The 72,089-nt window shown below is 40.6% G+C and overlaps 3 protein-coding genes and 1 pseudogene across 3 annotated transcripts in view; 1 reads left to right on the top strand and 3 right to left on the bottom strand.

Moving 5' to 3' along the window:
* LOC128623162 (scavenger receptor cysteine-rich type 1 protein M130-like) overlaps positions 1–686 on the bottom strand; it is a 2,850-nt gene extending 2,164 nt beyond the window's left edge. Inside the window, exons 1-2 of the mRNA XM_053650048.1 lie at positions 605–686; positions 123–311 (exon numbers count right to left, since the gene is read on the bottom strand). Of these exons, the coding sequence (XP_053506023.1) occupies positions 123–311; positions 605–686 (271 nt within the window). The remainder of the gene's footprint in view (positions 1–122; positions 312–604) is intronic.
* An 18,728-nt stretch (positions 687–19,414) lies between these two features.
* On the top strand, positions 19,415–32,021 carry LOC128623163 (scavenger receptor cysteine-rich type 1 protein M130-like; annotated as a pseudogene).
* A 16,683-nt stretch (positions 32,022–48,704) lies between these two features.
* LOC128623164 (scavenger receptor cysteine-rich type 1 protein M130-like) lies at positions 48,705–53,085 on the bottom strand. The gene is made up of 4 exons (XM_053650050.1): positions 52,733–53,085; positions 52,480–52,576; positions 48,856–49,261; positions 48,705–48,760 (listed from the first exon to the last, which is right to left on the bottom strand). Exons 1-4 carry the CDS (start codon positions 53,083–53,085, stop codon positions 48,705–48,707), a joined length of 912 nt encoding a protein of 303 aa, XP_053506025.1.
* Positions 53,086–59,454: 6,369 nt separating this feature from the next.
* On the bottom strand, positions 59,455–60,633 carry LOC128623165 (scavenger receptor cysteine-rich type 1 protein M130-like). The gene is made up of 3 exons (XM_053650051.1): positions 60,585–60,633; positions 59,877–60,191; positions 59,455–59,792 (listed from the first exon to the last, which is right to left on the bottom strand). Exons 1-3 carry the CDS (start codon positions 60,631–60,633, stop codon positions 59,455–59,457), a joined length of 702 nt encoding a protein of 233 aa, XP_053506026.1.
* Between the last annotated feature and the right edge of the window lie 11,456 nt (positions 60,634–72,089).

Here is a 72,089-nt window from a genome sequence, read left to right on the forward strand (position 1 = left end):
ACATATTAATCCCACATCGTTGTAATGGGAGCAGGTTGAGTGTTTGAGTGAAGATGATGTTGGACAGGAGTAAATCTCGGATTCATTTCCTCTACACTGAAGCTCCTCTGTCCACACCTGACCCTCCCCTCGGCCAAAAGCAGCTGATCCCAGAACCTCCACAGGAATCCCACAGCTCAGCTCTCGACACACAACCTCTGCATCCTGCTGGTCAAAGTCAGCATCACACACTGTGGACCAGGAACCTCCAAGAAGCACCTCCACTCTCCCAGAGCACCGGTGAGGACCAGCAGTGAGTCTCAAATTCTGACCTGTGTTTAATTTAATTGTGTAAGTATTGTGCACATTTTTAAGAACCTTTGCCATTAAGAAACATTCCACTGTAGTTACAAAACACTCTCAATTTAAATAAAACCAATTACAATTAATCAAATCAATCATGCTAATAATTAACCTTTTTTTTCTAAATACAACAGTTTACCTGAGCAGATGACTCCAGCATCATTAACATGATAACAGTTATGTTTCCCTTGTGAGCTACAATTGTTCAGTGTCAACTCTGATCCTCTGCAGTACAAATCATATATCCAGATTGGTCCTGAACCTTCTCCAAACGTAGCCCAATACCGCAGCTCTACAGCCTCCCCACAGCGCAGCTCTCTACACACCACTGCAGCATCTTTCATATCCCAGGCAGAACCACACACTGTTCCCCACCGTCCATCATGAAGAACCTCCACTCTCCCAGCACAGCGACTTCCACCATTCACCAACCTCACACTGTCTGAGAGAGAGAGAGAGAGAGAGAGAGAGAGAGATGTATACAGATGAATGGTGTGAGTATATATAATATTAGTGTATTAGTGGTAACAGCAGCATCACAGTAGACTAGTATGATCTTTGTCAAAAATGAATGGAATCAATGACAGTAAATCCACTTTGATGTTATTTATGACTGTGTTCATGATTGAGATTAAAAACTGTCACATTATTACATACCTGTCAGTATAACTGTCTTCTGATCAGCTGTAAGGGTGTCATCATAATTCTCAGCTTCATTCCCTACATTAAAACACAGATATTTAAAGTGGTGAAGTCATAATGAACATTAAAGTTACAGAAATAGTGTTTAAGAGTCACAACAATTACAGTGGGTCGGATTCAGAGTCAGTGACTTAAGTCCAAAAGCAACATCAATATGTAAGCAGGAAAAGTTCCTCATATTCAGAGTCGGGTTACGCAGCTGCTTAAGTCAGTTTATGATTTCTTCACTCAGATTATTAAAATCACCTGCATGTAATTCATGACTCTAAAGTTGGGACAAGAGACCAGGTTTTTTAATAACGTCTAGACCACTGAAAATTACACTTTTAAAACGAATGTGCTGATACATGAATGAGAAGATGGTGAGCATTAAAATAAATCTAATCGGAGTGAAGTATATTGAGAATACATTGCTGCATAAATAGTCTGAATAATTGCAACGTGTTGATTCAGATGATTCAGAATGCAGCAGCAAACCTTGTTTTAAAATAGCCCAAAAGGACCCACGTCACACCCCTCTTCATTTTCCTCCACTGGCTTCCTGTAGCCGCCAGGATCAAATTCAAGGCCTTGATGCTCACGCACAAGACCTTGTCTGGAACAGCGCCCCCTACGTCAGCACTCTCCTCGAGGTTTATGTTCCATTCTGCAACCTGCAATCAGTTAACGACCGACGCCTGGTAGTGCCTACTAAACCCCTACATGCCCCCACTCAACATTATATATATATATATATATATATATATATATATATATATATATATATATATATATATATATATATATATATAATAATGCTGTGCACTTTGCTCCTCTAGCACTCAGTTAAAATATTGTATGGTAGCACTACTTGTATTGTTCTCTGCTGAATGTATCACGTTGTTTGTATTTCCTCATTTGTAAGTCGCTTTGGATGAAAGAGTCTGCTAAAAGAATAAATGTAAATGTAATGTTGAATTAGTGCGCTCTCCTGTAAAGAAACCCCACAGTTTGAAGGATAAACTGACCAGACTGTAATAATCACAGTTCTGAGGGCAGTGGTAGTGCAGTGGTTAAGACGTTGGACTACTGATCGGAAGATTGTTAGTTTAAATCCCAGTGCTGCCACTGTTGGGCCCTTGAGCAAGGCCCTTAACCCTAAACTGCTCAGATGTATAAATGAGATAAATGTAAGTCAAAGGCATCTGCCAAATGCCATAAATGTAAATGTAAATGAGTTCACTGTTGTTTCATCTAAATCAAACAAAATCTAAGTGTGAATGATTTAAGGCATGAGCTGGTAACTTGGGGTTGAGACCCCATATGGAGTTACCTGGGATAAGGATGTGGTCACAAGCTTTATTTATAATGTATTTCTATGCACTTGAATTTATGGAATAATTGAAAAAATTAACTGTATTATTATTATTATTATTATTATTATTATTATTATTATTATTATTATTATTACTACTAGTACTACAATGTTATTACTCGTCACACAGTTTGGAGTTCCTCTAAAGCAGTTTTAACACCAGACTGCAGCGTTGTCGTGTTCAACACTTTGTCATGTTAATCAAAGTGGACTTTACACCAGACACTGACAGCTCAATCTATTACACTCAACATTTATTTCATAGAACTTTAACATACATTGTGTTAATCATGATATTTTCTAGAACATATTTTAAATATTATGATTAAAAGCAGTTTACCTGAGCAGGTGACTCCAGCATCACCACCATGACCACAGTTATTATTCCCCAACCCTGCTGAGCTACAGTTCTTCAGTGTCGTCTCTGATCCACTACAGTCCACACCATTCATCCAGATTGTTCCTGATCCCCGTCCAAAGTGAGCAGCATACCGCACATTTACAGGCTCCCCACAGTGCAGCTCTCTACACACCACCGCAGCTTCTCTCATATCCCAGCCATTATGACACACTGTTCCCCACTGTCCATCATGAAGGACCTCCACTCTCCCAACACAGCGACTTCCACCATTCACCAACCTCACACTGTCTGAGAGAGAGAGAGAGAGAGAGAGAGAGCGAGAGAGAGGGGTTTTATTTTCTGTCATCATTTATGAGGACTCAAACAAATGCACACACACACACACACACACACACACACACACTATAAAACACACACATCTACATGCACACACACATACTCTCTCTCTCTCTCTTTCTCTCTCACACACACACATACACACATACACACACACACACCTACATGCACACAAACATACTCTCTCTCCCTCTCTCTCTCTCTCTCACACACACACACACACACACACACACACACAATAAATCCTGTGTAAACTGTAATCATTAATCTGGACCTGATTTTATAACTGAGGCCTCAGAAAAACCCCTGAGGATGATGTGTGTACGCTCATGTACAGCTTTTTAAATTCTATAAAAATGAAAGACTTTCACTGTTTATAAAGTTACGATCAGTCCAGGAAAATTTCTCCCATTTCAAGATTAAAAATGGTGGCTACTGTTAAAGTGAGAAGTGTGTGATGTTTTATTGTGAATAATCAGTGTGTACTTACCAGCTGCTGCGAGTGTGAGTGTGGATGAGAGAAGAATAAAAGTCAGACAGATTTCCATCTCCCTCCTCGCTGTACACGATGTGTTCACCTCCACTCGCCCAGAGAGACTGAGAGAAGTGTGTCCCCTCACTCTGCCCCTTACAGAGAGAGAGACAGAGAGACAGACAGAGAGAGAGAGACAGTCACCAATCACACACACTGTTACCTTATTAGAAAGACGAGAGGAAATCATCACACAGCCTCAATAACAAATCAGACGAGGCATCTCTCACTTTCTCCATATATATCAAAATAACGTCAGCGCTGATGAACAGAGCTCCGCCTCCCGTCTCTGAGGTGTGTGACTGAGGAACAGAGCTCCGCCTCCCGTCTCTGAGGTGTGTGACTGACGAGAGTCGACCACATCACACACTGATTTCAGAGAGAGGAAGCACTCGGCTGTCGTACAGCATTAATGCCTGACAGCTGCACAGAGCAGATACACACACTGATAAACCACTGCAGCACACTGCAACTACATCAGCTACACACACGCACACACACACACACACACACACACACACACACACACTGATAAACCACTGCAGCACACTGCAACTACATCAGCTACACACACACACACACACACACACACGTTTAATATTTATTATTACTTTATTACAACATTATATCATGATCAACATTAAATCATTTCTAGACTTTTTTTTTTTTTTTTTACTGAAGTTTAACATTTATTTAATAATAATTTTAAGGAATATTTGAAAATTTTGACTCAATAATTCTTACCATTTCACTTCCTATTAGATATTATTTTTTAAATACACGAGCATTTAGTCTGGTTTCAGGATTAAAAACAGGAGTAATTAAAAGTAAAGGATTATTTAATTATTATTATTTATTACTAACATTAAAATTTAGCATCCACAAGATGGCAGTAAAGCACTTCCACACTGAGATTTCTGTTTAGTGAAATGTGTTTTTCTCTTAACTGACCTGAAGATTATTATTATTATTATTATTATTATTATTATTATTATTATTATTATTAGTGACCAAGCACTGAAAGTGTACAGGGCTCCATTGTTTTCGTAAGGATTATTAGGATTTCTCCGTCAGGGGCCTGTACCAGGAAGCTGGTTTAGGTGGCTAATACTGCAATGTAAAAATGCCGTTTTTTGAAAAGCTCCGTTGATGCTGGACAAAAACGCCGTCTCGGTGTTGACGGAAGGCCAAAATACAAAAAAAAGGATGCGTTTTCTAATTTATTCAGATTAAAGTGGATATAGCTTACATGCAACCCAATTTATTGTAAAACCAGTACATACAACCCAGTGACAGGGTACGCTGGCGCGTTTTGCTACTGCTCCTGTTGCCGTTTTGTTTGTTTTTGTTTGTTATTTTAAGTTATATTGTTTTAAATAACTGCGAGTTATTTAAGTTATATTGTGTTTAGTGCCGTTATGATTGCGATGTGGTGGTGCCATTTTATATACTTTGGACTGTTGTTTTTATTTCTGTGTTCCACCTGGAATAACCTGCAGTGTGTAACGGGGAATCAACGCCTCGGTCCGGCTGCGTGTGAGGATTGTACGACTTTGTGCTCGCAGTGCGCTACGGAGTTTCATTCGCTCTGGCCTTGTGCGTGTGCTCTCAAGGTACACTACACGCCAGCTTTTGAATTTAAAACAGAGCTCTTATTGTCTAGCCAAAGACTCTTACAGAATCTGTCGAGACGCTGGATTGCTACGTCCTAAGCGATATATCCATCGGGGTTTGAGGCGCAGTTTTGCTGTCTCATCCTCTCCTAACATCTTTGTCCCCATCTGTCGACGTAAGACCAACAAACTGCTCCATACTGGTGTTGATCACAGTAATTTAATATCGGTTCCCCGCGTGGAGATTAAACCACTGTCGTCTCCACTTCAGAGCCAGGCTTATGCCGCTTAATTCAATGCTCGGTCCGTGAATAACAAAGCGCTGCTTTATTCAGAATTTCATACAGATAAAAAGCTGGACTTGTTGTTTTTAACCGGAACCTGGCATAAAGAAAATGATGGACTCCTGTTTAACCAGATCACTCCAGCGGGCTTTGGAGTATTTGACCTCCCGAGGTTATCTGGCAGAGGCGGAGGCATTATTGTAGTTTACAACTTGAAGTTCAACATAAGCTCTGTGTCCGTTCCCCAGTTTTCATCATTTGAATGCCTGGTCTTGAGTATTTCTGCTCCTATATCTACCATCATCGCTACAGCCTATAAACCACCTGAGGATAAGACACATGCAGCTTTTATGTCCGAGTTTGCTGACTTCCTGTTAACGTTGAGAATGAAGTTTGACAGAAATCTAATTGTGGGAGATTTTAAGATTCATGTGGACCGGAGTGACTCTGTGGAGGTTAAGGAATTTCTGTCACTTCTTGATTGTCTTAACTTCACACAGTTTCTAATTGACCCGACTCATAACAAGGGCCACACCCTGGATCTCGTGATCACAAATGGCTCGTGTGTATCGCAGTTTTCATCTGTTGACATTGGACTGTCTGATCATTCAGCTGTCTTCTTTAACCTGGAACTGTATCATCCAAGTGAGCCGACCATCCGAACAGTAACCTTCCAGAAGTGGAAGTCTATCGATCAGACAGCTTTCTCCAATTCTGTTGTTTCCACCTTAAGCGATCTGTGCCCCTCATCGCTGAAGGAGAAAGTTCTGCAGTTAACTTCTGCTCTTGCTGCTAATCTTCACTCTTTTGCTCCCTTAAGGTCATGTAAGGTCACATTTGCCCGCTCTGCTCCCTGGTATAATGACGATCTGCGCTCTAGAAAGGCTGCTTGTCAGAAAATGGAGAGCAAATGGTGCCTTACTGGACTGAATGTCTACTATCAAGCATGGAAGGATCTTCTGGGTGATTATCGAGCACTAATGGAGACTGAAAGATCATCTTACTTCTCTCAGGCTATTGTAAATAATCAAAATAATCCCAGACACTTGTTCCAAACCATAAACCAACTGCTTCAAGCTAATGCTGTTACCACTTTTCCTGTTTCTCAGCAGCTGTGTGATTCTTTTCTACAGTTTTTTAATTTAATTTAATACTTGAGCGTGTTGTTGCCTCTCAACTCTGTAATCATCTTACAATTAATAACCTTTTTGAACCCCTTCAGTCAGGTTTTCATAAATTTCACAGCACTGAAACGGCGTTGGTCAAAGCTACCAATGACTTGATGATGGCCTCTGATTATGGAGCTACTTCCATTCTTATTTTTCTTGATCTTAGAGCCGCCTTCGATACTGTGGATCATGGTCTTTTACTTACCTGCCTTGAAAGTGTTTTTTGGTGTGTCTGGGACAGTTTTAAACTGGTTTAAATCCTATTTTACTGACCGTTCCCAGTTTATTTCTATGTGTGGCTTTAGGTCTGACACTAGCTCTGTGCTCACTGGTGTTCCTCAGGGATCAGTTATAGGCCCTCTACTCTTCAATATTTATTAATCTCCACTTGGGCATCTGCTGCGATCGCTCGGCCTCCATTATCATTTTTATGCTGACGATACCCAAATCTACATTCACTCTAAATCTGGTGAAAACATTGATGCTTGTTATCTTTCTGAATGTATTTCTGAGATAAAAACATGGATGAACAATAACTTTCTGTGCCTGAACAGCGGGAAAACTGAAGTCATGCTTATAGGTTCCCGTCATCAAATTTGCAAAGCGGCTCCACTGTCCCCGTTTGTTGATGGCTCTGTTCTAGAGACCCAGAGTAAGTTGAGGAACCTTGGAGTAATTTTTGACACCAGCCTCACTTTTGATCTTTTTGTTCAGAGCACTGTGAAGGCATCCCTTTTCACCTGAGAAATATAGCCAGACCGCGCCCAATGCTAAACTTATCTGTCACTGAAAAGTTGATTAATTCGTTTGTTGTCACTCGGCTGGATTACTGTAACGCCGTTTTATCCGGAGTTTCTAAATCCACAATTAACAAATTGCAATATGTTCAAAACTCTGCCGCCCGGATCCTGACCGGAACCAGGACATGTGACCATATTACTCCTGTTTTGAAGTCCTTACACTGGCTCCCGGTCAGGTTCCGTGTCGATTTCAAGATCATGATTTGACATACAAGGTATTACATGGCTTGGCTCTGCGTTACTTATCTGCTTTATCAATTCCTTACACCCCAAATCACAGACTGCACTCCTCACAGTGTAATCTGTTAACTGTAGCACAAACGCACCTAAAATCTATGGGTGACAGGACTTCTGTCTCTGCTCCTTCACTTTGGAACTCTCTTCCTCCTGAACTCAGGGAAGCTCAGACTCTTGGAATTTTTAAAGCTCTTCTCAAGACACACTTTTTTAAACTTGCATTCGACTGCTGATGTCTTTTTAGATTGTTTTATAGTTATTTTTATTATTAATGTTGTTGTTTTTGTTCTTATTAACTTTTATTTGTTTTATTTTTCTGTGGACTGTGATTTTACGTACAGTGCTTTGAGAAGCTGCTTTTAAAGGCGCTTTATAAAATAAAGTTGTTTATTATTATGATTATTATGTAAAGCTACTACGATTGCAGTGGCACAAATAGGATATAACCCATAATGTGTGTGGAGTTTGCATGTTCTCCCTGTGCTGCGGGGGTTTCCTCACCTAGTCCAAAGACATGCATGGTAGGCTGATTGGCGTGTCTAACGTGTCCATAGTGTATGAATGGGAGTGTGAATCTGCGATGGACTGGCAGTGTGTACCTTGCCTTGTACCTGACGCTCCCTGGGATAGGCTCCAGGTTCCCCTGCGACTCTGAAAAGGAGTAAGCGGTAGAAGATGGATGGATGAATAAACCACAATATATAAAGCCACAAATAATAATAGAAACACAGTGTTAATAGTGATAATAGTGTTTAGCTGAGTGTGTATAAGTCAATTGTAAGTGGATTTGGATAAAAGCATCTGCTAAATAAATAAATGTAAATGTAGTTTTTACTGCCTGAGATGTTCTATAAGGACATTGACCACAGATTCATCACTACAAGAGCCACTCACTCAACTCAAACACAGATCACCACATTATACTAAAAATAATCAAAGCACTTTTATTTCATTGAATGTATAAAAATAGATGATTGTTACACAATATGAAAAAGAGCAAACAAAACTGTGTATAATGTAAAATATTTACTTCTTCTCATTGTGGAAAGATAAAAAGTCACAGTTGCTTGTATATTGTTTATTAAGATGTAACTGGCCATCATTACTTTAAAAAGTGAGAATATTGAATTAAACCTGAGATTATAAACAAAATCCTGAGAATAAGGAAACGAACCTGAGAATTTAACATCAAAATATATATTTATGATACTTACATATACTATATCTGGCTTTCAACACAGCCAGCTACCTAATAAACATCACAACAAAAAATGCAGTATAGCAAGCTATCTAATTATCATGTCATAGTATGAATATTTCATAAAGGAATTCTCTACTCCATTTCAATTATATGTTTTATAATTAAAAGCACAGAATTCAACATAAAGATAAATGTGTTGAATGAATAAACAAGTATTGATTTAAGGAATAAAAATCTTTTTGTTCTTTTGGCAAGTGGCTTATAGTTACTAACACATTTCTAAAAACACTGAATAACAGGCTGATAAATGTAAAACATTAAGATGAATATTATAGCAGTTTAGATGAAAGAATAGGTGAGATAAATGAGGTGTGGTGTGTCAGTGATATTTAAGCTGACTTATAGCATTAAAAGTGTTGTAAAAGAAAAGCTGGAGACACTGCATTATGCAGTATGAACTGTTGTTTATTTTAAAGAGAGACAGGCAGACAAATCCAAAACGTGATCCAAAACGTAATCCACAAACATGCAAGAGGTCAGGCGATTGGCAAACAGGCATACACGGGGCAAGGCTGGAATCTAGGTCGTGGTCACGGAAAACAGGGTCGATAAACAACACGAGAAACGAACTATGACGAGGAACTGGGAGCGGATAATCCAGCGTGAACTGACTCTAAACATGGACCGTGACTATGACTACGATACGAACTAATCTAACTCTATGACAATCTTCCGCGTTGTGTGCTGGGAGGCGCGCTGTATATATGTGGACATGATCAGCGTCTAAACTGCTAGCAGCTGAGAGCAATACAGACACGTGTGAAATCCCAGCCAATGACAGAACAGGGAGGAGACATGACAGAAACATAAACAAAACACACGTGTCCAGATGTCACTACTGTCAACAATGGAAAAGCAGGTGCTCGCGCGTTCGCGTTTAGAGCACGCTGCTTCAAGGGGGAATCATGACACATAGCAGCTATAAACAGTGGTTCCTCACCAGCTTTTCTTTTTTTGTCTATTTCCAGAAAGAAACTGACCTGTGATGATGTTTGTGTTCGTTTCAGTGGGAACTGCATCATCGTAGTTCTCGGACACGTCCTCTGTCAGAATGTAGAGATAAAAGCTATTAGATCCACATGAATGCCATTAATGATCATTTGGATGCTTGTGGATGCAATACTGTCACATTATTATCATACCTGTCAGTATAACTGACTTCTGATCAGCTGTAACGGCGTCATCATAATTCTCAGCTTCATCCTCTACACCAAAACACAGATATTTAAAGATATTTAAAGTTTACTGAAGAGGCAGTTTGATGTTCAGCAGACATGTTTGGGAGACGTGTTCAGCAGAAATGTTCAGCAGAAATGTTTAGTTCAGCAGAAATGTTCAGCAGAAATGTTCAACAGAAATGTTCAGTAGAAATGTTCAGTAGAAATGTTCAGCAGAAATGTTCAGTAGAAATGTTCAGCAGAAATGTTCAGCAGAAATGTACAGCAGAAATGTTCAGCAGAAATGTTTAGTTCAGCAGAAATGTTCAGTAGAAATGTTCAACAGAAATGTTCAGCAGAAATGTTCAGTAGAAATGTTCAGCAGAAATGTTCAACAGAAATGTTCAGCAGAAATGTTCAGTAGAAATGTTCAGCAGAAATGTACAGCAGAAATGTTCAGCAGAAATGTTTAGTTCAGCAGAAATGTTCAGTAGAAATGTTCAGCAGAAATGTACAGCAGAAATTTTCAGCAGAAATGTTCAATAAAAATGAAACTGGAAGCATTGGATAACCTCCTGCTTGTATATGCAATGACCCTCTTCTCATCACCTTGCATTTGGTACAGGATGGCTCCTAAACCATTCTGGCTTGCATCCGTTTCTAGGATCAAAGGACAGGTGAAGTCAGCAAAACCTAGTACAGGGGCTGTTGTAAGTTTCTCCTTCAACTGGTTGAATGCACTGTGACATTCAGATGACCTACGGGTAATAAAGTGGTGGTTACCTTTCATACACTTGCCTTCACGCAAGCAAGCATTCACCAGTTCATGCAAGGGTCCAGCTGTCTTTGAGAAGCCCTTGATAAACTTCCTATAGTAGCTACAAAACCCTAAAAACGAACTCAACTCTTTGACAGCTTCAGGAGTCTTCCACTCACTGACTCTGCTGACACCTGATGACCAAGAAATCTTACCACCTCCTGGAGAGAATGACATTTCCCCAGCTTGACCTTTAAACCGGTCTCAGCCAACCGGTTCAGCACCATCTCTAATCTTTCCAAGTGTTCCTCAAATGTCTGTGAAAACACCAGAATATTGTCCAAGTACACTATCAACACTTGAAAGATCAAATCACTTATGATGGCCTGCATGAGCCGCTGAAAAGTCGACGGCATATTACATACACCAAATGGCATCCTCTGATACTCAAATAAACCAAAAGGCAACGGTTGAGAAGAACTTAGCTTCCCTGAGGGCATCAAAACTCTCGTCAATTCTGGGTAAAGGGAATGCATCATGCCTCATTTTGGCATTGAGCTTCCTGTAATCCACACATAACCTTAGTGCGCCATCAGATTTGCACACTAGCACCATTGGAGAGGCATAAGCACTGACACTCTCCTGAATAACACCCTTCTTCAACAACCTAGCAATGTGCTCTCAAACCTCCTGATACTGGTTAGGGGGAATTCTCCTGTATGGCTGGTTCACGGGTATGTCATCAGTCAGCTGTATCTCATGTGAAACCTTGTTGATATAACCCAAATCCTCGTCCTCCAGAGCAAACACGCTTGAATACTTATTAAGCACTGCTTGCAACTGGACCTGCTGTTCAGGCGTGCCTCCCATACTGACCTGGTCAAAAAGCGACTGACCAGAAACTCACAACCATGACTTGCACCTATGATGACCTCCCCCGTGTCTGCAGAAATCCTCTGAGACCTCACCTCCCAGGATGCATCTGCACTGGAGCCGTCTACCACGGACAACACTCCCAGGCGGGCCCTAGGCTGAAGCCAAAGGTCTTCCTGTGACAGGTTAAGCACCCTTACTGGTCACACAGGTAACTCAGACGTGACTAATGTAGGCACTACAACCAAACCTTCTGGCAAAGGCATATTCGCTGATTCTGTTAACCATATAGAACCATTCCTCTTTACTACTTCCACATTCTTTACCATAACTGTAGCTGCAGACCAAGCAGGCGCATGCTCCGTGGTCTTACCTGCGACTCGGGCAAAGGACACCCGTTTGACTAACTCAACTGACTGTGCCTGCTGGAAAGCTGTCCTCCAGTTTGAATCAAGTTGACAGTTTAAAGTTGTATCAAATTCAGCGTATACTGTTTGTCGGCATTTACTAATAATGTTCATGTCGATGAGCACTGATGTAGGTGACAGATTTGGAGTTTCTTTTACAATTAAGAACCCACAATCAGGTAAACCCATCCCCAGAACCTCCCCATCCAATTCCAGGTAACCTAAATAGGAAATATCTGAACCGTTGGCTGCAGTGATCTTTAACCAACCAGATGTAGACAACACATCATTTTCATCCCCAAATAGATACTCTCAGTAGAAACCCTCAGTAATAGTACTGACCTGACTACCAGTGTCTAGTAAGGATGACACAGGCACACCTTTGATCTTCAGATCCACCATCGGGCATGTTCCAACAGCCCATTCAAGGACCCTGTCTCGACTAGTTCCTTCTGGTGGTAAGCCAGAAATGGCACCTTGGGCTGCCTGGCTCAGAGCAACTGAGGAACCTCATTTTTCCCGCTCTTCTGTAGTTTTGGCAGCACTCTTGGATATCCCGCCTCGCCTCACGGTGCAATGTCTAGCTATATGCCGAACCCCGTTGCACCTGAAACAGATAGGTTCTCCCTCCTCTGTAAACCTTGGAAGGGCCTTAGACAAAGATGCACAAGCCTGAAGAACTGACAGCAACTGTTGTAAAGTCAACTCCTTAACCGCTTTAGTAAACTCTGAGATATTCTGTTCCTGCTCACTTATTGGCATGTCCTGTCGAGAAATCACCTGTAAAATATCATCTAACACAGTAGACGTTTTGTTCTCGGCCACAGCAAAGGAACACCCAGTTTCACCAAGCACTTCTGAATGTGCATCCCCTATTTTGTCTATTTTTTTAGCCTTCACATGGATGTACATATTTTTGTGCACATTTGTCAATAAAACACCTTTGCATAAAAGTGCTATTGCGGCCTTGTTATCAATTTTCTTGTGCAGAACCATTTTTCCATCACGCCTCTACACACGCACGCACGCACTCACACACACACACACACACACACATGCAAGAACTAACATGGCGGTGCTTTCACACATAGTGACTCTCGGAAACTATTCTATTATTTTCTTTTTTCTTTCTGTTTATATTACTACTAGGTTGCACACATGTACAACGTGTAGGCGAACATATCAGCTGTCAGGAGCAGAGTTCTATTCTATTCTATTCTATTCTCCGCAACACACATAAATACACATAATGAACACATTGACCTCATTTTTAAAATAATGGCTCATATTCAGAGTTAAACGCATAATGAGGACTGAAATTACAGACATCGTAACTCCAGACATACATATATATATATATGTAACTGGCTGTAGTCTGCGTTGTGTTTTATTTTATTCAAAGAAAAAGGAGGACGGCAACTGGGTCGACTTCTCATTTATTCTCTCTCTCCCATTCAACCATAACATGAAAGGGCAGGGGGAGCACATGTTGAAACAAAACACAAAAAAATCACTCAAAAGAAGGGTAAAATAACAAAAGTAAAAAACAAAAATATCACACAGATAAATAAAATAGCAATATACACACAAACTAAAATGAGTACATAAGTATATAAATGATGATTTAAATAAAGATGAAACAAGATTACTGAAAACTCAAAACCAAACCTACCTCTCCCATTCAACCATAACACGAAAGGGAAGAGGAGGAGCCAAAACAGGAAATTACACAAACCAATGACATCACAACAACCAAAAGGGAAAGCACTCACACGAACAGACAGTCACACCAGGTACACATCTCCTTTTGTGTAATTCTACACGTTAAATTTACGGAATGTTTTCCATACCCGTTACATTCACCCCCCTAGAATTACACAAAATTCAGAGACCACTGGAAAAAAAACAACTTTTTACACAGGTCGTAAGTAGATGGTCCACAAACAAAACAAACAGTGAAGACAGTGAGCATTGAAAGCTACCCAATGAAATGATAAAAATGGTTTGAAATTGGCCAAATTACAAAACATTCCATAGACACTATTAAGGTGTCCATTACACCTCAAACATTTAGACCAAATACTCAAATAAGGTTTTCAGTAGAAAAAACAAATGAACAAGGCAAGTTTCAAAAACCACATGTACCTATAGACGAGCTGAATTCAGACATGAATAACTGAAGACCCAGAATCCAAACCTAACAGGGTTTCAAGTTGAACGATAGATTCAATAAGTCTGCATACTGGTTTGATGACTCTCCCAAACCTGCTAGTGAAATGATCACCTGTATTGAAATCAGCTACAGCATCTTGCCTACAGGGTACACTGGCAGAGACAGGATTTTGGGATGAATGGCTAGCACCAGTACCAGCCACAGTATTATCATCGGTCACTGGCGCAGCAACTTGTGCATTTGGCTGCTCTTGATTGGGCAACTGAGAATGCACCCACGATGAAGTGCGGTCATCATCGCAAGTAGCCATATTGGAGATGTTCGACATAGAGCCTGCATGTGAGAGTGCCTCAACCTCATCCTGCCCATAATCTGCGTGTTCTGCAGACTCAATCTCGGTAACGTTGGAGGACTCACCACTGCATGTCTGCCCAGTTAGACCAAAACAGCGTGCTGCATCAGACATCTGTGAAGGTACACTGCGTGTAAGTGTACCTTCACTCCCTCTGTTTCAGGCAAAGGGAGGAAGTTCACTTGCAGAAGAAGATTCCGATGCACTATTCTCTCATTACCAGCCCTGTCACGGATCTTGTAGACGTGTATGGAAGGCTTTGAGGCAACAACAGTGTACATGACTGGCTCCCATTTGTCAGCAAGCTTTCGTTTCCCTCTACAGCACTTGTCCTAACACGGAAACGCATGCCCTAGCTTTGTGAAGTGATCTGTGATCACCAAAACGTCCAATGATTTGTAGGTCCGATCCTCAGCAGACCAGAAGTCGATGCATACAAGCTCCAACGGGGCTGTGGTTTTAATACTCTCCAAAGCGGCTCTCGCTGCAGGTTCTGGAGTTTTGCCGAGGACACACCTGGGACATTTCCTCACATAATCCCGCACATCATGCTCCATATCGAGCCAGAAAAACCTCTGACCGGCTAAAGGCAAAGTGCGCAGCTGCCCTTGATGACCGGCCAGGTCGTGAACACCCAAAAGTGCCTGAGATTTTAAGGATTTAGGTAAAACAAGTTGGAACTTCTTGTGCCTGGTGAGTGGGTCTTTAATGGCTCTGTACAGGATTCCATTAAGCACTGAAAGTTTGTCCCACTGCTTCAGAATCCACAACACGCATAGGTTTTCATTGGCATGTTCACGCCTTGATGGTCTGCGCTTCCTGCAACATAATAAGACACTCTAGCATTGACAGGGTCTTTGTGCTGATGTTCTTGCAAGTCTGTCAGTGAAAAGGAATAGAACACTTCTTCATCACCACTGATTAAAGAGGTCAGATGTTCAGCAAATGATATTGCTCTACAGTCAGTTCCTGTTTCCCATTCATCAGAGGAGGACAGAATGGAAAACACGTTGCCAGCAAACATTGATGTATCCAGCCCAACATCAAGTGGACCTGATCCTAATTTTTGTGGTTGGCAGGTAAGTCGGAACACCTCCTGTACATTTCCATCTTCTACACTGCGTACTTGTCCCAACAGTTCAGAATAAGGCTCTGACAATTGCCGTTGACGCACTGGCCTGACAAACGGATCCCTACTGACTGCGTCCGCCACCACGTTGAGTTTTCCATTTATTTGATCCCAAAAGAATATGGAGCAAGTTTTGAGACCCAACGCTGCTCGCTTGCATCCAATTTTGGCTTGGTCATAATATATGTTAGTGGATTATTATCCGTCCACACAGTAAACTCATGGTCTTTAAGCCAGTGATTGAACTTGTCACACACTGCCCACTTAAGAGCCAAGAATTCCAATCTGTGCTCAGGATATTTAGATTGGCTGCGGCTCAAAGCCTTACTAGCAAGCTATTGGTCTCACCTTGTCCTCACCAGCAGGGATCTGAGAGAGTACTGCACCTAGGCCATCTAATGAAGTGTCAGTACAAAGAAGAAAAGTACGCTCAAAATCTGGATGAGCCTGTACCACACTGTCAACAAGGGCCCTTTTTAACTCCTCAAAGGCCACATCACAGCCTGGGGTCCAATCCTGGGGCTTCAACTCCCAAAAAGTGCCTGTTCTCTTGTGACAACCAGCAGCTTTCACTGAGCATTTCTGGCCATCTGTTAAGCCAAATACGAGTCTAGGAACACGTGAGCAACCTGGAATGAAGGCTTGGTAGTACAGGACCATGCCAAGAAACGATCTGATTTTTTTTGTGAAGGTGTGATCCCGTCTTCCTTCATTAGATCCTCCTTTTTGAAAGCAGAGATGACTTTCCCCTTCCCCTCATCAACTGAGACACCAGAACCATCTATCACATGGCTCAGAAACTTTATGGATTTTCTTAGAAAGTGACACTTTTTAGGTGCTAGTTTCAGGTTGCTGGTTCTCAATCGAGAAAACACAATCTCCAAATTCGTTAATGCCTCCTGTTCAGAAGATGCAAAGACCAACAAGTCTTCAAGATAGCAGAGAAGACTGGAAAAGTTAAGGTCACCAAAAATGCTGAGCATCATGCGCATGAAAGAAGTAGGGCTATTGAAAAGGTCTCGAGGAAGACAATTATACTCATACAAGCCCATCGGCATTGTGAAGACAGTGTATCGTCGGTCAGACTAATGGAGCGGGATGTTGTAAAATCCTGAAGTTAAGTCCATGGTGCTGAAAAGCGCATTACCTCCCAAAGCTGCGAGGCAGTCAGCTTGATGGGGTAGAGGGTGGGCATCGTTGGTGGTTTTAGCATTGAGCCAGTGAAAATCAGTGCAGACCCTCAGATTACCATCTTTTTTCCAGACCATCACTAAAGGTGATGCATACTCACTCACAGATTTGCTGATAATGCCTTTCTCCTCCACTCAGACAACACCTCTCTCAATTTTTGGTAGTGGGCAGGAGGGATACGGCGATAAGGCAGACGGAATGGGCGCTCATCATAAAGGTGGATCCTGTGCACAAAATCCTTTGCCTGTCCACAATCCAACTTATCCTTGGAGAAAACATCATGGTAGGACACAATAAGATTCGCCAATTTCCTCTTCCACACCTCAGAAACCTCACATCCATCCATGTCAATATCCTTAAGACTATAGTCTCTCAGCAATCGTTCTGGTTCAGAGGATGAAGCAGTTTCGAAGGGGTCCGAATCAGGAACATGACGATGGGTTCTACTTAAACCCTGCATAACGGTGAGATCCTCCACAGCTAGACAGGAAGAAACGTCGGCTAGTTTAGTGTTACGGCGAAGAGTCACTGATGTTGGATTAGGGTTTAGTATTTTCATCGGCACCCATCGATTGCCCCACATTGGTGTTACTACACGTCCGACAAGGATGTTTCTAGGTGCCGAACGTGCAGTGGTTGGCTCAACAATTATTGTGCTTCCAGGGGAAACAGGTACATTAGCTGGCAATTTGCCCCAAACAAGATACTCACATTTTGGAAGTAGAGTTATTGCCTGACAGAGTTTCACAGTGTCAAGTTTATCAGACTGTTGAGGCCCAGACCATAGGGAGATGCAGCTCAAAAGTTCAAGGAATTGCTCACACTCAGGATTACTGTTATTGCAGGAAACAAGCTCCCAGTACTTGTCATGCGACTTCATCTTCTGCAGAACACATTTGATCAATTGCTTCCAACTATGAACTCATCTCTTTGTACAGGCAACACAAGAGTTGGAACGACACACTTAAATCCACAGACTTCAATCTCCAAGTCGTATGTACACTTTGGCCCAGTAGTAAGGCCACCACAGCCAACAAGAACCACATTACTAGGAATCGCTTGAGGGTATGGAAGGAGATCATCAGCTTGCAACTTGGACTCACCCGCCTCACTGAGCGTGCAGGACATACTACCAGAATCCAGTAACCCCTTTAATGTGTAACAGTCGCAAACTGTCACAGGAGCATAAAACAACTCACTCGCACCATCAACTCTCTGAGACCCCACATATAACACAGTTTTGTCTTCTGGCAATTGCTTGCAGCTGCTCACAAAAATATTTTGCACATCTGTCTCTTCTGCGAGGGTTTTAGTAAAATTGCCCATGCTTTCCCTCCCATCACATGAGCTCTTCAGTTTAACTGAGCAGAATCTGAGAGAGTCACAGGGCATGCTAATTTAGGACAGTCACTCCTAAAGTGGCCAGGACTGAGACAGTGACGACATAGCCTCTGACGTCTACAATGTGAGTACGTAGTGTGTTCCTTGGATCTACAGACCCTACATGCATAGCCTAAGTTGGTTTTGAAGTCTGAAATTTTGCCTGCATGAACCGGACTTGATGAAGTTAAAGAGGCAGTGCACAATGACAGGACTCTATCCATCATGCCAACTATGTGCTGAAGGATTGTGTCTGGAGAGAATGGAACAGCATTAGGATTAAGCTGATTTACAGGAGGCAGCGACTGGGCCGGCATGGGAACAGGCTGCTGAGGAGAACTGGACACAGAACTGGGACATACCCTAACAGCACACTGGCTGCAAGTGCTGTGTTCTCAGAGAGACTCTCTTTAGATCCCTCTGATGACTATCCAACCGCTCCTGGACCTCAGCAGCGCTCCACTGCTCAGCTGGCTTAAACTGAAAAGACATAGCGAGACTTGGATCTGGGCAATGTGAAATAAACATCATGACAGCTTCAGCAGCGGGATCCTCAACACTTTTATTACGTCTGCACAAGCGCTCCTCAGCAACATCTATGGCTTTGTTAAGCCGTATCCAGTAATCCATGGGACTTTCATTTGCTCTTGGGACAGTATTATAGAAGTCAGCCATAGGCATATTTGACTAAGCTAACTCACTGAAGTTGCGTTTCAGTATGTCAAACACTGCACTTGGAAGCTCACTGGCACTCGGTTCAGGGCGGTTCACAGAGACGCCTTAACCACATCCCTCGCTTTGCCAGCCAATCTGCTCATGACGAGATCAGAGACATCAGTTCGCGTTCTGCGTTTCATTCTGTTTAAATAACTGCACATCATATCTTCCCACTCATGCACAGTAAATGAATCACTCTTATCGCCCCTGAAGAATGGTGGAGGTGCCGGATCTTGCTGTACTATCACCTTCAGGCCTGATACATCAATGCACTCACTGGAGTGCTGAGACTGGGCTGGTGCGCAAGGTTAAGGCTGGCTGAAATACTCTCCCCTATTTTCTGAGCCAGATCTGAAATGATGCCCCCTAATGACTCAGGAGTAACGACATGTTCAGTATCTGGGCGCGTGATTGGGGTAGAGCTAGCTGCTGGACCTACCGAAGCACCGATCACTGAATCAACTGCGTGCACATGGTCAAGTCCCACATTAGCTTTGGCTCTCCCTCTGCCATAACAACGAGTAGTAATTTCAGACAGTCCCTCATTGCGATATATTTCGGGTCCACCACCCCTGCCCAATGGGAAAGTGACATTAGATTGTTTCACAGGGCTGAAATTGTCTTGGCCAATATCCTCAAACATGTTTCAAATGCAAAGGGAAAACACAAAATGTAAAAACGACTGCGAATGAATATGCCCCTAACAGCAAAACCTTAACCAACTGGCAAGTGTTCAAGTATACGTCATACACGCAGGGAAATATATGAAATAAAGTCTCTCTTTCTCTCTCTCTCTCTCTCTCCCATTCAACCATAACACGAAAGGGGGGAGCACATGTTGAAACAAAATACAACAAAAAAAATCACTCAAAAAGAAGGGTGAAACAACAAAAATAATCACAGATAAATAAAATAAAATTATACACACAAATTAAAATGAGTACATAAGTATATAAATGATGATTTAAATAAATATGAAACAAGATTACTGAAAACTCAAAAATGAATCCCACCTCTCCCACTCAGCCATAACACAAAAGGGAAGAGGAAGAGCTAAAACAGGAAATTACACAACCCACATGACATCACAACAACCAAAAAGGAAAGCACTCACACAAACAGACAGTCACCAGGTACACATCTCCTTTTGTGTAATTCTACACGTTACATTTATGGAATGTTTTCCATACCCGTTACACAGGCAGTTATTGCAGCTGTGTAGGCTAAAAAAGACATTCGGTACAAGAACCAGAAAATAAGGTTTTATGCTGACTTGGCCACGAGAGTACACCAACTGAGGAAACAATCCGATCCAATCCGCCAGGAACTGCGCACTTTGGAGGTCCGACATGGAGTGAGTCACCCTGCCAGACTGCTGGTAACACATAAAGAACAAACCTAAACTTTTTAAACACCAACCGAAGCGTGAGAGTTTGTCAAGAAAATCCAGGAGGACACTGGCGGGAGTTAAAAATAAACGGTAGAACATTTACATACAGCAACATGGCACTAAATCACTGTCACATCGCCTGTTTGGTTTAAGCAGCATTCTGAAAGTGTACTAGCCATTACTGAAGCCATTTTCAGGTACTTTATGTGGGATAGATTTAAAGCAAACATATTACACATGAGTGTTAACTGTTGTCATAAGATAGTGGCAGCGAGTGTTCCGTTAGAGGGCGATAAAGAGTGGTCTGACTGATCCTCACTAAGTGTGGAACGGGCGTTAGTGATATCGGGAGTCAGGATGATTCTTGGGGGTTCTCACGGAAGTGGGAAAAGGGAAGTAGTTCATGTTCAGTGTGTTGGATGCGGGTTCGAGCATCCGAGTTTACCAAGCTCCCCTGTAAGCTTATTTTCATATTGCAAGGTGATATATTTTCATCATTTATTGGAGATGTCTCATGGAGTGACTCTTAATTTTGTTTCTTGGAACTGCAGAGGTCTACAAACACTTAGAAAACTTAAACAAGTCCTGAATAAATGAAAGGAAATGGACTACAAAATTGGACTCCAAAATCCTGACTCCTTTTAGAACAGGACATTACAAAGATAAGGAGGAGATGGCAGGGTAGTGTATACACAACATCATTCTCATCCCAGGACAGAGGAGTTAGGACCCTCTTTCATAAAACAGTCCCACTTCAAGTGAAACAAGTACTTAAAGATAAGTCTGGAAGATATTTAATAGTCCAAGGTTCTCTAGTATCAGAAAACTTAAACTTGGTAAATTTGCATGGCCCCAATATAGACAATCCTAATTTTTTTGTAGATCTGTTCCTTACTCTCTCGACATTAGCAGGACTATACGTGATAGCAGGGGATTTTAATTGTACATTGAATCCCAGTATGAATAGATCCACAGGAGTGGATCAATCACATAATAGGTGTAGAGCAGCTATTCTTCGTTATATCAATGAATTGAATTTGTTAGATATTTGGAGAGAATTGGAACCGCATACCAAAAATCCTACTCTTGTTACTCAAGCATATTCGAGACATATTCTCGAACTGATTATTTTTTAATTTCTTCAGAATTACGGCCCAAAATTCATAACAGCTTCTATGATATTATCGCGATTTCGGATCACGCCCCATGCTGTATAGAATATGTGGATAAAAAATTGACAAAAGACCCAGCTAGAGGGCATTTTCAGCATAAATGGTAACAAGATGAAGAATTTGTGAAATATATAGATACACAGATAGAAGAGTTCTTTGAAATTAATACTACACAAACTTCTGCATGTACAAAGTGGGAAGCATTTAAAGCTTTCCTCAGAGGACATATGATTAGATACACAAGCTCAAAGTCTTATGTGACTAAAGCAATCATTCTTTGAACAAGGAGATAAATCAGGTAAACTATTAGCATGGCAGATTAAACAATTGGACATCAAAACATCAATTACAACCGTTTTAACCAATGGGAAGGTTGTAGTGGATCCTATAGAAATTAATGATGCCTTTAGAGGTTACTATGAAGAATTATATAAAATAGGTTTTTAGATGAACTACCTATACCTCATTTCCCAGATGAACATAAAGAAGACCTGGGGATGGAAATTAATGGGGAAGAGATAGGGCAAGCCATTGTTGACTTGAAGTAAGGAAAAAGGGCAGGACCAGACGGTCTTCAGTTGATATGTATAAAAAATGTAAAAACAAATTGTTAACTCCACTATTGGAAATGTTTCTGGAGGCATTTCAGAAAGAAAGTTTTCCACCCTCTATGAACACTGCTCTGATTACATTACTGCCAAAACCAGGTAAACCCTCTGACAAATGTGAAAACATGAGTCTGTTAAATTCTGACCTTAAGATAATATGTAAACTTTCAGCAAAACGGTTACAAAAGTATTACCACATACCATTGATAAAGATCAAAATGGATTCAAAATGGGAAGGCAAGGTTTCCATAATGTGAGAAGGGTACTGAACGTTATTCATACTAACAAAGAAATGTCCGATACAGCTCTCCTATCATTAGATGCCGAAAAGTCCTTTGATAGGGTTGAATGGCCCTATCTTTTCAATGTTTTAGAAAGATTTGGAAGTGGAAATAATTTCATAAAATGCATTAAGGTAATATATAAAAATTCAACTGCAGAAATCTTGACAAATAGAAATATGTCAAAACCAATAAAAATCAGTAAAGGATGCCGACAGGGTTGCCCGCTCTCTCCTTTGTTGTTCACATTAGCATTTGAAACTCTTGGATTCACATCAGCGATTTTGTGGAATAGCGGTAGGGCTGAGAGAACACAGGATATCTTTGTATGCTGACGATGTCATTCTATTTATGTCGGATATAAGTAAATCAATTCCAGCTGTGTTGGAGATAATTAAGACATTTGGTGCTATCTCGGGACATAAGGTAAATAACACAAAATCTTCTATATTACTGCTCTATTCAAATGAGAGAGGGAATCCGATTTCAGAGGTAATTCAATTTAATGTTGTAGAACAGTTTAAATATTTGGGAGTACAGATTTTGCCAAGACTGGAAAAGGTTGTTGAAGCTAACTATGAACCTTTTAATGCTGGAAATGAATGAGTCAATTGATAGATGGATGTCACTACCAGTATCTATAATTGGGAGAATTAATATATACAAAATGAATATACTACCCAAACTACTTTTACTTATTTCAAAATATTCCACTACCACCACCTTCAGATCTGTTTTCAAGAATTAATACCATGTTTGTCAGATTTATTTGGAACAACAGGAGAGCAAGGCTTCGTTTGTCTTTGTTGTATTTACCATTTGACAGACGGGTAAAATGTCCAAACTTATTGTGGTATTACTGGGCTGCACCGCTGAGGTCTGTAATGTTCTACTTCTCAACATGTGAGTCTCCACATTGGACAGAAATGGAATCTCATAATCTAACCCTACCTCTTCCCTCATACATATACTCAGACACAGCAAAAAGACTACAGAAACAAACTACAAACCAAATTGGTTTGGAAAGTAGCTTGTACTAAGGCTCATACTATGTCTATAAATACACGCCTTAAACTCATACAGTATAAATGGTTAATGAGGACATATGTAGCACCGGTGGAATTAAATAGATATAATAAAAACGTACCAGACATATGTACAAAATGTATGGACGCTGGAGGAACTTTGCTTCATTGTATTTGGCAATGCAGAAGGACTAAATTATTCTGGGAAGAGGTAAGAGTCATAATGGAGAAGATCATTTCAAAACCAATTTTACTGGACTCTAAGCTTTTTCTGTCGGGCTTTTACCCAGAGAAACATAATTATAGTAGAAATGAGCGAGTGTTTATAGACCTCGGCTCGCTCCATGCCAAAAAATGTGTCACATTGTTGTGGACAAAGACTCACAGACCGAGTACTACTCAACGGATAAGACAAATGTTGTCGAGTGTTCCGTTAGAAAGGATAACTTGCATATTAAAAGCTAAACAGCAAATATTTGAAAAATATATGGAGCCCTTTCATTGATTGTATTAAGGATTTGGATTTAACAGATGAGGGAGTGGAGGATTAATATTTGTAGACAGTGCGGGTTCCGACTTTGTAAACTTGATATCCTTCAACATATTTTTGTTTCATTTTGTATTAATTATGATTATAGAAGTCAATTGTGAATAGATTATCATTTGCTAAAACAGGAGGAGCATTCTTGTTCTGAGTGTTTTGTTTTTTTCTTTCTTTTTTGTTGGTTTATTTGTTTGTGTGAGATACTCTCACAGTGTGAAACACTCTGCAGTTACTCTGGATTATTTATATATATATATATATATATATATTATAATTAGTATTATCCAGAGTAACTGCAGAGTGTTTGTGGATGTATAGAACTTGAATGAATGTAAAAGGCTGTATTTCAAAGTGTTACGAAGTAAAAAATAAAAATATTGTGGAGAAAAAAATGAATGAATAAATAAATAAATAAATAAATAATGATAATAATAATAATCCCCACAGCGCCCTCAGCAGGTCAGTTAAGAGAAAAACACATTTCACTGAACAGAAATCTCAGCGTGGAAGTGCTCTACTGCCATCTTGTGGATGCTAAATTTTAATGTTAGTAATAAAAATACGAAATAATATATATTTTTAAATAATTAATGTTTACAATCCTGAAACCCAGACTAAATGTGTGTGTAATTCAAAAATAGTAACTAATTCGAAGTGAAATAGTACATTTTTCCGATATTTCTTAAAATTATTAGCAAATACATTTCTAATTTCAGTAAAATAATTAATGCTGTAAGACAGCCGAGTGCTTCCTCTCTCTGAAATCAGTGTGTGATGTGGTCGACTCTCATCAGTCACACACCTCAGAGACGGGAGGCGGAGCTCTGTTCCTCAGTCACACACCTCAGAGCCGGGAGGCGGAGCTCTGTTCCTCAGTCACACACCTCAGAGACGGGGGGCGGAGCTCTGTTCATCAGCGCTGACATTATTTTGATATATATGGAGAAAGTGAGAGATGCCTCGTCTGATTTGTTATTGAGGCTGTGTGATGATTTCCTCTCGTCTTTCTAATAAGGTAACAGTGTGTGTGATTGGTGGCTGTCTCTCTCTCTCTCTGTCTGTCTCTCTCTCTGTAAGGGGCAGAGTGAGGGGACACACTTCTCTCAGTCTCTCTGGGCGAGTGGAGGTGAACACATCGTGTACAGCGAGGAGGGAGATGGAAATCTGTCTGACTTTTATTCTTCTCTCATCCACACTCACACTCACAGCAGCTGGTAAGTACACACTGATTATTCACACTAAAACATCACACACTTCTCACTTTAACAGTAGCCACCATTTTTAATCCTGAAATGGGAGAAATTTTCCTGGACTGATCGTAACTTTATAAACAGTGAAAGTCTTTCATTTTTATAGAATTTAAAAAGCTGTACATGAGCGTACACACATCATCCTCAGGGGTTTTTCTGAGGCCTCAGTTATAAAATCAGGTCCCAATTAATGATTACAGTTTACACAGGATTTATTGTGTGTGTGTGATAGAGAGAGAAATTGTGTGTGTGTGTGTGTGTATGGTGATAGAGAGAGAGAAAATGTGTGTGTGTGTGTGTGTGTGTGTATGGTGATGGAGAGAGAGAAAATGTGTGTGTGTGTATGGTGATAGAGAGAGAGAGAATGTGTGTGTGTGTTTGGTGATAGAGAGAGAAACTGTGTGTGTGGTGATGGAGAGAGAAATTGTGTGTGTGTGTATGGTGATCGAGAGAGAAATTGTGTGTGTGCGTGTTTGTGTCTGTATGTGTGGTGATGGAGAGAGAATGTGTGTGTGGTGAGAGAGAGAGAGAGTGTGTGTGTGTGGTGATAGAGAGAGATATTGTGTGTAAAAAAAAGAAAAGAAAATGAAAATATAACCTCTCTCTCTCTCTCTCTCTCTCTCTCTCTCTCTCTCAGACAGTGTGAGGTTGGTGAATGGTGGAAGTCGCTGTGCTGGGAGAGTGGAGGTTCTTCAGGAAGGACAGTGGGGAACAGTGTGTAGTTATGGCTGGGATAAGGACGATGCTGCAGTGGTGTGTAGAGAGCTGCGCTGTGGGGAGGCTGTAAATGCACCACAATACGCTCACTTTGGACCAGGATCAGGACCAATCTGGATGGATAATGTACGCTGTAGAGGATCAGAGTCGAAACTGAAGAACTGTGAATCACGTGGGAGGGGGGATTACTGTGGTCATGGTGAAGATGCTGGAGTCACCTGCTCAGGTAAACTGCTGTATTTAGAAAATATATTACAATGAATTAAATAATTATTATGATTGAATTGACTGAATTTGAATTATAGCAGTAAATTATCTTTAATAAAATTCAGATTTTATTTAAATTTGAATCATTTTGGAATGACATTGGAATGATTTCTTGAGACCCTTACACAAACCCCTAGAAGAATCCTGCAGGAATATTCTGCAGATATCCCACATTTTCAGCTCATTTTCCTGTAGAAATACCTGCAGGAATTCTATGAAGGAAAATATGCAGGAATATGCATCTAATATTCTATCCTTCAGGAATGATGTCCTGCAGGTCTGTTTAAAACACACACTTCCTGCAGGACTATTGTGCAGGATCAATCTGAAATTCTGCAGGACATGGCGAGTGTTTGTATCCTGCAGGAAACATACTGGGGAAATAACTTCACAACAAAAGCATTTTCACACAGAAATGATTTCATTCACTGAAATTATGTCACATAATGACTGATGCATTCTGTAAAGTTTCCAAGCCGGAGTTCAATTCACACCTAAAAACAGAAGAGAAAAGATTAAAGACTGTAAATAATAAAATTAGCCGTGTTTGCTAGTAAGAGAGCTAACGTTACACTAACTGCTGTGTTACAAACACATAACAGAACAGTAGTTCAGTACACCATAACGATTAAAGAAATGATTGAATAAAGGTTGGACTATACCTCTACAGACACACAGAGGTTGGTGACAGTTGAATTTGTGAATTCGAATACTTGTGCGATTACGCTGCCAAAGAGTGACGTCATCTCAGTGAATAGAATCTTTTCTCCAAAAAGATTCATTTAATGACCGTTTCTGTAAATGACATCGTTACACCAGTACGTGTGAAAAAGTCTTTTTTGTGCGTTGTGAATGACTCATCGAATCATTTACTCAACTGATTCGTTAAAACACTGAGTCGTTCATGACTAAAACATGTCGTATTATCCTAAAATCAGTGTTGGGGAAGTTACTTTAAAACTGTAGTTTTTCAAGCTACAAGCTACTCATAGTTTGAAGTAGTTAAGCTACAGTCAAGCTACTCTTTTAAAGAAGTAGTTACTACACTACAAGTTACTAACAGAAAGTAGCTCACTACACTGAAGCTACTTAAATGGGTAACATTTTTAGTTTGTCATGATTGTGAATCAGCTTATGAATAACTGTGTGTAATTGTGCAAAAAGAAATTAAACACAATGTAATGACGCATATTTAATAAGTCATAGGTCAGTCACCACAGGAAGTAAACAAAACGCAGCTGCGGTAATTGTGTTAATTTTTTTTATCGTGTTAAATATTTCAAATAAATCTCAAACATTTCCTCTGTAATTCTGACAGCACTAATAATTATATTATGATAAAAATCAGACTGTTGTATTCAGAACATAAAATAAACCCCTCGGCACGCACTGATAAACTTATTGAATGATATTTTATTTTATTTGTAAGTAAATGTAAACATTGTGTTGTGTTGACTTTTAACAACAAAGCAGCAGTAATATTCTCTGTATCACAGAATAAACTCCAGGGTTCATTTATTATGGTATTATCATTTACCCGCCCCATACATCACGTAACTAACTGTGGTTGGTCGCTTTACGTGTCCATCAGACGGTCACTTCCTGTCCGTGTGAGTTAATGAGGCTCTTAATTCCTGTGAAGCAAGCGGGCACCGCAGGTATGCAATGAAGAGGACCGTTATAACTGGACAAAATACGTAGCGATTGGTGACGCTACATCGCTACTGGTTTGAAAAAGTAACTCGTTACAGGAAAAGAGAAACTATTTATAAAGTAGCAGAGCCACTGTCACACTACTGAAAAATGTAGTTAGGTTAGTAGCATCAGTACTTTTAGTTAGCTTCTCCCCAACACGGCCTAAAATGAGCATGCCTACATATCTACTAAAAGACTTCAGAAAGAGGGTTTAAGCAGCGTGTTTTTCCCACTCAAAGCAGATCTACCATTTTTAATTCATTTTATCCACTACGTAACCTGCAGATTTTTGTTTCATTTACAGGAAATAAGAAGTTGTCCTGCAGGAGAGATGAAGTACTTGGGAACTTTATTTTATTTCTGTAGGAGGTGTGCAGTAGTCCTGCAGGATTTTTCCCTTGTGCAGCAAGTGTGTTGGACATTCCTGCATGTTTCTGTTGTACTGAAGGCTCCATTCTATAACCTAGAGAAATTTCCTGCTCAGTTTGTCAATGTGTCCTGCAGGATTTCATCTTTCCTGCAGGAGAGCAGCAAACATCATGCAGAGAAATGAAAATCCTGCAGTCTTCTTGTAGGGTTTTGTTTGTAAGGGTACTCTGTCTTATTGAAAATCTGCACAATATTTACACAATTAAATTAAACACAGGTCAGAATTTGAGACTCACTGCTGGTCCTCACCGGTGCTCTGGGAGAGTGGAGGTGTTTCTTGGAGGTTCCTGGTCCACAGTGTGTGATGCTGACTTTGACCAGCAGGATGCAGAGGTTGTGTGTCGAGAGCTGGGCTGTGGGATTCCTGCGGAGGTTCTGGGATCAGCTGCTTTTGGCCGAGGGGAGGGTCAGGTGTGGACAGAGGAGCTTCAGTGTAGAGGAAATGAATCTGAGATTTACTTCTGTTCAACATCATCTTCACTCAAACACTCAACCTGCTCCCATTACAACGATGTGGGATTAATATGTTCTGGTGAAGTATCATGATTTAACTTCTGTTTAAATAGAGAACACATACCTGTCAATCAAACTTTAAGGTGTCTTTGTTAATTTTCCTCTTTCACTGAGCTCTCGGCTGTTTGTTCAGGTCACACAGGGGCGCGGCTGGTGAACGGACCGGACTCCTGTTCTGGTCGAGTGGAGCTCCAGTACCTCAGTGACTGGGGCACAGTTTGTGCTGTAGGCTGGGATATGAGAGTTGCAGATGTTCTCTGTGCACAGCTGGATTGTGGGAGTGCTGTGGCTGTGGTGGAGGTGGACTGGTTTGGGGAGGGGAGTGGCCACATCTGGGCTGATGTGTTTGATTGTCAGGGGAAGGAGACACACCTATCACAATGTAACATCTCATCATGGAGTCGAGCTGCATGCTCTCATAAACACGATGCTGGAGTCGTCTGTAATGGTGAGATATTAACGTCACCTACACCACGTTAGTGAATAAAGTCAGTGTTCATTAGAATATTTAAATGATGTTCTTCTGCTTCAGGATCATCCGTGGCGTTTCATGAGGGGCGAGTGCGGTTGTCTGGAGGGAGCGAGTGTCAGGGGGAGGTGGAGATTTATTTCAGGCAGGACTGGAGGAGAGTTCTCCTGGACTCGTGGAGTCTGTCTGAGGCGTCTGTGCTCTGCAGACAGCTGGGCTGTGGCTCCGTGCTGAACTACCGCTCCTCTCCATCCACCACTGAACACAAACACATGTGTGTAACGGGTTTCAGCTGCTCTGGGAGTGAAGCTCATCTGGGGAACTGCAGCAGTGCACAATCTGTCAACTGCAGCTCCGGGGAACAGCTGTACATCACCTGCTCAGGTAAGCAGCACAACACCTACCAATGAGCAGCTATTAACAACAGTAATACATGTTTTATAATTCTAAAGTATCTTACTAAATATACAGAGTAATTAAACATGTTATAAGATTTTATTAGTTTTATATATCTTATTATGTTTAAAAAAAATATCTTTAATCCAGACCCCAGGTCCATCAGGCTGGTCGGTTCTGGGGGAGACTGTGCAGGAAGGCTGGAGGTTTTCCACAGCGGCTCGTGGGGGACAGTGTGTGATGACTCGTGGGATATTGAGGATGCGCAGGTGGTGTGCAGACAGCTGCAGTGTGGAGTGGCCCTCAGTACACACATACCAGCCTGGTTTGGTCCTGGAACTGGGTCCATATGGCTGAATGAGGTGGAGTGTGAGGGGAACGAGACGTCCCTGTGGAACTGCAGATTTCAGCTGTGTGAAAAGGGTGAATGTGGACACCAGGAGGACGTAGGAGTCGTGTGCTCAGGTACAGTGTCATTTATCTACAATAATGTTTATGAAGTTATTGTTCATAAAGCAGCAGATGTCCATTAACTTTGAGTGAGAAATTTTTATCCATATTTTAAATAATAACGGCCACAACAGAAGTAATGATTACAAATTTATACTCAGTATGAGTCGTTGTTCTTCCACCAGAGTTTAAAGAGATCCGACTCACGGAGGGCTGTGAGGGGAATCTGGAAGTGTTCTACAATGGAACCTGGGGTAATGTGTGTCACAATCAGATGGATGAGGAGACAGTAAACATGGTGTGTCGAGAGCTGAACTGTGGAAGACGTGGCAGTCTGTCAAACACTGAAGCACGAGTAAAATCTGCTCCTAACTGGCTGGATTCTCTGAAGTGTAGGAAACACGACTCTAATCTGTGGCAGTGTCCATCTTCACCCTGGGGACAGAACAGATGTGATAATGGTGATGAGGTGGCTCGTATTACCTGCACAGGTGGGTGGAGTCAGACTTTTCTGGTTCTGTACATTGCCATAAACTGCAGTGTTTGATTGTGAATAGTGTATAACTAATGTTGCTGAAATATAAAGTGTATTTGGCAAAAATTGATGTTAGAAGTCTGAGAAAAGTCTGCTCTGAGAGATAAAGCTGCATGTGAGACTTTTCATTAATGCATGTATTTTATTACTGCAGATGATGGAAAGTCTCTACGTACACAAGAAAAGTGCTCTTCATTTCCCTCTCAGAAACACTGCTCAAGTAAGGATATATAAGGAAAAGCTGTTAGTACTGTTCTTCATTTGCATTTGTTAGTGACAGAAGATATTTCCTCATCTGTTTATAAAACCATTTTCTGAGGACTTTAATGTATTTCCTCATATAACCATCCTGAGGACATCAATCTTCCTCACATTTCATGAAACTTAAACCAGCAGAGATCAAATCAGTAAACAGAACCCAAAGCTGATCTTACTGCTTCAAATTATTTTATTCTGCAGAAAATGTATTTATTTATAACATTTAATAAGCAGCTGAATTTCAGGATGTTTGTAATTAGTTTAAGATTCTTTTTCAGAACAAAACAAAATAATTTTGGGTAAACTAGAGCATGTTGAGTATAATATAAGGTTATATTATCATTGTGTTGTAGTGAGCTGTGTGACTGGAGCTGTTATTCAGCGTTGGTGTGTTTCCTCATGTGTGATGTGTGTGATGTAGAGCACTGGTCTCTCAGGCTGAGTGGAGGAGAGGGAAGCTGCTCTGGGAGGTTGGAGGTGTATCATGACGCTACGTGGGGCTCCGTTTGTGATGATCAGTGGGACATCAGGAACGCTCAGGTGGTGTGCAGACAGCTGGGCTGTGGGTCGGCGCTGAGTGCTGATAGGAATGTTAGTTCTGGTCCTGGTGAAGGGACTATCTGGCTGAACAGAGTGAAGTGTCGAGGGGATGAGATTCACCTGTGGGACTGTCATCATTCCCTGAAGAAACACACTGACTGCTCTCATGCTGGAGTCACCTGTGCAGGTCAGAGGGGTGTGCTAACTTTTCAGCTTCCTGTCTCCACTCATTACACTTTTCTCCCAGTGTTAAGACCTGATAACTTTTATTTATAATCTTAGATATTAGTTTGAAAGCTCAGACCCTAAACTGTAATACACTGATCAGCAGGTCATAACCCTTATTTAGTGAGAGTATATTTTATTATATGATAGAAAGTCTTTTTTTATTTAATATTCTGTAATTACAGATGTGTCCACTACTACACCCACCACCACCACCACCACCACCACCACCAAATCAGGTATTTGCGAAATACAATATTTTTTAGTGACTGCAACGTTCTGTCTCCACTTCATTACATTTTTCTCCCAGTGTTAAAACCTTATTTTAAGAGAATATTATTTGCTTTTATTCCTATCTCATTGAATGTTTTGTTCTGTATGTACAGATATACCTGTGTCCACCAGCACCAAAATACAAAAATGTCCTCCTCCTTTCCAAAGACATGTGTTGTAGGCTGATTGGCATCTCTAAATTGTCCTTAATGTGTGAATAGTGTGTTGCATTGGCTCCCAGTAAAATTTCACATTGATTATAAAATACTACTATTCACATATAAAGCACTAAACAGTCTCGCGCCACAGTACCTGAGTGAAGCCCCACAGTTATGGAACAACCTTCCAGGTAGTGTTCGGGACTCAGACACAGTCTCAGTGTTTAAGTCCAGGCTGAAAACATAAAAATGTTTGTGATTGTTTTTCACTTAATTTTTATACGTTGTAATTTCTCATTGAGGTGGAAAAAGTTCTGACACGGTTTATCTTAGTTTCATTTTTTACATCACAAAAACCTGCCATTTTAACAGGGGTGTGTAGACTTTTTATATCCACTGTATTTTAGGTTGTTACAACACAATTACTATTAAAACAATATTCAGCATATACTAACTTGGTAAATGTATTGATTTTATAGAATACGATGACGTGGACGAGAAACTTTAGGAAGACAGGGACCATGTGACTGAGACACACCACCAAAGGCCTTTTCTCAGGAAATTACATTTCAACTTCTATGGACTCAACAAATGATGTCATTATACTTACAAAAAAAATCATGCATTCTGAACCAGGTTATCTTTTTCTTCTTCTTGCTTATCTTATTATTAACAAATGGATATGAGAGAGGTAAATCACTTCCATTATTACTTAACCAAATGTGCTCTCCTTTCACAACACTTTAAGTGCTATAAATTATAGTGAGCTTAAATATCACTCACACAGCTCACCTGAAATTATCTCATCAATTATTCTATATAATCAAACACCAAAGTGTCTATAATCTTACGTTTAATCTTTGGAAACAGTTGATATTATCATTCTTGCTTAACCGGAACTTATTCATTGTAATTTTTTTGCACGTGTGTCCTGCTATCACATTTAGCTAATATGTACATTTACCTAAACTGTAATATGTTGCACAGTTAAGTTCACTTTGAGGAGACTGTACTCAGTATCATTTTGTACGTGACAAATAAAGCTTGAATCTTGAATCTATTATTCAGTGTTTTCAGAAATGTGTTAATGTAATTATACTAACACATTTTTCTCTTTATTTTTTTAATTAAACAAATTGCCTTTATATTCATTGCTGTGCTTTTAACTATAAAGTGTACTAGTTCAATATATTAACGAAATCCTCTATGAAATGTTCATATATTGACATGCTAATTAGATAGCTTACTGCAGCTAGCTATGTTGCAAGCCAGTTCAGTATTTGTTCATTTATTTATGAATATTTTTATTTTCTGAATGGCTCCTCATAATATCTAAAACGATCGATGAACAACCTAATGTTAATATCACATCTTAATAAACAATATGAAAACTAACACGACCTTTTACATTTCCACAGTGAGAACATTTTATTGCTTTAATACAAACTGCCTTAATCCCCCACTCCACATACCACATGATCTGCCTGTACACAATCTGTTCAAAAGAAACGATGACAAAAGATCAACACAGTGCTGCTTTAATAGTTTAGTATTTAAAAAATAATCTAACATAGTTTTTGATCATATAAAATGTTTTGATTACAGTCCCTCACACCTCCAGGGTTGGGGGTTTGATTCCCGTCTCCGCCCTGTGTGCATGTTCTCCCCGAGCATCGAGGGTTTCCTCCGGGTACTCCGGTCTCCTCCCCCAGTCCATAGACATGCGTTGTAGGCTAATTGGCATTTCTAAATTGTCCATAGTGTGTGAGAGTGTGTGATTGTGCCCTGAGATGGGTTGGCACCCCCGTCCAGGGTGTCCCCCGCCTTGTGCCCTGAGTCTCCTGGGATAGGCTCCAGGCTCCCTGTGACCCTGTGAAGGATAAACGGTACAGAAAATGGCTGGATGAATGGATGACTAGAGTCATTTTATAAAAGTTTGTTCATAGTAAAACTCCACAAGGTGGCAGCAAAGTACTTCTAAATTCACTTATCTGAAGCGGCTTCGGTCACTTCACTGACCTGCTGAGGTGCAGAGGTGTAGAGCGTCAGGATTCCAATCAGGAGTGCCAATCTCAAATGCTTTCAGATTTTTTATAACAATAAAATTATGATTACAAAATGTTTCATAATAATGTAATTCAAATAAAACAATTTCAGCAACAATCAATAAATCAACTAGAATCTGACTCATGCATAGATCTACTTCAAAGAGTCTGCTCCAGGTTTCCTGATATTTCTTTCTTTTTGTTTGATTTAATTTGCTTTGTATTTTGGCTCAAGTTATCTGAAATATATATTTATTGTCAGGAGCTGAGGGAACTGGGGGATCAGTATAGCAAGACATTTTCATGGCTGCCTCATCGAACCCATCGAACTGAACACTAGAATTTGGACACCTACCAAAGCTCAGAGTTAGGACATAAAAGAGTCAAGTCCCCTTTATTTCATCAGCACACTTAAAGACAAGTGTTGGGCAGAGTGCTGAACAATAAAATCCAGCAATTCCAAAAATGAAATAAATTAATGCTTTAATAAAACAATAACAATTAGGGACAAAACAATCGATACAAGGGACTTTAAAAGACTCAAAAGCCTGGGGGAATAAAAAGTGTTTTAAAATGGATTCACCACATGGCTTTATAAAAAGGGGAGGAGGTGAGCAAATGCAAAAGCTGAAGAAGTCCAGCCTCATTATGATGTCATTCCAGTGTCCAGCGTGAATTTAGTCATTGAGAGATCAAGATATGGTGCTATACCGTGCTGAAAAAACCCCCACTAGAAACACTCATAGAATTTGTAATGGTTTTAATGGTTATAATGGGAATTGCATTGGTTTTAATGGAAGCTATAATAGTCCCTGTGGGTCTCTACTGGTATATTGTTGCCTTCTATTGGTGGCACATTATGCCTAGTGGATACAATTAAGGACCAATAATGGTAATGGTTTTAATAGCTGATGGTTTGTAATGGTATTTGTAGTGGAAACCATTAGAATTTTCTTTTTGTTTTTTTTCAGCAGGGTATACCCATGATCTTCCAATCCAGTGGACATGTTTGTCCTCCATTCAGAAGCATGTGTACAACAGCTAGTGCACTTTTAAGAGGTGCTGAGCTGACTACCTGCCCAGTGTTATTTATTATAGGAAAAGCTACGGGGTGGATGGCCACAGAACCGTGACCTTCTGACTTTAGAAAGTCACTTCTATTTCCTTATGCTCCAGGCTGCCAGGGCAGTTTCCTGCAGAACTACAAAGCTGATGCTCTCTCTTATATTCATGATCCTGACCTCAAGGAGCCGACCATTATACATTCCGGAGACAACAACGGGAGCAACCTGTGACCCCGGAGCAACTAACAAGCCGCTGAGGGGGTGGAGCTACAGGGGCCATCCATCATAAATTGCCTACCTCACCTGGACACCCTGGAGTTACATCCACACAACAATCACTGACCATGTCAGTGTCAAGACTCCTCATTAGCTACCAGCCAGGTTTTTCTCACACACCACAAAAACATTAGGAATCTATCAACTGGCAGCTTACTGTATTTAGTTCTCGAAGTTGGGTTCAGGAAGTCCGTGAAACTTTACAAAGGGGTCCATGATTTTTCTAATTTTATTGCAGTAGTGGAAATCACAACCCAGCATGATCAGTTATTATGCCTATAAATAATGTCAACTGGAATTTTATTTTATTTGAGTAAAAATGGGTGTACAATGCAGAAATGATGGTGAAAAGTATCACACATTTAAATAAATACCTTGGGTCTGTAACTGTAAAACGTTTCAGAACCCCTGATTTAGCAGATTCAACTTTTGAATGAAACTTCTATCCATCTGTTTTCTGTAGTGTTTATCCTACACAGGGTGGTGGGGAGCCTGCAGCCTATCCCAGGGGACTCGGGGTACAAGGCAGGAGACACCCTGGACGGGGTGCCAACCCATCACAGGGCACAATCAGACATATACTCACACACTACGGATGATTTTAGAGATGCCGATCAGCCTACAACGCATGTCTTTGGACTCCGAGGAAACCGGAGTACTCGGAGGAAACCCCCGAAATACGGAGGAAACTCACAGGGCAGAGGCAGGATTCAAACCCCCAACTTATAAAGTCAGAAGCCAGGAGCATTACATTTACAAAAGGATCAGGTTGTGTGACTTCATTTTTTTTTTTTACTACATATACTAATGTACTACATGTATAGTTGTCTCTAATTTCATTTTTATTTCAGCCACACATATCCATGTGAACAGGCAAAACAGAAAAGACTGAACAAAATGGCTAATAAAAAAAAAGTAAGTAATTAGCATTCGGCGCGATAGTGGCCCCCAGCGGTCGGTGCCGGAAGTGCAGGCGGAGCGAGCGGGAGCGGCAGCAAGGAGAAATAAAACCGCTCCCGGATCCCTGCACACACTCCTTTATCTGCCCAAAAATACTGCGCAGCAGCCTTAATCTGGAGAAATATCTGGAACAATATTTGGAGAAACATCTGGAGAATCATCATCTGGAGAAATCTGGTCCGTCACTCTTTCCATCAGCCGGACTGCAGCTTTCACTCCAACGCGTCTGTGTGTCTCAGGTGAGAGAAAGGCTTCGGCTGTCATCTCTTACAGAAGCGTTTCTGATGCCGGTTCCAGCAAATTCAGGGCAGCAGAATGACACGTTTCACGGCTGCAGGTGGACACCTGTGTGCATTTTAAGATTCCGTTGAGCACAACGGAAGTCAACTGAGCTTTAATTTAAGCCGCGTGCCTGTGTGTGTGTGTGTGTGTGTGTGTGTGTGTGTGTGTGTGAATTGTTTATGGCTTTCTAGTAGCACTCGGAAAGGTGTAATGCTGATGTGATGTGCTTTTAGATAAGTTGCAGATGATCTGTGATCTGATCAATAAATCCAATAACACTAATGACGCGTTACATTTACAATGAAAAGTGCATTAGACTGCAGACCAGCGCGCGCTTCTTTATGGGTGCTTTCCCTTTCCCCCTTTATTATTATTATTATTATTATTATTATTATTTTTCTGCATATTTGAGGGTTAATGTTGCACAGGTTGAATGATCCGACACCCACAGATGAGATCCTGAGAATGATGTGTGTATTGAATTTAAACCAGAACTGAATGACTGTGTGTCAGAGTGAGAATATTTGCAGTGGGAATGAATGGGACTTCATTGTTTCATGCTTCATTGTGTGCATTGTGCTAGATGTAATAATAACGCCCTCATTTTCCCTCCTCTGTCATTGATTTGTTCCCTCGGACACGAATAAAGGACTTCTTTTGGACAGACATCATCCAGATAATGAGTTTAATCAGGTTCGAGTAAAAACAACAACAACAAAACACTGGAATTCAGATGCTGCAGGTTGATCAGATTCCAATCTACACTCGCCCACTCCATCAGCAGTGCTGAATGAGATTCTGACCCGAGGATTCACTGAATGTTAGACACATTTATTGGGGTTCTCAAGGTTCTCCAATCCCAGCACTGATAAAGAGCACAATAATTCAGCTGCTCCAGGATTTTGCGGTGGAGAAATGAACGCAACATGAAGGAAACTACGCGATATTCGGAGGAGCTTTCAATTTTTCTACATTACTGCAGATTTTCTGCAGATTCGGACCGAGACGTGTCGTGTGACGTCATCACGACGTGCGTTCAGCCAAAGCCCTCTGCGATTCATGTGCGTCGAACATAGAAAGATCTGGCCACCTCGGAGGTGTGAAGTACATGCAGGTGATTTTGAATACTCTGAATGTGGAGCTCAGAAAATCCCAACTCTGAACATCCACATCTGCTTTCATAACCTGCATTTCCTCATGTTCTCATGAGTTTATATACATCAGATTTACTCTACGTACACATCGGTGATCTTCTGCTCCATCTTAAAGAAGAACGTCCTCCTTAGCAACGTGTTTGGTTCTAATCAAGATGAATGATGTTTGGATGGAGCGAGTAAATGAGACTGTCAGTCTCCGTGGATCTGTGCATGAGGAGGACGTAGAGTTGATGAGATTTCCACATGAACGTGTCACTGATGTGAGCAGATCCTCCCTGCTGGATGGTGAAGTTCTCCTCCTCTCTGTCTGTCTCAGACTCTTTATCTGGTCGACTCCTCTGTTACACTCCGCTCTACAGTTTGGGCTGCCTGTTTACTGCCCCAGTTTTCCTCTAAGAACATTCACGTCTAAACTAGAACATCTTGAATCGTATGTTTGTTAAATGCACTGTTGTAGTTACACATTTAGAACCTGCAGATTTCTGTTTGATGCTTTATTTGTGTTTTTGTACATATGCAGTCTTGAAATATTCGGCAAGCTTAAGGGTTCTTCAGCTGTTCCACTCGGGGAACCTGACTAACCTGGCTGAGGTCAGCTCATGTGTTAGTGTAAAGTGTTTGGTTCAGTCTATAAAGTGGGTCACTACGCTGCGTTGTGATTGGCCAGACATTTCAGGAATCTCTAAACTTTCCGTGATGTTCAGTAAATGCTGATTAATATTCAGTACAGACAAATATACAGCAGTATATATACTGTATGCACTAATCAATAAACACTCATTAATATTGAGTATACACTCGTTAATATTCAGTACACACATTTAATATTCAGTATACACTCATTAATACAACCCCAATTCCAAAAAAGTTGGGACGCTGTGTTAAATGTAAATTAAACACAGAATGCAATGATTTGCAAATTTACAAATCTCATAAACCTGTATGTTATTCACAATAGAACATAAAAACATATCAAATGTTTAAACTGAGGAAATTTACCATTTTAAGAAACAAATAGGGTAATTTTGAATTTGCTGGCCGCAACATGTCTCATATATGGTGTACATTAATTCTCTCATTAATATTCTGTGTACACTCATTAATATACATTATAAACACATTAATATATGCTAATGTACAATGTACATTAATGCATTCATTAATATTCAGTATGCACTCATTGGTATTCACTGCACACATATTCACTGTATACATTGTACACATAAATATGCGTCATCCACTCATTAATATGTAGTATACACTCATTAATATGCAGTATACACTCATTAATATGCAGTATACACTCATTAATATGTAGTATACACTCATTAATATGCAGTATACACTCATTAATATGTAGTATACACTCATTAATATGCAGTATACACTCATTAATATGTAGTATACACTCATTAATATGCAGTATACACTCATTAATATGTAGTATACACTCATTAATATGCAGTATACACTCATTAATATGCAGTATACACTCATTAATATGTAGTATACACTCATTAATATGCAGTATACACTCATTAATTGTCTCACTTGGCTATCAGCAATGTGATTGGCTCGTTGTGAAAAGCGCATCACTACGCTGCACTGCAATTGGTCCTTTCTTTTCAGGAAATGCAGTTTTGCTGGCAGGTGCTGATGGGTCTGATCTCTTGCTGTTTGTGGCAGATGGTGTCAGTGGAATGCCATCTGCTATCCTCAGGTGTGTGTGTGTGTAATATTGAACACAGTGTGTAACAGTGGTGTGTAAAGGTCACTGTGTTACATCATCAGAGAGAAATAGTTTGTATATATTGTAACCTTATTTTTGACAGGTCTAGGTCAAAGGTCAAAAAGATACATATTCTTACTCTCTATATCTAGGTCAAAGGTCATGATCATAAAATATATTTATAGTTATGTTAAATCGGGATCACATACATTCACACAAACGTTACCATACCTGGTGTGGCCATGTGTATTCCAGACACCCACACACGTTGCACACACATGTTCTTTCTAACACTCTGAGGTAGGTCATAAAAATATATATAGTTATGTTAATTCGGGTTCCCATCTATTCCTGACACAAACGTTACTAGTTATGTTAAATCGGGTTCCCATCCATTCCAGACACAAATGTTACTATACATGGAATGGCCATGTAGGTTCCCATCCGTTACAGATAAACACAGACACACATTGCACACATGTTCTTTCTAACACTCTGAGGTAGATCATAAAAAATATATAGTTATGTTAAATCGGGTTCCCATACATTCCAGACACAAATGTTACCATACATGGTACGGCCATGTGTATTACACTCACACATCCAAACAAAAATATGACACACACAAACACACTTTATTTTCACATTATTTAAAAGGAATTTAAGTGTTATGTACTAAATTACCATAATTATGAACACAAGTTGTTAAGTTGACAATCATTTTTAAAATTACATTTCTCCATTTAGATTGTCTGCAGTAGAATGCAGTCTTTTAAACCAGGAAAAATGACTGCCTTTAAGTTGTATAACAATAGTAAGTAAAATCCAGTGTGATTTACATTACAAATCTCATACGTCACATCTCTGCAGGATTTATAGACGTTAAAGCACTGAATGAAATGAGCAATATAGACAAAAAAGAAACACTCTGTGTCTACTACTTTTATCTCTCTCATAGAACTATCCACAGTCCAAAGGCTGTGGAGCTAGAAGGCTACGTGTGCGAATGACAAAAGATTTTAAAAAATAAAATAAAAAATGTATCAATACATGAAATTGGATTACACAATGTAGTTGAGTTTACATGAATAAGCAGAAATGTAATCATGCTTTTCTTTCCTATAGCACAAATGAAAAGCCCTCTCTAGATGAGCAGATTTGTCAAATGAAACTTTTTCCTTCTTATCCACTGCTACGGTAAACTAAAGAGTAGATGTTCAAATTACACTGCTAAATATGACTAGCATTAGCTACGTGTAGTAGTGCAAAATAGTCCATCAAATGTATTAGCAGGTGTAGCCTATACACGAGTCCACTATTGGTCATATCACTATTGAGAACATGCCCCAAATTCAATGCTTTAGTAGAATTTAATGGTAAGTGAAATGATACTCACATTGTAATGTCCTTAGTTCTGGCATCCCAGAAGAAATCGTGAGTGACAGGGGCCCCCAGTTCATGTCTCGAGTCTGGGCCAGCTTCATGGAGAAGCTGGGGGTCTCCGTTAACCTCACCTCAGGCTACCACCCACAAGCCAACGGACAGGCAGAGAGGGCCAATCAGGAGATCCTCCGGTTCCTCCGAACCTTCTGCGCCACCAATCCGGAGGACTGGAGTCACTTCCTCCCGTGGGCAGAGTACGCCCAGAACTCGCTGCAACATTCTGCCACCCAGCTAACCCCGTTACAGTGCGTCTTGAGTTATCAGCTGCCGCTATTCCCCTGGAACGCCGCCACCACTGACTCCCCGGCAGTGGACGAGTGGTTTCGCCGCAGCGAGCAGGTCTGGGAACACACCCATCAACAGCTGGTACGGGCCTCCCGCACATCCAAATGAAAGGCGGACAGGCACCACGGGACTCACCCCGATTATCAGCCCGGGGACAGGGTGTGGCTTTCAACGAGGAACCTCAAGGCACCTCTCTCGGGCAGCAAACTAGGACCTAAGTATGCCGGGCCTTTCCGGATCCTGAAACGGGTAAACGAGGTCACTTACCGCCTAGACTTCACCAAACACGCCAAACTTCACCAAACGCCGCATTGCCCCCTCATTCCATGTCTCCCTCCTCAAGCAGGTGACATTGGGCCCCTTAGCCACGGCAGTTCCGGAGAATGCCCCGGCGGACCCGTTAGAGATCGAGGGCCATCCAGCTTACCGCATCCGGGAGATTGTGGACTCCAGACGCAGGAGAGGGAGACTTGAGTATCTGGTGGATTGGGAGGGTTACGGCCCAGAGGATCAGTGTTGGATCCCATCCCGGGATATTCTGGACACAAGCTTGCGCGACAACTTCCATGCGGCTCATCCAGAAAGACCAGCACCCCAGAGGAGAGGACGGCCTCAGAGGAGTTCGGCTCCCGTAGTGAGCCCTTTGGGGGGGGGGCTCTGTTACACCACGGCGAACTCGTGGCCACCGAGCCGGCGTGGACTACATATCCCAGCCACGCCCGCGCTCAAGTTCACCGGAGTACTGAGTGCCAACACCTGTGCACCACCCACGGTTATTTAAGACCTTGTTAATGACAGCGCGGCGTGAAGTAACGCTCAGTTTTCCCCAAACGCGAGTAAGTTACCAAGCTTCCTACTACGCTTCAGACTTTCATGGTTGAAGGACTCTAGCCTCGTTTACGACTTACGATTCCCGGATCTCGTCTTGGATTCTTTCTATTGCTTCGGACTGTGTGCTTTGCGCTTCACGCTTCCCTCGCCTTTCTGTCACTGCTCGGCCCGCGCTTGCCTCCCACCTGGTAACGTAACAATAACAACAAGCTTCATGCTTTATTACTGCTTTAAATCTGGCTATCATTCACAACAAACTCATTTCTGAACACAGATCTGTTCTAAAATATAAACAGGATTAGTTGGATCTTTGTAATATAATCAGTAGTGGATCAATATAAAGACCATGTTTTACAGAATACTGAGTAGTTTCTAAACCAATATTAAGAAAATATTTGTTCCATAGTAGCTGTTAATTATTTTTATTAGTAAAACCATAGCAAACACAAATTTTTACTACGGTTTATTTGCACAAAAACCATAGTAATGTAAATCTGCAAAAAAAAAAAATAATAATAAAACATAAAAAAATAACCTGGTTTCTGCATAAAATCGATTATCAGAGTTAATGTAAGGGATGTTTTTAGGGAATAACCACATTCCTTAAGGTTAAATCCATGGCGTTGTCAGTTAAGTCCAGGGGATGTCCCCTGCTTGCTGGGAAGCAGCTGCTCATATATTCTTGAGGTGTGATTGAAAGCATTAAATGACTCCTGAACATGGTCATTGGGATGTACTCGCTATGTTCCAGCAACGTACTATAAACTATAACGTCACAATGACGAATATACAGGAATCACATTCTATTAATGAATGTTCTGTGATGCAGAGAGCAGGTGAGGAAAAGGGGGGGGGGGGAGCGGTGTGTGTGTGTGTGTGTGTGAGTGTGTGTGTGAGTGTGTGTGTGAGTGTGTGAGTGTGTGTGTGAGAGTGTGTGTGTGTGAGTGTGTGTGTGAGTGTGTGTGTGAGTGTGTGTGTGAGTGTGTGAGTGTGTGTGTGAGTGTGTGAGTGTGTGAGTGTGTGTGTGAGAGTGTGAGAGTGTGTGAGTGTGTGAGTGTGTGAGTGTGTGTGTGAGAGTGTGTGTGTGTGTGTGTGAGTGTGTGTGTGAGTGTGTGTGTGAGTGTGTGAGTGTGTGAGTGTGTGTGTGAGTGTGTGAGTGTGTGAGTGTGTGTGTGAGAGTGTGAGAGTGTGTGAGTGTGTGTGAGAGTGTGAGTGTGTGAGTGAGTGAGTGAGTGATTAAATGACATCTGAAAAGAGGAGAAAAGTGAAAGTAAATAAAAGGAAAGCCCTTTTCGTGGGTTTAAACCCAGCCTGCTTCCGGTCTCCTCATGTGGACGTGTAGGGATCTTTAACATCTTTTATCAGCCATTAGCTATGTTTATAACCCATTATATGTGTTTTACCGGCCGTTGTCGCGTCTATTAGCTTTTATCAGAAACGTGTCTGATAGGCTGTTGCGCGGCGTCGAGGGAGCCAATAAACATATTTATATTTATAATAAACAATAAATGTATTTTCTGAAAGAGTCATGTTTCTTTGTTGTGCTCTAATATAGTAATTGTCTGTAATTAAAAAAGAAAATAATTAAGAATTCTTATCATTTCACTTCCAATTAGATATTGTTTTTAATAACTCACATTTAGTCTGTGTTTCAAGATTATAAACATTCATAATTTAAATAAATAATGATTTACTTTCATTAAAAACATTTATATTTTCCCTCCACAAGATGGCAGTAAAGCACTTCCACACTCAGATTTCTGTTTAGTGAAATGTGTTTTTCTCTTAACTGACCTGCTGATGGCGCTGTGAGGATTATCATTATTATTATTATTATTATTATTATTATTATTATTATTATTATTATTATTATGTAAAACTGCTAACATTACAGTGGCACAAGTAGGAGTAATTATAGAATGGATAAAAGTTTTTTTTTGAAACATTATATATATATATATATATATATATATATATATATATATATATATATATATATAACTCAATATATAAAGCCACAAATAATAATAAACACAGTGTTAATAGTGATAATAGTGTTTAGCTGAGTGTGTATAAGTCATTTGTAAGTGGATTTGGATAAAAGCATCTGCTAAATAAATAAATGTAAATGTAGTTTTTACTGCCTGAGATGTTCTATAAGGACATTGACCACAGATTCATCACTACAAGAGCCACTCACTCAACTCAAACACAGATCACCACATTATACTAAAAATAATCAAAGCACTTTTATTTCATTGAATGTATAAAAATAGATGATTGTTACACAATATGAAAAAGAGCAAACAAAACTGTGTATAATGTAAAATATTTACTTCTTCTCATTGTGGAAAGATAAAAAGTCACAGTTGCTTGTATATTGTTTATTAAGATGTAACTGGCCACCATTCATTTAAAAAGTGAGAATATTGAATTAAACCTGAGATTATAAACAAAATACTGAGAATAAGGAAACAAACCTGAGAATTTAACATCAAAATATATATTTATGATACTTACATATACTATATCTGGCTTTCAACACAGCCAGCTACCTAATAAACATCACAACAAAAAATGCAGTACAGCAAGCTATCTAATTATCATGTCATAGTATGACTATTTCATAAAGGAATTCTCTAATCCATTTCAATTATATGTTTTATAGTTAAAAGCACAGCATTGAACATAAAGATAAATGTGTTTTAAAATGAATAAACAAGTATTGATTTAAGGAATAAAAATCTTTTTGTTCTTTTGGCAAGTGGCTTATAGTTACTAACACATTTCTAAAAACACTGAATAACAGGTTGATAAATGTAAAACATTAAGATGAATATTATAGCAGTTTAGATGAAAGAATAGGTGAGATAAATGAGGTGTGGTGTGTCAGTGATATTTAAGCTGACTTATAGCATTAAAAGTGTTGTAAAAGAAAAGCTGGAGACACTGCATTAAGTCATATGAAAGGTGATGTAACTCTCCTACTCTATTTGCTAATAACTAGGGGGAAATGAACACAGCTCAGAAAACAGGACATTTTTGGAAGTATAATAAAATCATTTTTTGTGTTTATAAAAGTTGAAATGTAATTTCCTGAGAAAAGGCCTTTGGTGGCGTGTCTCAGTCACATGGTCCCTGTCTTTCTGAGATTTCTCCTCCACGTCATCATATTCTGTAAAATAAATACATTTACCTCTTTAATATATCCTTTGTATTGTATTAATTGTTATGTAAAACCTTAAAAATACAGTAAATGACGCACTATGTAGGAATGTCTTTAATATTCTAGCAATAAAAAAGTGAAAAAAGGACATTTATCAATTCAGCTTTCTTTATATTAACACAGGCCATGTGTATAAGATGTGGAAGTAAATGAGACATAAATATAGGTCTTATCTAAACTGCTTAATAAATATGGCTGCACTTGTTAAATGACAGAATGGAGATTACAGAACAGAAAGCTGATATTTATATTATATCTCATATATAATATAGTCACGCTTTAACTTTGCTGCGTTTGCACTCGCGTACATTACCGGAATAAACATCTCACTCACTTTCTGTCTCTCCTACATCCTGTTCCTCAGTGATGACATCATCATAATCTTCTGGACTGTCTACTGAAGAAATAAATGAATAAGTAATAAAGCACTGTGTGTGTTGCTGTTATAGTAAAATACTGAGTTACAGGGTGGTGTGATGAAGCTGAGTTACTGCTACCACCCTAACGTTGATCATTTAACTATAACAGCATGTCCCCAAGTGTTTTATTCCTCTTACACCATGGGAATTTCACAACAATTGCAGTTTTTCATTTAGTAAAGAATTAGATGTTGTAGTTTTTATCCATTTATAGTTACAGATAATGTTGTAGAGCTTTGGAAAAACAAGTTCCTTTTCTCACTTATGTCATAGCAGCTATAAACAGTGGTTCCTCACCAGCTTTTCTTTTTTTGTCTATTTCCAGAAAGAAACTGACCTGTGATGATGTTTGTGTTCGTTTCAGTGGGAACTGCATCATTGTAGTTCTCGGACACGTCCTCTGTCAGAATGTAGAGATAAAAGCTATTAAATCCACACGACTGTCATTAATGATCATTTGGATGCTTGTGGATGCAATACTGTCACATTATTATCATACCTGTCAGTATAACTGACTTCTGATCAGCTGTAACGGCGTCATCATAATTCTCAGCTTCATCCTCTACACCAAAACACAGATATTTAAAGATATTTAAAGTGTACTGAAGAGGCAGTTTGTACACTGTGTATTTGATGACACAATGCAAAATGACATGGTATACATGTAAAAAATGTCACTACACACAAACCAATAAACAAACTTATTTGCAGTCTGTGTGTTTCATTTATACTGCTTTCTAAAACTAATCCCAAAACAGAACCACACCATCCACGTTATCAGGGATCGGTCCAGCAGTGACGGCATCATCGTAGTCCTCTGGTGGGTCAACTCTTCCCGTATCACCTAAATGAAATAAAAGCAGAGGCTCTGTACAAACAGCTCCATCACATTCTGACCTCATGGTTTAATGTGAAGTCAGTAAATTGATGTCATCAGTTAACAACTGCACCCACTTATGAAGTCACTGGTGTCGATGACATCATCATAATACTCAGCCTTTTCTCCAATCCCAGACTTTACTGTGAAAAGAACAATTGGTTTGTTTTGGGTTTTTAAACACATTTATACTCAATAAAATCCTCCTCCAAAGAAGCTTTGATAAATTTGATAAGAGGGATTTCAGAAGCTTAAAGTAAGATAAGGTTGATTGTGAGATGTCATGTGTCAGCATTAAAACACTGGAGTTCCTGTAATTCTTCTATACAATACATCATAATCACGTCTCAGAAAGGACACATTTAGTCATTTCTGATTTTTAATTGCAGTTCTAATATCTTTCAGTTAATGGAGTTAGACAAACTCACACTCTGGCCTTTTTTACCTGAGAGAAGCTCATCATCCACATGCTCATACCCAGAATGCTGTTCTTCAGAGAGGAGACTTCCTGTTAGAGGAGAGCAGCACAGTCATGAGACGTGTTCAGAAAAGCAGATCACCAACACACACACACACACACACAGAGGGACTGAGGGAGAGAGACGGGGGATGCACCTGTGCAGTAAAATGCATACACACACACAGGAGTGCACACACACACAAACAGACACACACAAACGCATACAAACACACACATGCAGGTGCACGCAGAAACACACACATACACACTCCCCTTGAGGTAAACACACAGTTCACGTATTAAATGTTAATCAGGACATCCAGTAACCACCATATGGTTTATGGGGACTCACACACACACAACCACCCACACACACACACACACACACACACACACAGGGAGAGCGTTTGAGGGGGGCAGGAAATCGCATGCACACACAAACACACACACACACGTGCACTAAATCAGAAGCTTTAATAGATGTTTATCAGCAGAATTCTGTCTCTACACCACATGTACTCTAACTGCACATTTCCTCTCACACACATTTAGTTTATTTTTATTGATTTGTTGTAAAGAAATAAATCAGACTGGATTTGGGGGAAAATATTGCTTTAATCACTGAGTTTGCATTGAGGTGTGTATTTTGTATTGAGTGATTTGATCGTTTGCATGCAGTGAATTTCAGCTACAAGTTTAAATGGAATACAATAAGTGTGATGTAGAACAGTCCACATATCACTCACCTCTTTGAGTGGAGCTCGTCCTTCTTCTAGTGATGTATCTGTGGTTGATCTCCTCATAGACGGCCTCAGGCTGAGTCTTACGCCTCCTCTTAGAGACAACTGGGAGTGGATAATAATAATAATAATAATAATAATAATAATAATAACTTTAATGAAATTCTTACAGGACAATTTTAACAGCAGGATAAAATGTAATTAGTATTTACAGGTATGTCTCGTACCTCTCCTGAGCACTCTGTTCTGGTAAAACAGGACCAGCAGAAGCACTAAGGCCAGGAAGAGCAGCGTTCCCAACACAAAGAGAACCAGTGGAGGGGTGGGTGGAGCTTTAGGTGCTGGAGGATTTGGAGGAGCTCTTACTGAAGTTAAAAACACAGAAGAGGATCTTGATACGACACTGTAATCATAAATATTTACAAAAATGATGAACAGTAATAGATATACATACCTGATTTGGTGGTGGTGATGATGGTGGTGGTGGTGGTGGTGGTGTTGATGGGTGTAGTAGTGGACACGTCTGTATTTACAGAATATAAAAACACTTTCTATCATGTAATAAAATATACTCTCACTAAATAAGGGTTATGACCTGCTGATCAGTGTATTACAGTTTAGGGTCTGAGCTTTCAAACTAATATCTAAGATTATAAATAAAAGTTATCAGGTCTTAACACTGGGAGAAAAGTGTAATGAGTGGAGACAGGAAGCTGAAAAGTTAGCACACCCCTCTGACCTGCACAGGTGACTCCAGCAGGAGAGCAGTCAGTGTGGTTCTTCAGGGAATGATGACAGTCCCACAGGTGAATCTCATCCCCTCGACACTTCACTCTGTTCAGCCAGATAGTCCCTTCACCAGGACCAGAACTAACATTCCTATCAGCACTCAGCGCCGACCCACAGCCCAGCTGTCTGCACACCACCCGAGCGTTACTGATGTTCCACTGATCATCACAAACGGAGCCCCACGTAGCGTTATGATACACCTCCAACCTCCCAGAGCAGCTTCCCTCTACTCCACTCAGCCTGAGAGACCAGTGCTCTACATCACACACATCACACATGAGGAAACACACCAACGCTGAATAACAGCTCCAGTCACACAGCTCACTACAACACAATGATACATCAACAAGAACTGACTGTCATCTATTAAAACCATCCTACACCTGTTGAATTCTGGCTTCTGATTGGTCAGAAGTTGTTGATTAATTTTCTGAATCAGCAGATCTGACAGTATATGTCTACTGCATATATTCTTGTACATTAACAGCTCATTCACTGGGATGTGTATGGTGAACGTGCCACGTGCTCATAATAAGTGGACAGTTTAAAAATTGATTGGTTACTTAACAAAGGAAAAGTTCTGCAATCTCTCTCTTCTATATGGTGAAGTTTTCTGTAAGGAGACATTTACTTAGCATTTTTGGAAGGAGTCTCCAGTATCAGTGCTTCATAAGTAGAGATAAATCTGTAACTTTGGGTTTTCAGGACTTAGGAGTTTATGCTTTGTGGTTAAGACAAACTGGGTTTTTTGTCTTAGTAACTTGAATAATCGGACAGATGAGGGAATGTCTGTTTATCGCGGCTATGTGACAACAGGAACTACCTTGTTGGCTTTCCAACATGTAAATGTAATTACAAATAAATAAAATGCATGATGTTATTTTATAATTACACAGTGTTTTATTCTTTACATAGCACAATGGGTATTTTGAGGGAGAATCATATTTGTGTTCACTTTATGCTCATTTTAGTTTTATTTTTTACCAAAATAATTTGATGAATTTGTTCCTGAGTGGTGCAACAGAAAGGCCATCACCCTATTGTCCGGAATTCTCGAGTTTGAATCCCACCGATGGCACAGCCGTCCGTGGCTGGGAGAACCCTAGGGTTAGGTTTATGGCTAGGGTAACCCTAACCCTAAACCTAAAAATAATGACTAGTGCATACTTATGCATGTGAAGGTGGACGGGTAGCACGTTCCTCAGAGTGTGTTACGCCACGTTGCATGAAAGGCATCTTTGGTTAGTCAAGATGCACTCGGCTGACTTCATGTGTCTCGGAGGAAGTATGTGATAGGGAGACCTAACTAGAGGGTGGGAATTTGTGAAGACTAAATTTGTGAGAAAATCAGGAGCTAAAGTTTTTAAAAAAATAATTTATATAAGATTGCATCAGATTGTAGTGGTTCCCTACTCAAACCTACTATGTAAGTTTCATGACAATGGGTCAGTGTTAACCCTGTTAAAATACTGATGAAATCTGATCTGTGTAAGTATCATGTCATCATTAAAGATCCACACAGATTAGCCTAGATATGCATTCTACTAAATTTCAGCTCAGTAGAGCTTATGTTTATTGAGAAAGTTATTTGAACTTAGCCAAGCCCTGCTCCTGATGTATGGCCATGGCCGTGACTTTGAATATGAATTCAGAATGGTTTCAGGTTATCAGCATGTTTTTGATCATTCTTGAGTTTCACATTCTTCTGAATAGTTTGACATCATATTTTTTGAAGATTGGCCAAATATCCTAGCACTACATTGCAAAAGTATATTATTTTATGCAAATTGTCAAAAATTTTAATTGGCAGATATAAATGTTTCAAAAATCAGTTTTGTTTGGATTGAGGAGGACAACCAAGACAAAAAAGACACTTTAATGTACATTGGATATTCCAAGAGATATGCTGGGTTTCGTGTGCAGAAACATGAATAGCACCTCACAGTGGCCAAATTGATTCTGATTGCATCAGACTGTAGTGGGTCCATACCCAAACCTACCATTCAAGATTCGTTATGATAGCCCTGTCAAATGCCTGATGAAATCTGATTAGCTGATGGCAGCCATGTTTTTTTAAATTTTTTTTTTATTAATTAAAGTCATCATCAAAAATTCATTTACAGATAAGCACATATGAAATTTCACAATCAAACGTATGGTTCTTGAGAAACTAATTTCCTGAGAAGTTATTTTACCATGGCTCCACCCCACTGTTAAGTCTGTGCCTTGTTTGTATTGATTGAAATGTGTCGGCCATATTGTTTATGAATGTCAACATGTTTTTGATCATTACTGAGGTTTACTGAGTAATTTAACATCAAAACTGTAAAGATATGACAAGGACTAGTACTAGGACAAGTTCCAAAAAGTAGGTTTTGCATATAATGCAAATTAGCAAAAAAAAAATGTAAGACGGTGGAGCTAAATAGTTCTTGAGGTGTTTTTGGTTAAGAGAACCCAAAAAAATGGCAAGAAGAATTTTGTTTGTAAGACTCATGGTTCATGAGATATGACCACAATCACACCGATTGGGCTCATCTCACTTGCCTGAGCAGCTGCAGGGAGTGCTGCCTGTTGATAAAATTTCATATCTCTACAACTTAATGTTTGGTCTGCACAAGGCAGAAAGCAGAAGCAGAAGAAGAAAAAGAAATGTCCTTACTTGAACAATATTTCTGAAAAGGAAATGAAGAGCATGTTCCATGAGTATGTAGAAACGCTCCATCTCCTGCAGTAATAAAATGAAATAATGAAAAATGTCAAGGCTGTGTCTCTCAGAGCATTCAGACTTTAGATTTATTATTTATGCACATTTTACAGCAATGTATAAACTTGTAAAGCCCAGAGAAAGAATCCTCCCACCTGTGCAGGTAATATGAACCACCTCATCACGATTATCACATCTGTTCTGTCCCCAGGGTGAAGATGGACAAGTCAACAGATTAGAGTCGTGTTTCCTACATTTCACATGATCCAGCCAGTTAGGAGCAGATTCGACTCTCGCTCTGGCCGAGACCAGACGCTCGCGTCTTCCACAGTTCAACTCTCGACACACCATATCTGCTGTTTCTAACTCCATCTGATTGTGACACACATTACCCCAGGTTCCATTGTAGAACACTTCCAGATTCCCCTCACAGCCCTCCGTGAGTCGGATCTCTTTAAACTCTGGTGAGAGAAGGATGACTTGCACTTAATCTGTAAAAATCCTGTTTTATTGACTCAGTTAAATATTTGTAATTTTATCTTTATGTAAAAAGATTTTCAACATGATTTTTAACATTTGGATCACATTTTTTTGGATTAGATTTATTTTCTCCCCAGATTTTCTCCTTAATTTGCTAATAGCCAGTTCCTACCCTACAGTTAGGTCTCCCATATCACATGACAACTACCAACCAGGGAGGGTGCAGGCTTTCACAACTGCATCTATTTGAACTGCTGCATATGCAACATCAGGGGTTGGAGTAACACACCAGAGGAACATGCTAAGTGCTATCTACTTACTTCTGCATACATGAGCTCATAGTTGCCCATGCTTGGCTAGTGTGATGGAGGAGATAGAGTATGTTACCCCTCCCACCCTGAGAGCAAGGCCAATTTTGCTCTCTTGGACTCCAGGCCATCGTTGGGATTCGAACTCGTGATCACCAGACAGGGCGAACGCATTTCTGTTGCGCCACTCGGGAGCCCCAAAACAGATTACTTTTTATAAATAGGACCTTAATAACATTTATTTCTGGTGCGTTAGTATGTTGGGATCTCAGTATTGAGAACACAAACACAGGAATGTTTTACATATTTACAGGTTTAATCTCAGTCATTACACTGTACCTGAGCACACGACTCCTACGTCCTCCTGGTGTCCACAGTCACCCTCTTCACACAGCTGAAATCTGCAGTTCCACAGGGACGTCTCGTTCCCCTCACACTCCACCTCATTCAGCCATATGGACCCAGTTCCAGGACCAAACCAGGCTGGTATGTGGGTACTGAGGGCCACTCCACACTGCAACTGTCTGCACACCACCTGCGCATCCTCAATATCCCACGAGTCATCACACACTGTCCCCCACGAGCCACTGTGGAAAACCTCCAGCCTTCCTGCACAGTCTCCCCCAGAACCAACCAGCCTGATGGACCTGAGGTCTGGGTCACACACACATTTTGTGTAATGCATAACACAGGAAGCACAACTCTAACTGTTGGGCCCTGATCTAAGTTTTCAACTAATTACACTCTGCATCATACCATTATGAAATATATTAAATAATTGCAAACTATATTTACTTGTGTGGCAGGTGGGGGTGTTTAACAGGAGTCTGCAGGGGGAGTGTTTGTCTCTCTTTCCCTCTCTTAGTGAGTTAAGCCTGTGTGTTTATGTGCATGTCAAGTGTACACAAATGAGACAGGATCAGCTGCAAGAAAGCAGCCAAGACTCCACTTGTCTATATTTTCCCTGTGCTGTGGCATGTGATAAACTAAAGATCAATTGCAATCTCAACCTGAATCCACTTCTCAAATGACACCATTTGCTAATCTATTTCGTATTTACTTACCCATTTATTTTTGTAATTACTTACTTATTTAATTTAGTGCTTAAAACATGCTAATTTACTGTATTTAGTATAGTATACTCAGTAAGCATGTACACCGACTCATTACTAAACTAATTCACATGTAGCTTAAACTGTCAAATTACTTAATTTACACGAAAGGTTGATGTGTCAAAAGGCAACCTTACTCAACAGCAGCCTGCCAAATAACTTATCCTACTGATCAAACTGAACATTTCCTATCCTACATTTTAAAGTGTTGATTTTGTACATGCCTGTTCACCTGGTAGGTGTTGTGTTGCTTACCTGAGCAGATGATGTGCTGCTTACCTGAGCAGGTGATGTACAGCTGTTCCCCGGAGCTGCAGTTGACAGGTTGTGCACTGCTGCAGTTCCCCAGATGAGCTTCACTCCCAGAGCAGCTGAAACCCGTTACACACATGTGTTTGTGTTCAGTGGTGGATGGAGAGGAGCGGTAGTTCAGCACGGAGCCACAGCCCAGCTGTCTGCAGAGCACAGACGCCTCAGACAGACTCCACGAGTCCAGGAGAACTCTCCTCCAGTCCTGCCTGAAATAAATCTCCACCTCCCCCTGACACTCGCTCCCTCCAGACAACCGCACTCGCCCCTCATGAAACGCCACGGATGATCCTGAAGCAGAGGAACATCATTTAAATATTCTAATGAACACTGACTTTATTCACTAACGTGGTGTAGGTGACGTTAATATCTCACCATTACAGATGACTCCAGCATCGTGTTTATGAGAGCATGCAGCTCCACTCCATGATGAGATGCCACATTGTGATAGGTGTGTCTCCTTCCCCTGACAATCAAACACATCAGCCCAGATGTGGCCACTCCCCTCCCCAAACCAGTCGACCTCCACCACAGCCACAGCACTCCCACAATCCAGCTGTGCACAGAGAACATCTGCAGCTCTCATATCCCAGCCTACAGCACAAACTGTGCCCCACTCCCTGAGGTACTGGAGCTCCACTCGACCAGAACAGGAGTCCGGTCCGTTCACCAGCCGCGCCCCTGTGTGACCTGAACAAACAGCTGAGAGCTCAATGAAACAGGAAAATTATCAAAGAAGCATTAAAGTTTGATTGACAGGTATGTGTTCTCTATTTAAACAGAAGTTAAATCATGATACTTCACCAGAACATATTAATCCCACATCGTTGTAATGGGAGCAGTTTGAGTGTTTGAGTGAAGATGATGTTGGACAGAAGGTAATCTCAGGTTCGGTTCCTCTACACTGAAGCTCCTCTGTCCACACCTGACCCTCCCCTCGGCCAAAAGCAGCTGATCCCAGCACCTCCACAGGAATCCCACAGCTCAGCTCTCGACACACAACCTCTGCATCCTGCTGGTCAAAGTCAGCATCACATGGTGTGACCCAGGAACCTCCATGAAGCACCTCCACTCTCCCAGAGCACCGGTGAGGACCAGCAGTGAGAATTGGCTCTCTGTGACCTGTGTTTTATGTAATTGTGTAAATAGTGTGCACATTTTCAACAAGACAGAGTATCAAAAAATCATTATAAAGTAGTTACAAAATGATTTAAATTTAAATAAAGTCTAAATTTTTATTTATATACTTGAAATGAGTCAATTCAATCGTAATTATTTAATTAATTGAAATATATTTTCTAAATCCAGCAGTTTACCTGAGCAAGTGACTCCAGCATCACGACTGTGACCACAGTAATCCCCCCTCCCATCTGATCTACAGTTCTTCAGTGTCGACTCTGATCCTCTACAGTCCACACCAACCATCCAGATTCGTCCTGATCCTTCTCCAAAGTGACCGTATTGTGGTGCATTTACAGGCTGCCCACAGTGCAGTTCTCTACATACCACTGCAGCATCACCCTCATCCCACCAATGACCACACACTGTTCCCCACTGTCCATCATGAAGAACCTCCACTCTCCCAGCACAGCGACTTCCACCATTCACCAACCTCACACTGTCTGAGATTGAGAGAGAAAGAGATAGATTTATGAGGACTCAAACACATGCTCTCTCACACACACAAACATAAACGGGAACACACACAATCTCTCTCTCACACACACATATACACACTATAAATCCTGTGGAAATTGTAAACATTAATCGGGACCTGATTTTATAATTGAGGCCTCAGAAAAACCCCTGAGGATGATGTGTGTACGCTCATGAACAGCTTTTTAAATTCTATAAAAATGAAAGACTTTCACTGTTTATAAAGTTACGATCAGTCCAGGAAAGTTTCTCCCATTTCAGGATTAAAAATGGTGGCTACTGTTAAAGTGAGAAGTGTGTGATGTTTTAGTGTGAATAATCAGTGTGTACTTACCAGCTGCTGTGAGTGTGAGTGTGGATGAGAGAAGAATAAAAGTCAGACAGATTTCCATCTCCCTCCTCGCTGTACACGATGTGTTCACCTCCACTCGCCCAGAGAGACTGAGAGAAGTGTGTCCCCTCACTCAGCCCCCTACAGAGAGAGAGAGACAGAGAGACAGACAGAGAGAGAGAGACAGCCACCAATCACACACACTGTAACCTTATTAGAAAGACGAGAGGAAATCATCACACAGCCTCAATAACAAATCAGACGAGGCATCTCTCACTTTCTCCATATATATCAAAATAACGTCAGCGCTGATGAACAGAGCTCCACCTCCCGTCTCTGAGGTGTGACTGAGGAACAGAGCTCCGCCTCCCGTCTCTGAGGTGTGTGACTGACGAGAGTCGACCACATCACACACTGATTTCAGAGAGAGGAAGCACTCGGCTGTCATACAGCATTAATGCCTGACAGCTGCACAGAGCAGATACACACACTGATAAACCACTGCAGCACACTGCAACTACATCAGCTACACACACACACACACACACACTTAATATTTATCATTAAATTATTATAACATTAAAACACACTTTAAACCATTTCTAGACTTTTTACTGAAGTTAAAATATATTTGCTAATAATTTTAAGAAATATTAGAAAAATGGCATGCTTATATAGCGCTTTTATCCAAAGAGCTTTACACTGTGTCTCATTCACACAAACACACACACACACCAATGGTGGCAGAGCTGCCATGCAAGGTGCTAACTTGCCATCGGGAGGAACTTGGGGCTCAGTGTCTTGCCCAAGGACACTTCGGCATGTGGAGTCATGCGGGCCGGGAATCGAACCACCAACCTACGATTAGAGGACAACCCGCTCTACCACCTGAGCCACAGTGAAATTACCATTTCACTACCAATTAGTTATTTTTGAATTACACACACATTTAGTCTGGGTTTCAGAATTAAAAGTATTATTCAAAAATATATATTATGTCATAATTTTTTATTACTGATAACATAAAAATTTTCCATTCACAAAATGGCAGTAAAGCACTTCCACACTCAGATTTCTGTTTAGTGAAATGTGTTTTTCTCTTAACTGACCTGCTGAGGGTGCTGTGAGGATTATTATTATTATTATTATTATTATTATTGTTATTATTATTATTATTATTATTATTATTATTATTATTATTATTATTATTATTATTATTGCAATGTACAAATATTCGTAGTTATAGAAGTGATAAAATATACAAACAAACAGGATAGAATACAATATTTATTCTCATTGTACAAGTACAGTGAAGTTTGGAAATTTGGAAATTGTTAACAATTCCCTGTAAAAAAAAATAAATAAAATGGTGCAGTATAAGCTTGTGCAATATTTATTATTATTATTATTATTATTATTATTATTATTATTATTAGTCACATATTGGAGTTGAGGACGGATGCAAATGCAGATAAGAGCTTTATTATATGAGAGACATGCAGACAAATCCAAATCGTGAAACGCAGATGTGGTCATAAACAGACAATAGGTCAGGTGATCGGCAAACGGGCATAAATGAGGCAAAACAAGAATCGAAAACGAGGGCTAGAACAAGATCAAAACTAGGACACAAAACACGAGGAACAACGGCTTGGTATATGGAAAACACACATAATACTTTGCAAAGACTAATGTTCAAACAGTCTCTTTTATGTGTGTGTGATTAGAATGAAAGTGAGTGTTCTGGGAATTGCGGTCCATGACGGCCATGTTTGTAGGCCGCAGTGCAGAATGGGAAATGTAGTCACTGGTTTGCTGTGATATGACAGAACAGGAACTTGACTTGAGAGGCCGTCTCTTCGACCTCGGACAGGAACTTGGCTTGAGAGGCAGTCTCTTCAGCCTCAGACTGGAACCTGACTTCATGCTGGAGCTCTGGAGATGAGACAACCTCATGGGTCTCGAGCTGGAGATCTGGGGAGGAGGTCCCTTGTTGACCTCCAGTTGGGGCTCCGGAGCTAAGATTATCTCGTTGGTCTCAGGTTGGAGCTCTGGAGATGAGGTCGCCACATGGACCTCCAACTGGAGCTCTGGAGCTGAGACTACTTTGTGGGTCTCATGCTAGAGCTCTGCAGGTGAGACCACCTCGTGGCTCTCAGGTTGGAGCTAGGGAGATGAGGTCGCCACATTGACCTCTGGCTGGAGTTTTGTACATAAGACCACCTCATGGAGCTCCTGCTGGAGCTCTGGGGAGGAGGTCGCCACTTTGACCACTGGCTGGAGCTCGGCAGGTGAGACCAACTCATGGGTCTCAAGTGGGGAGGAGGTCACCACGTTGACCCCCAGCTCGAGCTTGGCAAGTAAGACCACCTCATGGGTGTCAGGTTGGAGCACTGGGGAGGAGGTCGCCATGTTGACCTCCGGCTGGAGCTCTGTGGGTGAGACCACCTCGTGGGTCTCAGGTTGGAGCGCTGCCCTTGCTCTCTTGTGAAGCCATTTGTGGGTATGCGAGCTACCTTTAAAAAATTCCCAGGAGCAGAAATATGATTTGTGGATCCCAAGATTACTGCATGTAGGACACTGTAGGGTGGCTTCTTTACGGCAGCCCTCTGTCTTGCATGCCTGTATCACTCCTACTGCCGCCCTGTCAGTCTGGTACTGGAGCTGAACTGTGGAGGCCTTGTCGATCCACTCATAAAAGGTGTGGATCGGCAAATCAGGCTTGCTCGTCACAATGACTCCTCTCAAAATTTTATCCAGGTTGTAGCTCTGCCCTGGACAGCTTGGGATTCACCAGGATCGAAAATTGCATTTGGCAGTGGAACATGAACTGCCTTGGGTAGCCGCCCAATCCATAATTCGGGTCTGGGAGTTCTATATCTATCCACTGGGGAAACTGGACTGACATGAATGGTGGCCAGACATTCCTATGTACACTGGCGTGATGCTCTCCACACTCTCATGCGGCATCCATAATAGGTGAAGTATTCTGTTAAGTAATGGAGTTGAGGACAGATGCAAAAACAGATAAGAGCTTTATTATATGAGAGGCAGGCAGAGAAATCTAAATCGTGAAACATAAACATGGTCATAAACAGGCAATAGGTCAGCCGATCGGCAAATGAGGATAAATGAGGCAAAACAAGAATTGAAAATGAGGGCTAGATCAAAACCAGGACACAAAACACGATAAGCAAAAGCTGGGTAGACAGAAAATCCACGTTATACTTCACAAAGACTAGTGTTAAAACAGTCTCTTTTATGTGTGGTGTGATTGTGTGTGAGCTTGGATGCAGATGTGTGTTGATGAGAATGAACGTGAGTGTGCTGGGAATTGTGGTCCATGGTGGCCAAGTTTGTAGGCCTCAGTGCAGGATGCGAAATGTAGTCACTGGTTTGCTGTGATATGACATTATTATTATTATTATTATTATTATTATTATTATTATTATTATCTGCTATAAAACTGCCAACAACTCCTGAATAGTGTTTATGTCTGGAGTTACGATGTGTGTAAAACGAGTGTGTGTGTGAATGGGTGAATGGGTGAATGAGAACCAGTGTAAAGTGCTTTGTTGAACCACAAGGTTAAAAAAAAATGCTATATAAGTGCAGACCATTTACCATGACTGTTGTTAAAAGCTGCTCATTCGTAGGTGTTACCTGAGCAGGTGATGTACAGCTGTTCCCCGGAGCTGCAGTTGACAGGTTGTGCACTGCTGCAGTTCCCCAGAAGAGCTTCACTCCCAGAGCAGCTGAAACCCGTTACACACATGTGTTTGTGTTCAGTGGTGGATGGAGAGGAGCGGTAGTTCAGCACGGAGCCACAGCCCAGCTGTCTGCAGAGCACAGACGCCTCAGACAGACTCCACGAGTCCAGGAGAACTCTCCTCCAGTCCTGCCTGAAATAAATCTCCACCTCCCCCTGACACTCGCTCCCTCCAGACAACCGCACTCGCCCCTCATGAAACGCCACGGATGATCCTGAAGCAGAAGAACATCAATTAAATATTCTAATGAACACTGACTTTATTCACTAACGTGGTGTAGGTGATGTTAATATCTCACCATTACAGATGACTCCAGCATCGTGTTTATGAGAGCATGCAGCTCCACTCCATGATGAGATGCCACATTGTGATAGGTGTGTCTCCTTCCCCTGACAATCAAACACATCAGCCCAGATGTGGCCACTCCCCTCCCCAAACCAGTCCACTTCCACCACAGCCACAGCACTCCCACAATCCAGCTGTGCACAGAGAACATCTGCAGCTCTCATATCCCAGCCTACAGCACAAACTGTGCCCCACTCCCTGAGGTACTGGAGCTCCACTCGACCAGAACAGGAGTCCGGTCCGTTCACCAGCCGCGCCCCTGTGTGAGCTGAACAAACAGCCGAGAGCTCAGTGAAAGAAGAAAATTAACAAAGACAGCTTAAAGTCTGATTGACAGGTATGTGTTCTCTATTTAAACAGAAGTTAAATCATGATACTTCACCAGAACATATTAATCCCACATCGTTGTAATGGGAGCAGTTTGAGTGTTTGAGTGAAGATGATGTTGGACAGAAGTATATCTGAGATTCAGTTCCTCTACACTGAAGCTCCTCTGTCCAACTCTGATCCTGTACAGTACAAATCATGTATCAATATTTCTCCTGATCCTTGTCCAAACTCAGCCAAATACCGCAGCTCTACAGCCTCCCCACGGCGCAGCTCTCTACACACCACTGCAGCCTCCTTCATATCCCAGGCAGAACCACACACTGTTCCCCACTGTCCTTCCTGCAGAACCTCCACTCTCCCAGCACAGTGACTTCCACCATTCACCAACCTCACAACACTTTTGACTAGTCAACTTAATCCTTCACATGGTATTCATAAACTGCCATAACTTTCTGCTACTCTATGGATCATGTTGAAGTTTGAACAAAATGGTTTGACTTAATATCCGCAGCAGTAGTGTAACAAGTCATTTCTTCAAGTTGTAGAAACATCTAAAGGATGATCAGTGGAAACAGGATGCAGCTGAGCTCAATTTTGAGTGTCATGGCAAAGGCTGTGAATACTTATGTACATGTGCTTTTTTATTTTTTATTTTTAATAAATTTGCAAAGATTTCAAACAAACTTCTTTCACATTGTCATTATGGGGTATTGTTTGTAGAATTTTGAGGAAAATAATGAATTTAATTCATTTTTGAATAAGGTTGTAACATAACAAGATGTGGAGAAAGTGAAGCGCTGTGAATACTCTCTGGATGCACTGTATATATATATATATATATATATATATATATATATATATATATATATATATATATATATATATATATATATATATGTAAACACACACACACACACACACACACACACAGACACCGGGAGAGAGAGGGGGGATGCACCTGCACAGGAAACCATGCACGCATACACACACACACACACACACACACACACATATATACTCACGTATCCACACACACATACACATGCACTCAGAAGCTTAGTTTATCAGCAGAATTCTGTCTCTACACCACATGTACTCTAACTGCACATTTCCTCTCACACATATTTTGCTTATTTTTATAGATTTTTTTGTAAATAAATAAATCACACTGGATTTGGGGGTAAATATTGCTTTAATCACTGAGTTTGGGGTCATTATGAGTCATTATGGGGTATTATTTGTAGTATTTTGAGGAAAATAATGAATTTAATCCATTTTGATTTTGTAATAAGGCTGTAACATAACAAAATGTGGAAAAAGTGAAGCACTGTGAATACTTTCCGGATGCACTGTAGTCTCAAATCTGCTCTTATGATTGTTTTCTGTCAGTATGGAGAAGGGGTGGGGTTTAATGAAGCCCCGCAACTTCTTGATTGGACCAGTCTGAAGCGGATGGGTCCTGTACCAATCCCATTTCCTCCCGTGCTGGAGAGTTGCCAAGTCCGCTTATAATACATCATTTTGGAAATCTTTTTTTCTGAAAAAAAAGTTGGTTTATCAGAAGTGTTTAAACTTTTGAAACAAAAGTTTGTTCTTGTTTTAAAAAATATGTTGCTTGTTAGGAAAATCTGACAAGAGAATTCTTTTTTTTTTTTTTACATTTATGGTCACTATTTTCACCAATGTACTGACATTGTCTATTCACAACCTCACAATAATATCAGTGCTGTACAGTATTTTGCCCTCCCACAATTATTACACGTTAAAACAACAAACAAACAAAACAAGCATAACATACTCATCTACTAATAGTAGTTATGGTTGTAATCTCCGTTTCCATCTCTCAGTCATATTCTGCTGCAGATGATCAGAGATGAGTGGATAGTGCCTGTCCTCCCTATAAGCTTTGTTGCTGTTTGATCATTTTATTAAATAAATCATTTTTTCACTTTTTACACTGCGAGTGGTTTCTGTTTAATATGTTGCAGGCTCATTTACTGAGTCTGTTTACATTGAGGCTGTAACAGACTATAATAATATAATATAATAATATTGAGCTTGTTTTGGGCTTGTTTTTGAAGCTGCAGTTGCTTATTTGTCTCGCGAGAGTTGGCAGCACTGGTTGAGACATTGTTGTGAAACGTAAGTGTCTCTGCACACATCATTTGACTGACATGTCTAAAATAGCTATTCCCTTTCAAAGGGAACTTCGACGTTGCATTTAGCATAACACTATGGGGAGCGCCTCTTGCGCGCGACCGGCATCTGAGGCTTTTGTAAAATCATGCCTATTTATAGGCCTGCCATGATCATTTGACGTGGCAATTAAGCGCATCTCGTGATATATATATGGCACTTGTGAACCACACCATCAGCCTTTATTATCTTTAGTGAAAGACTGCATGTCAGTTGTTTGTGTTAAGAAACAAAAAGACGCTTCATTTCCTCGCTATCTTTTCTCAAAATCTCAGAATTTTTCTATACCTTTAAAAAAAATAAAGGAAAAAAAGGAATGAGAGAAAAAAAAACACACACACAAGAATAATAGTAATAATTCCTCTCTGACTCAGAGGAGCCAGAAGGGTGTACTAAAAACTGAGAGCAGCATATAAAGAGCTGCTTGAAGTGATTACTAAGGCTGGATGAGCCTTTTTCTCCCCAGTGAAAGTAAATCCCTGACACTGCAGAAACTCTCCTTTCTTCCAGAAGTGCATGACAAAATATCAGGCTTCTGGGGGAAAATCATGCATAAGCCGTATTTATAACCCTGCAATGTTGGATTATTCAGACATTGTGGGGAATGAACGATATGGCTATTTAGCTATGCTGAAGGTGGAGGAGGCGCTTGCGAGCTACCTCTCTCTATCGACGGCAAGTAATTAGGGGGGCCGGCTTTGCCATCCAAGCCACCGTGTAAGGAACCCAGGGCATTGGTGGGCAAGGCCTATGCGGTAGTAATCATGCTTGTGGGTCACTGCAGACAATGCTGACAGTGTTGCAGGCCTACCAAGCAGACCTGCTGAGTGAGCTCAACATATGGCGGCGTTCAGCCAGTTCCTTCCCTGTTGTCTCGAGTTCACTCGTGGATGCCTGGGCCAGCACTAGTGCGAGAGAGACCCAGAAGGCGAGTATGGCAGCCTGCCAACCCCCGCGGACAGCCAGAGGAACTGGGTGGCCACAGTCGCAGCCTGCTTCTAGGCCTGATCTGAGAATGGTCATAAAGGCCAAGCAGGCAAAGAAGACCCTGAGGGGCCGTGGAGGGACGCATCAGGGGACATGAGGTTGTTAGGGCAGGTAGCCCCCAGTGCTACTGTAGGGTCTCCCTAGCCAAGGCAGTCCCAAGTTTTCAGTGTTCTCTGGTCAGCGAGCTGTCACAGGGCAACGAAAATCTGATTCTTTCCCTCCAATAGAATGTGGAATAGTTAACATCACTAAAAGACCATCTGGCAGGATGGAAACTACTGCCAAATGTGTCTCCATGGGTTCTGTCTACCGTAGAAAAGGGTTACCAGGTCCACTTTATAGTTTGACCCCTCCGGTTCAGAGGTGTGCTCACCACAGTAGTCAGCACAGAGCAGAGCCCAACGTTAGCGCAGGAACAAAGATCCCTCCTGGACAAAGGGGACATAGGGAGGTTTTTAGAGACGTTATTTCCTGGTCCACAAAAAATAGGAGTATGCAATTTTAGATCTGCGTCATCTGAACTGTACTCTTCGGACATACAGGTTCAAGATGCTGACGCCCAAACTTATCGTTCCACAGATTCAGTTCGGGGACTGGTTTGTGACGATAGATCTAAAAGGTGCATATTTCCAAATTTCGCTAGCTTTATCCCCTCGCACCTTCACAAAGTGCATGGATGTCATTCTGGCTCCACTGTGACTCCAGGGTATCCGTGTACTAAACTACCTGGATGACTGGTTAATTCTAGCATGATCCAGGGAACTGGCGGTTCAACATCGAGATCTTGTTCTCGCCCACATGAAGAGCTTAGGGCTCAGGTTGAACCTCAGAAAAGTATGCTTTCCCCAGTGCAGTGGACAACTTTTCTACGGGTTATAAGGATTCTACTACAATGAGGGCGTTTCTATACCCAACATGCGTAGGGTCAATCCTATCAACACTGAGCAAGATAAAGCTGGATCTTGGGAGACTATTGGCGCTTATGGGCCTACTGCACAGGAGACCGATCAGTGGTGGCTGAGAAGTTGGGGGTTTCGTCCAGGGACGGAACCTCTGAGAATAATCAGTGTCACACAGCGATGCCTACTTGCTCTGAGAATTTGAGTGTCCCTGGTTTCTAGCCTTGGGTCGCACTCTAGGGGTGTCTCCTTAGCGCAAGATGGTAATGACAGACACCTCCCTCAAGGACTGGAGTGCGGTCTTAGACAGCTGTCCAGCTCACGGTCTCTGGTGCAGCCCTCATCTGGAGCAGCATATAAATTGCCTAGAAATGTGGGCCATATTTCTAGCACTGAAATTCCTTCTTCCTCAATTGAGAGGTCACCATGTGTTTACAGACAACACACCGGTGGTCTCATATATTGACCACCAGGGAGGATTATGTCCGTGCCCCCTGTTCAGGCAGGGGCAACTAATTCTTCTTTGGGCAGAAGGAAAGATTGTCAGTGAGTGCAATGTACATTTTGGGAATATGGGAGCAGACATCCTGTTGAGGTAGGGGAATTGGTGGCTCCATCCAAAAGTGGTGGAGTCCATATGGCGAGGTTTCGCCAATGTGCCTCCGAGGAGACAACACACAGCCCGCTGTGGTTCACCCTCGCTCCTCCCGCACAATTAGGACTGGACGCCATGGTGCACATGTGGCCAAGGTCACATCTGTACACTTTCCTCCCCCATTGCTCTGCTCCCACAAGTTCTAGCCCTGCTAGATGGCACTCCTTGGGAGATTCCCATCCTCAGGGATCCACTGTAGACCCAGTGAACTGCGCAATAGCTACAGTCCTGGAGTCCTACAAGAACATTTCTCAGCAGGGTGGGCTCCTTCTACAATCAGGGTTTACGTGGCTGCCATTTCAGCCGGCCACGCCCCTGTTGATGGAGCCTCTGTGGGGCAACATCCTCTAACTTTGAGGTTTATGCGTGGTGTCAGGCGGCTGAGGCCCATCTGCAGGCCGCGCATACTTTCCTGGGACCTTTCTGTGGTCCTGGAAGGTCTGTCAGGGGCCCCATTTGAGCCCTTAGAGTCAGCCTCTGAGAAGCTTCTGACTCTGAAGGTAGCTCTTCTGCTGGCCCTGGCATCTCTCAAGCGAGTAGGAGATCTACAAGCTCTCTCTGTTGCCCCTTCCTGCCTTGACTTTGCCCCTGGATTGGCCAAGGCCTTCCTGTATCCTCTGTTATATTCCTAAGTTGCCTACATCAGTTGTGTTGCAGGCTTTCTGCCCTCCTCCATTCCCCACACCGGAACAAGAGAGAATGCACCTGCTGTGTCCAGTAAGGGCTCTCTGTACTTACGTCCACCGCTCCGGCCAGTGGCGTAAGTCGGAGCAGCTGCTGGTCTGCTTTGGTGGCGACAGTAGAGGTGATGCTGTGTCAAAGCAGCGCATCTCTAATTGGATAGTAGAAGCTATCTCTATTGCTTATGAGGCGTGCGGTCTCGCTATGCCTTGGGGCATAAGAGCTCATTCCACTATGGCGGTCGCCTCTGTGAAGGCTTTGTCCAAAGTGGTATCCTTACAGGATGTGTGTGCTGCAGACATAGACATTATTGATTCATTCTATACCGAAAATGTAGCCTGCGCCAGCCAGTTTTATTGTGATTTGAAAAACAGTTGTGATCATGTACTCATAATAATCATTCTAAAGTATTTTAAGAAGTGACAGTAAAGACATTGGAGAAGACAGAGACGATATTTTTAAAGTGCCTGTAAAGTGCCTTAAAACACGCGGCGTTATTTGATGTGTTGACAGTGGCTGTTTCTCAATATGCATTCTTATGCGATCTTTCATCCTTGTGAACTTGTTCTAGGTCATTATCCACTGCTGAAGTTCAATTCCAACACTCAAGAACACAAGTACCGGGACATATGAAATTACCCGGATTTGTCTTGATATCGAGGACGCATCGGATACAGACCTGAGCACAACAAACCGCTTCAAGTCCCAGAAGTCACTGCGGCAAAACAATAGCAGATGATGGAAACCTGACCCATACCTGTACCCCTTTTTATTAACTATTACTGTTAATCAGATGTCCATCATTATTTTAGAGTCAAAAAGAGTCCCTGTTATGTTCAAATGAAAAGCTGCATGTTCCTCATATATGGCCAGTTACTAGCGATGGTCTGTGTTTGTCACCGTGATCGGCGTTATAAATGATATCAGCATTACCCGGTGATTATCTATGGGGGCGGGGACGTGGTCCAGCGCCGGTTTGTGAATGGAGGGCAGAGTCGGAGAAGGTGAGGACGCACACCTGTGGAGAATTCAATTAATGAATGTTCTGTGACGCAGAGAGCAGGTGAGGAATAAAGGAGAGACAACATGTGTATGTGTGTGAAAGAGAGAGAGTGTGAGAGATTAAATGACACTGCTGAGAAGAGAAGAAAAGTGAAAGTAAATAAAAGGAAAGCCCTTTTCGTCGGCTTAAACCCAGTCTGCTTCCGGTGTCCTCATTTCGACGCGTAGGGATCTTTAATAAGCGTTTTACCGGCCGTTGTCGCGTCTATTAGCTTTTATCGGCAATTGCCAAGTTTATTGGTCATTATTACTGTTGAAAGCCAGTATAAGCATTATAAACATTTGCCAGCTGTGATCAGTTTCATAATCAGCAGTTCTGGGGATTTTACCAGCCGGAAGCGATATGTAGGACAATAAATTTTGTAGCGCGCTGGCTGTAAGTGGCAATTTGGTCGGGATTATGAAGGGTTATGTGAGTGGAGAAACGTGTCTGATAGGCTGTTGCGCGGCCTCGAGGGAGCCAATCAGCGCTCAGACAGAGTTTCATGGCTGAACTGGGCATTTACAGACAATAATCTAGGACACTGATTTGGGAAGAGAGTTGAGAGATTTGGGAGTTGGATTCTTTCATTGCCTTAAAATGGTTTTGTTAAGGTCTTGGTGTCAGTTTGGTTTTTGTCAATATTTTTGTATTATTATTACTCGATATTTAAGTATTGTATTGTTTTACTTGTCTGAATTTGTTCCCTTTCCAAGACTAGAGATCTGATTTACTAAAATTACTGCAGAATAAAATAAAATAAAACCCAGTTTGAATGAAGGCTGATGAGTGGTCATGGGTACATTAAAAACCATGTATGAATGCAATATTAAAAGAACATGTACATAGGGGTCAGTTTACCATGAGGAATATTCATTACACTAACCCCATCATTTAACACGTTTCCTGACGCAGCTTCTCGTCCAGTACGTGGTTTGTTTAGCATTTTCCTTAAAAAAAAAAATGGTAAGAAAAAAACACTTACATAAAAACTGTCATTTTTTTAAATAAAAAAGTAAAATCAGTAATAACCAACAAACATATTTATATTTATGACAAACAATAAAATAAAATTTCTAAAATAGTCATGTTTCTTTGTTGTGCTCTAATATAGCTGTAACCAAATGGTAAATGGTCTGCTTATTTCCTTGCATTGTATGAAATCTATTTCATGTTCAGATGAAAATTTCCAGCTAAGTATAAAGGCAAGAAAAGCTGTTATTGCCTAAGTTATCCTGGAGTTCAACTGTTGACTTGGCGTCTGGGTACCATCAGATTGCGGTGAGTGAGTGAGATAGGGCCAAGAAAGCTTTTACTATGCCTTTTGGTTTATTTCAGTATCAGAGGATGCCATTTGGGGTATGTAACGGGCCGTCGACTTTTCAGTGGCTCATGCAGGCCATACACACACACAGACATGTAATGCTCTGTGAGAAGTGCGGGAGAGTTTCAACTCCTGGGGGATTGAAGGTATCATGCGGTGCAGGAGCTCTGAATTTTTCCCACTGCCGTATTGTCAGATGTAACTCGTAGAAATGGTTTGGTCTTTGCATAGTTTAAATTGTGATTGCCACACCTGGTGATAATATACCCTGTCCTACAGTGCAAAAATATTTGAAGTGATACTGTGAATTGCACATACGGTTGTTAAATGTCAATAAGAGCGAACTGAGGGAGAAAGTAAGGGTTTTATTATCAGCTCTGTAAATTTTCGTTCCGGTAGGAATGCTGTTTTTTGCCAGCTAACCTTTTTACAAACACTATAGTCAAATAACTTGTCAGATCAATTACTGAATAAATTTTAATCGAAGAACCATTTAAATGTATTCCTGGTGGTGAATCTAAATCCACAGACACATAGTAATTGTCTGTAACTAAAAAGAAAAGAATTAAGAATTCTTACCATTTCACTTCCAATTAGATATTGTTTTTAAGGACACACATTTAGTCTGGGTTTGAGGATTGTAAACATTAATAATTAATAATTATTAATTATTAATTAATAATTAATAATTGAAATAAATAATTATTTACTTTTATTAAAAACATTTACATGTTCCGTCCACAAGATGGCAGTAAAGCACTTCCAAACTGAGATTTCTGTTTAGTGAAATGTGTTTTTCTCTTAACTGACCTACTGAGGGCGCTGTGAGGATGTTGCTGCGTGATTCTTCTATTCTTCTTCTTTTTCTTACACACTCACACACCCATTCATACACTATGGACAGTTTAGACACGCCAGTCAGCCTACCATGCATGTCTTTGGACTGGGGGAGGAAACCGGAGTGCCCGGAGGAAACCCCCGCAGCACAGGGAGAACATGCAAACTCCGCACACACAGGGCCATGGTGGGAATCGAACCCCCGACCCTGGAGGTGTGAGGCGAACATGCTAACCACTAAGCCACCATGCGCCCCCTTATTATTATTATTATTATTATTATTATTATTATTATTATTATTATTATTATTATTATTATTATTATTATTATTATGATGATGATGATGATGTAAAGCTGCTAACATTGCAGTGGCACTTATATGAGTAATTATTGAAGGGATAAAATAATTATTTATATATATATATATATATATATATATATATATATATATCCACTTATAAATGACTTATACACATGCAGCTAAACACTATTATCACTGTGTTTATATATATATATATATATATATATATATATATATATATATATATATATATATATATATATATATATATATATATAAACACAGTGATAATAGTGTTTAGCTGCGTGTGTATGTCATATATACACACGCAGTCATATATATATATATATATATAAACACAGTGATAATAGTGTTTAGCTGCGTGTGTATGTCATATATACACACGCAGTCATATATATATATATATATATATATATATATATATATATATATATATAAACACAGTGATAATAGTGTTTAGCTGCGTGTGTATAAGTCATTTGTAAGTGGATTTGGATAAAAGCATCTGCTAAATAAATAAATGTAAATGTAGTTTTTACTGCCTGAGATGTTCTATAAGGACATTGACCACAGATTCATCACTACAAGAGCCACTCACTCAACTCAAACACAGATCACCACATTATACTAAAAATAATCAAAGCACTTTTATTTCATTGAATGTATAAAAATAGATGATTGTTACACAATATGAAAAAGAGCAAACAAAACTGTGTATAATGTAAAATATTTACTTCTTCTCATTGTGGAAAGATAAAAAGTCACAGTTGCTTGTATATTGTTTATTAAGATGTAACTGGCCATCATTCATTTAAAAAGTGAGAATATTGAATTAAACCTGAGATTATAAACAAAATCCTGAGAATAAGGAAACAAACCTGAGAATTTAACATCAAAATATATATTTATGATACTTACATATACTATATCTGGCTTTCAACACAGCCAGCTACCTAATAAACATCACAACAAAAAATGCAGTATAGCAAGCTATCTAATTATCATGTCATAGTATGACTATTTCATAAAGGAATTCTCTAATCCATTTCAATTATATGTTTTATAGTTAAAAGCACAGCATTGAACATAAAGATAAATGAGTTTTAAAATGAATAAACAAGTATTGATTTAAGGAATAAAAATCTTTTTGTTCTTTTGGCAAGTGGCTTATAGTTACTAACACATTTCTAAAAACACTGAATAACAGGTTGATAAATGTAAAACATTAAGATGAATATTATAGCAGTTTAGATGAAAGAATAGGTGAGATAAATGAGGTGTGGTGTGTCAGTGATATTTAAGCTGACTTATAGCATTAAAAGTGTTGTAAAAGAAAAGCTGGAGACACTGCATTAAGTCATATGAAAGGTGATGTAACTCTCCTACTCTATTTGCTAATAACTAGGGGGAAATGAACACAGCTCAGAAAACAGGACATTTTTGGAAGTATAATAAAATCATTTTTTGTGTTTATAAAAGTTGAAATGTAATTTCCTGAGAAAAGGCCTTTGGTGGCGTGTCTCAGTCACATGGTCCCTGTCTTTCTGAGATTTCTCCTCCACGTCATCATATTCTGTAAAATAAATACATTTACCTCTTTAATATATCCTTTGTATTGTATTAATTGTTATGTAAAACCTTAAAAATACAGTAAATGATGCACTATGTAGGAATGTCTTTAATATTCTAGCAATAAAAGAGTGAAAAAAGGACATTTATCAATTCAGCTTTCTTTATATTAACACAGGCCATGTGTATAAGATGTGGAAGTAAATGAGACATAAATATAGGTCTTATCTAAACTGTTTAATAAATATGGCTGCACTTGTTAAATGACAGAATGGAGATTACAGAACAGAAAGCTGATATTTATATTATATCTCATATATAATATAGTCACGCTTTAACTTTGCTGCCTTTGCACTCGCGTACATTACCGGAATAAACATCTCACTCACTTTCTGTCTCTCCTACATCCTGTTCCTCAGTGATGACATCATCATAATCTTCTGGACTGTCTAGTGAAGAAATAAATGAATAAGTAATAAAGCACTGTGTGTGTTGCTGTTATAGTAAAATACTGAGTTACAGGGTGGTGTGATGAAGCTGAGTTACTGCTACCACCCTAACGTTGATCATTTAACTATAACAGCATGTCCCCAAGTGTTTTATTCCTCTTACACCATGGGAATTTCACAACAATTGCAGTTTTTCATTTAGTAAAGAATTAGATGTTGTAGTTTTTATCCATTTATAGTTACAGATAATGTTGTAGAGCTTTGGAAAAACAAGTTCCTTTTCTCACTTATGTCATAGCCGCTATAAACAGTGGTTCCCTTTCAAAGGGAACGTTGCATGAGCTTCACGTTGAGGGAAGCGCCCTTGCGCATGACCAGTATCTGAAGCTTATGTAACATCATGCCTATTTATAGACCTGCCATGATCAGGTGACGTGGCAATCAAGCGCGTCACTTGATATATAAATGCCACCTGTTTACTGCACCATCAGCCTTATTATCTTCAGCGAGACTGCATGTCGGTTGTTTATGTAATGCTCGCAACAGACCCTTCATTTCCTCTCTAGCTTTAAAAAAAAGAAAGAAAAAATTCTTACTCTTCTGTCCCTTTAAATAAACAGGAAAAAAGAAAGAGTGAGAGAGAATTCAGGAAGTGTTACGCCTTGCCCCCGTTTCATCACAGGGAAAAATAAAAATAAAATAAAAACAGGGAAAAATAAACACCAAAAAGCACATGTACATAAGTATTCACAGCCTTTACTCAATACTTTGTTGAAGCACCTTTGGCACCAATTGCAGCCTCAAGTCTTTTTGAGAATGATGCTACAAGCTTGGCACACCTATTTTTGGGCAGTTTCTCCCTTTCTTCTTTGCAG

The sequence above is a fragment of the Ictalurus furcatus genome, chromosome 19 (assembly GCF_023375685.1).
Source record: "Ictalurus furcatus strain D&B chromosome 19, Billie_1.0, whole genome shotgun sequence".
In the NCBI taxonomy this organism is placed as follows: domain Eukaryota; kingdom Metazoa; phylum Chordata; class Actinopteri; order Siluriformes; family Ictaluridae; genus Ictalurus; species Ictalurus furcatus.

Excerpts from the sequence above, each read along its gene's own strand:
- LOC128623164 (XM_053650050.1), bottom strand. The coding sequence starts at position 53,085 with ATGCATTACACAAAATGTGTGTGTGACCCAGACCTCAGGTCCATCAGG. Across the intron at positions 52,577-52,732 it reads GTCGTGTGCTCAGGTACAGT|AAATGCGTTCGCCCTGTCTG; the intron begins GTAATGACTGAG and ends GTGGCGCAACAG. Across the intron at positions 49,262-52,479 it reads TTGCTCTCAGGGTGGGAGGG|TCAGTTCTTGTTGATGTATC; the intron begins GTAACATACTCT and ends AATAGATGACAG.
- LOC128623165 (XM_053650051.1), bottom strand. The coding sequence starts at position 60,633 with ATGGTGGAAGTCACTGTGCTGGGAGAGTGGAGGTTCTGCAGGAAGGAC. Across the intron at positions 60,192-60,584 it reads GAGGTTCTGCAGGAAGGACA|CTCACACAGGGGCGCGGCTG; the intron begins GTGGGGAACAGT and ends CTGTTTGTTCAG. Across the intron at positions 59,793-59,876 it reads TGCTGGAGTCATCTGTAATG|GATCATCCGTGGCGTTTCAT; the intron begins GTGAGATATTAA and ends CTTCTGCTTCAG.